Here is a 72,089-nt window from a genome sequence, read left to right on the forward strand (position 1 = left end):
GCAATACAAAGTTTAAAAAGGCACATGTCTTATTATTTCATTCAAAAAACATGTTGAATGCGTTGCTATGTACTTTATAATGGTGAATAAGTATCCTTATTTTAAAGGTAGACAAGAAGGTTGGCTGGCAATTTCAGAACTCTGTGATGAGGGTTAAGGTGATCAGCACAGGGTGTCTGGAAGCCCATAGGATGCAAAACCAGTTCGACTTTGGAGATGCAGAGTACCTTTCATAGACGTGGGAAGATGTTTTGAAGAAGAGAATTTTTAACCAAGAGGATGCAGGGCATAGAAACAGACCGTGGTAGCTAAAAGCAAAGACTCTGGAGTCAGACTGCGTGGGTTCAATTTCTTACTCTGCTGCTTACTAGCAATGTGATCTTGGGCAAGTTACTTAACATCCAACCCTTACTTTCCTCATCTGAAAACTGAGATGAAAATAAGGTTCTTGCGCAGACTGATATGAGTTAATATATGAATTTTGAAATAGTTCCTGTCCCATAATAAGTTCTGTGCAATTATTTGCTTGTTGCTATGGAAGTGGAAGGAGAGGGAAGTAACGGGTTGCAAATATGCAGGGAGATGATGTTAGCATCATTGATAAATGAATTGATATTTTGAGGTTTCTCTCACTATTATAGATTTCCTACTTTGGCCTCCAATGTTTAGGCCAGGTTAAAAACTTAACACTTGTTAAGGACCTAGGAGGCAATGAAAATGAATGAGATGGTTGGGCACCGCCAGGAACCAAGTTGAATGGGACCTTCTGTAAAGGGCAGCTGCCCCTCAGCTCCAACCAATTATTGTCACGTAGAAATGTCATTCTAGTGGTGCCAGAGCTGCAAAACCAAAACACTTTATGAGAGAAAAAAAATTCCTGTAGATAGGATCAAGCCTTCTGAGTCTTCTTCTAGGTTCTCTGTTGCTTCAGGAGACATAAAACTGCTTTGTCTTTCAAGTTCTCCACAGCAAAGAGAAAGGAAGAAAGAGGTTGCTGGCCTCAAAGAGGCTGTGGGCCCCTGGACAGTGCAGGCTGGGGTGCTTCCTAAACCTGGAACCCTCCCTTTGTATGTGTGTATATGTGTGTGTATGTGTGTGTGTGCGTGCATGATGTGTGTGTGTGTGTGTGTGTGTGTGTGTGTGTGTGTAGGGAGCTGGTTATTCAATGTCACATAGATGATGATGTTTATTACACTTACGTGTCAGGGAACAATTCATATTGGTTATTCATATAAATGACTAGTTTCAGTAGCATTCAGATTACTATCGTTTCATCCTCAGATAGAGTCTGCAATATCAAAGAACCAAATTTAGCTAAAAAGGGATGACGTTGATAACTGCTGGCAAAAGTAACATTTGAGACTGTAATTTCTACCGGTATTCGTTCTACAACTGTTTATTGAGCATTAGCTATGTGCCGCTCTCGTCATGCTCTTTCATCGGGCCCCCCTTGAGACAAGCAGTGTGAACATGCTGAGTGCAATGAGTAGCAGTGAAGGCAAAGGGGCTCATGTGGATTTTGGGACATATAACTCTGTCCTAATGAGTCCACGCCTTTATCAAATGATTCAGTCAGCAAAACCTCATTTAGAAAACTAAACACCAAAACTAACTATAATTTTATTACTATGTTTCAAGTACAGAATAAAATAAACATCCTAAAGGTGGTTATATTTACACTGGGTATAAAAAGAAATCAATAACTGAACCAGGTTGAGAATTTTATACAACTTCTATCAATTCTTCCTTTTTTCTTTTAATTGAATCCTATTAACTCCTAAATTCTAATTTCCTGGCAAAAAAAATCAGATTAAGTAACATTTAATAATCAGTAATAATTACAGCATTTTTACTACCTAAATTTACATCTTTAATATGTTTTTTGAGGATGCAGTGTGTTTTTTATTTTCCTACCACAACAAATTCAGCCTGCTGTCTCTCCATTGACTTATCCCAGTTCCGGAATTTAATTTACATTCTAAGTAAACACAATGCTCACATTAGAGCATGTGCACGGGATAACTGGACCCTCTCGTCTCAGCTAGCCACAACCAATTTGAGGATGCATGATTCATTTATGCTGGAAATGAGCTGTACCATTCAAGACAGCCATCGGAAGGAAGATAGTAGAGAAATACCCTGACTACTGATGACGGACCCTAACACACCGTCCGTCTCCATTAGAGGGTTAACACATATCACAGAGCAGCCCTCATTGCCTTCCATTAGTTTTTTCCTACACACGGTCTCTTCAAATCTGTTACATCTTAGGACTCAAACTGCATAATCCTGTGCTTCATGATCTAATTGAGCGGAAATTCTTCTCCTTGGTAATGGAGAGCTTCAGAGCACTACAGAAAATGCAAATGCCTTTAATATTATGTAATATGCTGTTTCCCTGGGGTGCGTATTAAGACTTTTAATGGGAAATGACACTCAGTGGAACACTTAATCTTTTTCAATTTCCATATTGCTCTTTCATATTGAGTCCATTCTCTTAACGTCATACACGAATGTTTTCTACACGAATGTAGATCATGTAGACTATTTACTATAAGGATTAAGTTAGATTATACATGTAAAGGACTTAGAACAATATCTGAAACATAGTTAATAGTCAAATATTTATGACATCATCATTACCATCATCAATATAAACTTCTCCCTAGAATTTTGTCACTGTGTTTCTTTAAACAGTGTGATTCCTACCTTGCATTTTGTGTCAGGACCTCTAGTGACAATACTTAGGATAGGAGGGTTTCCCTATCTCAAAGCTTTGGAATATCGCTTCATGCCAACTAGTTTCCCTCCTCTCTTACTCATGTGTACCTCATAGATGCTTCCAGACTGGTACTTGATCAATGCATCAGCGGATTTTTTACTGAATACTTTTTTGTGTAAGCCACAGTAGCTTGTAAAATATCTTTAGGAATTTCTTTTCTCTGAAGGTGCTGATAACAAAATTAGAAAACAAAACAAACAAACAAACAAAAACTAAATAGAAAATTTGTTAAAAGACAAAACAAAAACTATCAAGAGAGACAAATGAGTGTTGTAGTCAAGGTAATTGTGAGGAGAAGATCATCAGTCCCTATTAGTGTAGAGTGAGCAGGTCTCAAAGAAGAAGTGGATCTCAGAGTAAAAGATGTGGAGGATCTTGAAATAGTAATTTGTGGACTTTCTAGGTGAGCTCTCCTCTGTGGCCATTTCCCCCTCCTTCAGCCATAGTGAAGCAAAAACAAAGGCTAATAGAAAACTTCATCCTAAGTGGAATCTCTTTAGGGTACACGGAGTAGATGTACCCTAAAGATTTTATCTCACTTTTTAAATAAAACTGGATCTGAAGGAAAAAGGGGAGAAGGGCTGATGGACCATTGAAACTGGAGAGGGAAGAGAAAGTAAGGAGTGAAAGAAGGACCTTCCATCCCTAAGGCCAGGGAGCTGAGCAGAAGCAGATTCGGCATAAGTTGTTACCTAACGAGGACCCTACAGAGCCTTTGAATGAGGGCTCACTCTTATCCATTTGCCCATTGCCTGTGAATTACCCATCACCTTTAGGTGCTAAACTCCTCTGAGTTCATTTTCTACGTGCCTCCAACAGAAGTGAGGAGGGAATGGATACCTTATGAGAAGGAGAGGTGTCATGCAGGACCCGCAGATCAAAATAGAACCCAAATAGGCCAATGAAGAATTCCCCTTTGATTGAGGTCATTGGTGGCCACGGTGACCCTGATACATAAAGAAAAGAACAGGTATAGGAACTAACCACTGATGTATTTAGAATAGATAAATTTGAATAGTTCTTAAATACATAAAAAGTCTACTAACAATTGGACTGTTAGTCTATACACAGAGGCAGATACTATGTTCAAGCATGCATAAAGCCTTGAGACTCTTCCTCTCTCAGACACATTTTTAGTTATCACTTTAATCTCCTCTTTTATCTAAATCATAACATGCTATTCTTTTAGGATTGCCTCAAAGGATTAGTAGTTCCACATGGCTGTCTTGGATAAGTGAAGAAATTACCAGGTAGTGATATTATCAACACGGGATTTCAGGATTGAAATGGTAGTGCTGACTTATAAGAAAATGGTTTTAACAACAGCCATAGCAGAGAGAGAAGAGCTGAGAAATCGGCTTGTCCTTTATTTACTTCTGGACCTGTACACTCTGTGTCAGATTCTAACCAACTAAAAAAGTTTATGGGTCCAATGATCATCCATCCTTCCACCCATACATTCATCTGTCTATTCATCCATTCGTCTGTCTGTCCGTCCATCCATCTATCTATCCAACACATATCTGTTGAATGACTACTTTGTACTAAGAATTCATCTGAAAGCTAAGATTTTAGCAGTGGAGAAAAAAAACTCTGGTCTCATGGTACTTAGATTTCAGTGGGGAGCAGACAAACGAGAAACAAAATAAATAGGTATAAAGCAAAATAGATCATGAAGAAAAAGAAAATGGGAAAGGCATGAGGTTTGGTGGATAGAATGTTTAAATGTAAAAAGAATGATGAGAGAGGCCCTCCCTGAGAAGATGAGTGGGGAAAAGCCTGAAGGAGCCACGGGAATAACTAGGGGTCATGTTGCAAGGCCAAAGGCCCTGAGTTTATGGTACATGTGTAAACAGAAAAATGAAGTTTCCAGAATTTTAATGACTCTAATAGATTTATAACAGTGAAGGGCACATGATGAGCCTTTGGTCAAAGTAAATTTGCATCTACTCTATGTTTAAAATTACGTACTACCAGAAGATACTTATGCTAAATATTGACCTAATTTTTCTATATATTATCATATTCTTGTTTGGAAATAGAATTTTAAGTCACTTCAGAACAATTGGCAGTTTCTCTAATATTGGGACCTAGGAATTGGTGATGATGGCAATCAGCGACTACAATTTATAATTGCCTATGGGTAGATTAAAACGGAAATTGTCATGACCTGACCTTATTCTAATGTAAATCCTTAACCACCAGAGTAACAAGGAAATTTTTTCAGTGTCATGCCCCCTTCCCAATACCCCTTTTTAGATTTACATTATTTCGCTGTATTCCATGAAGCCTAGCACACAGCATGCTTTGGCTTTTAAATGGCATCACTGATCAATGTGATGCTAATCCAGAAAGAACAGCTATCACACTAGAGCAAGTGGTAGAACCCGGCCTCGTTACGGTGACATTTTTGATAGCAGAGTTTATTCATCCCTTATGCACTTTATTCCCTCGGCAGGTCTCATGAGACCTTTTGCAGGGCCTCTCTTTAAAACCTGTTCTCAGCCTCAGTCCTGCTGCTACAGTAATAGCTGAGCCTTCAAACTAAGTGGACATTGAGATCTTCAGATAGCAAGAAACAATCCATCTTCATATGAAGCAACATTCCTTGTGCTGGCAGGGAATTTACTTTAAATGCATTTATTTGTGGAGCTAAAATCACAAACACATTTGTCTTTAGAACAAAGTAGGATAGAAACTGGGCCAAAACTCAGTTATCCTTACTGAGCGCCAATTTTGGGATAGACCAGCCCTTTTAACTTATAGTTAAATTATCAGTGAGCGATCTTATAATTTATTTCTCATGGTGCCTGAAATGTTTATGAAGAACCCATGTTATGTAAATTATACATCTGGCTCCTCGTGAGCTCTTTTCCCACCTGCCTCTTTTTTTCCCTAGACGCGAAGCATTTCTGTGTGTGTGTGTGTGTGTGTACATGTGTGTGTGTACATCTGTATATGTGTGAGTGAATGGGCAGAGTTCTGAATCAGAAGACAGGAAATGGGTTTCTTCCCTACCCCACATGGTTACTGGTGCATTTTTCCATTCTTAATCTCTCTGTCTCAATACTTTCATCAGTAAGAAGATACCTTCTTCTTAAAAGGGTTTTTGTGGGGAGAAAATGAATTGATATGTGTGAAAAACATAGAAGCTGTAAGTATTACCACAGTTTTAATACATTTATTATCGTGTGTGCAGATAGACCCTGCCACACCCTCCCCCCACACCCCAAGTGTTAACCCATGTGGCTATTGACCAGTTTTGGGAAAGTCATTTAAAAAATTATTGCAGTTACTCCACCTGGGTGAAGAGTGTAGGTATTTTGCAAACGTGCAGCACATTACCTGGCAATAACTCAATAAACAGCAGTACTGTGGTTTGCTGGGGTGCGGGCAGTATGCTAAAGGTCTGAACAAGCCCCAGAAACTTAACCCTGGGAGACCTTGATCTGTGCTGAAAGCCGGACAGAGCAGCAGTGTGGCAGTCTCAGGTCCCCAGGGGCTGTGCATCCTGCTTCGAGCTGGTGACCCTGCCCTTTCCTGGCGCTGGTGTGGACACTCTGGCCTCTGTGCTCCTAGGGCAGGCGCCAGGGCGGAACCGGAACAAGCCTTCTTGAATAACCCCTCCCTAGGAAATGAATTGCAATGCCGAATTGTAGATTTCATTCATAGGAACAAAGGACTACTCCTATTCAGTTTGATTAAAATAGAACACGGACTCAGGGATTATCGACGTACAGTCATATTTGCCACATATTCGTATACGTGAGAAATCTGAGGAATAGCATGTTACTACTTGCAGTTCAGTGCCTGGAATGCGTTCTCTTCCCCAGGTATTTCACACGAGACCTGTTGTATGTGATCATGGCAATCGAAATGAGAGACTTGGGCACGTTATAGGAATTTTTTTTTTTTTTGGAAGCCAAGTCATTTCCTTTTCCGATCTGTAAAAATTTATTGAATAATACTTAAACAAAATGCACATAGCAAAACTTTTCCATTATAATTTGGTAATAAATCAATTATTAAGCATTTTATTTTACCTACTGTTGGTCAGACACGGGCTAGATTCCACAAAAAATAATCATATGTTTAGTATGTGGATGAAAAAGGGTTTTGTGGAAAGTAACCTCACAGGGTGATCTAATCATAAATTCCTAACTGGGCAGGTCATGGTGGGTAGTCACGCCCCAGGCATATAATGATTTAGTAAAAGGTTTGTCTTTTCCTTAAGCAAGTTCTGTCCATTTTTCTTTTGCACCTAGGTTTAACACACCTTTGAAATAAGCATAACCACCCTCAAGAGAGCACATAATCTTATTACCTCTCCTGGAATGCAGTCCTTACCTTGCTTTTTCGCACCTTCATGTAATTTTCCTTACTTCTGTCTTTAATTTCAAATGCATAAAAGAAACTGGAAAACTGTTATTCTCAGAGCATTTAGAATTTTGCTTCCCAGCAATTGTCATCAGTTTTGGCTCACATAAACTCTTAAAAAAATTATCTAGTTTTGGATGTTTCTTACATTGACGAGTATATTTGAGCAGACATTTAATGAGTGCTTATTCAGTAACAGGCACTGTGCTCAGCATTGAGGAGGCAAAGTTTGTGAAGTGCTTAGGAGTTGAGGAGGTAAGGCACCAATATTTTTAGTATGTAAATGTGCTGAGAGAAAACTCGGGGAAGTAGAAGCCAACATTGGAAGTTCCAGTTTGGAAGTTTAGAGAAGGCTGCCCTGGGGCCTGAGTTCAGTCTCAGAGGATGGATGGGAGTGGTAAGCAGAATTGACGGAAGGGTGGGGAAGAGAGGGAGGAGTCTGAGGTTGGGTGAACAGCAGGGCCTCCAGCACAAATGTGAAATGACATTATGCTTGCACGTAAATGTACAAGGAAAGCATGAGCCAGAATATGGAGGAAGATGAGCCTGGAGAGAAAGGTAGGCAAAGTAGGGCCCCAAGAGGCCTTTGTACATGCTCAGGAATTTGGACTTGACTTTAGGACAGGTGGTGGTTGGAAGGGTTGAGAGTGGCTTTCTTCATTTGGCCCCATACCTAAAGGATCTAGGAATTTTTGAGATAAAGCCCATCCGGCGACCAAGGAATGTCTGAAAGACCCATACCTAGGAAGTCTGCATTGATCTTAACGGCTGATAAATACTATGCCTTCTGCTTCCAAACATTGCTCATATTTAGTGTTTGCTACTAAACTTCCTTTTACAAATTTCTAGTCCATATTCTTGTAAGTATTGGGCTGAATTATTTTAATGCTGTGCTTTTCAATTCAAAAAAATTTTATGTTAAAAATAATGACAGTCCACACTAGGAAAAAAGATAAAGCTGCTCTCAGTTGAAGAGAACCCCACACTTTGTACACCCGTCTCCTGAGAGTTCAAAGACAAGGGCTGAGGGGAAAAGCCATATCTTGGGTGGAAAACATTTGAGACTCTTGGTGGAAGGCTTTGTTTTAACTTCTATTCCAAAATATTCTAATTCATCAATATTAATGTTTAGTGAACAAGTATGCATTTTATTCAATGATTATTTATTAAGTACCTACTGTATTCAGGTATTGGGCTGGGTATCAACACTAGAGTAGGGAGAGGGGCAAGATAAATTGGGTTTCTGTCCTTAAGGAGCATGAAGGCCAATGATGGTTGGGGAGTGAGGTAGACTTGAAGAAGTAAACAGGAATTACTATGAAACATGACAAACGTGATGATAGGAACGCTGTATCTGGTAACACGATCCTAGTCTGGGGGTCAGCAATGGCTTCCTGACAGGAAGCGACATTTCAAGTTGGAACTGGAGGATGCATAGCAGTGAGCCGAACAGAGGGAGGAAGAGTCTTCTAGGTAGAGGGACAGCATGAGTAAGAGTTTCAAAAGGAAGGGGGAATGTGGCAGTTGCAAGAATTCAAAGAGATATCCTGGTGGCTGGAGAAGAGCATGGGGGAGGGGAGCACTTGGAGGCGAGCGGAGAAGAAGCGAAGGAGACCGGGCTCAGGTCGAAGAGGGTTTTGGTAACTATATGAAGCATCCCTTTGCCTGCTGCTGTGACCAAGTGGGACTTCAAATTTCTTTCCTTATTTTACATTTGAGGACAGCAACTTATCAAGAGGTTAAATGGTTTTAAAATCACATGACTATATAGTAACAAGGCCACTGTGTCTTCTTTGGGCGGTCCCAGAGTCAGACCTTGGCACAAAGATTTCATTATTTGAGTGATAAGGTGAAGAAACATTGGCAAGGAAGTGGGAAAAGGAGCAAGAAGGGAAGTTATCGAATATAAGTTACGTTAGCAAGCCAGGCAAAAACTGGCGACTGGGCCTTCATTCCTGGATAAAACTAAACACGTAACTTAAATTTACTAGTGTACCTGAGGTGAGTCGGAGCTATAAACTCCAATTCCTGTCGGTTTGGGGTCGGGGGCAACAGTAGAGGTAGGGAGATGTTCATTCTCTGGCATTTCCAGTCAGCTATATAGGTGGGCAGGAGGGCTTTGGGGGGCAACTGAACACCCTCAGGCAAAGGAATGCAGTGTGGATACACAGGCATTTGGAAGGCCGGTCGCTGTGCGCTAAAGTTGCGAGGACGAGGACCTGGGCCGGGCGCCATAGTATCTGCTTCACAGTTCTGTGGCCTCAGACATCTGTGCCCCAATTCTGAGCCCTTATACCACATTGCGCTGGCTGGATTTCACATGAATTCCACCTGACTGCCAGGCGAAAGATATAGAGCTGGCAGTAGACAGAGCCAGTAAGGCCACAGATCACTCTGGACTCTGTGCTAAGGCCTCAGCAACTCTCAGAGTTATGGCTTTAGTTCTATGTGTCCTTAATCACAACGTAGACGTCCCATAATTCTTTTCTTCACTCTAGAGTCTTGATATGGAAAGAAAATATGCCATTTTGAGTGCCCTATTAATTGAACAATGTCAAGTTTAACGAGGGAAATAAATGAGATTCCACGACATGAGAATTTAGTGAGGCATGGGGTATTGCACAAGATCAAGCACTTAGCTTAAAACAGCTGGATTAATTAGGGCAAAGTCATTTGGTTTGGGATTTGGGGGGCCATCTGACTTATAGAACTTTTCCAGACATGAATGGGTCATAAGTTTGGAAAATCTGATATTTAATGACAGTTTTGAGGGTGGAAAATTCGTAGCTGTTAATACAGTTTTTCTTAGTGAGAGGCTGTGGGACAAAGGGAAGAACAGGTTCTGGTCCTTCCTTTTCTTCCTTTTGTCTTTATCAAACATTTATTGCGGTAGTGAATTGAAATGTCAACATCGTGGTTCAAGTGCTCGAGTTTTCATAGTCTAGAAGAAGACAGACAAATGGCTATGGGCACACTAACTAACAAGCTATGGGAACTGAGATGGTCTGTCAGGGTCTCTCTGGGTCTCAGTTTCACCAGGAAGGATCTTAATGGATAATATCAGTGGTTCTCAACCTTGACCGTCCATTATAAGCAGTTTGAGGAACTTTGAAAGAACAAATGGCCTAGCCAACCCCACTTCCAGAGGTTCTGTCTAACTTGTCCCAGGTAGGGTTCTGGCACTGTTTGTTTTTTGTTTGCTTTGTTTTTGTTTTTGTTTTTAATTTCTCATGTGCAACTGGGGTTGAGAACTACTAGATGATAACTTACAAGTTTTGGGCAACTAGAACTGCTTTTTCTGAAGTGAGTTTGCTCTCTTTGTAACACAGCAGAAGGCAGGAGGGAGTAGCTAGAAATCATGTTCCCTGGTGAAAACATAACGAGAGGGCAGTAGACCTCTGAGTTAGGTGGCCACGTGTTGGTCAGTACCTTGGACCCTGAGCGGGTGGCTTATCTCAGTAAGATGCACAGAGCACTCATTCTAGAAACAACAGGTGCTCACATTTTTTTTTTTTCTCATAAGACACATTCATAATGCCAACAACTAATTACATACCAAGAAAACAAAAACTGTGAGGGAGAGCAGAGGCGGCTTGGCAGCACCATTGAGTTGTACAAACCATGACTCACTCTTGTTCTAGGCTGAAGCATCTTTGTAGCAGCTCTTCGAGATGTACCTGGAGGTTGCTTTGCAAAAGAACGAAGGCGAGGGACTTTGCTGTGGGCCTGAAGAAAAAGGAAAATCTCCAGTCTCCTGCATCCTTTGGTTGGCTTCAGACCACAGCTCTCAGTGAACTTTCCATAGTAGTAACAGAGAACATTTGGCTTCCACATCTCTGTTCTGGCTTGTTCACTACACCAGCAACCTCTTCTATTACATTTTGGGCAATTAAAGGATGAGCTTAGAAGCTGGCATCTTTTCTTTAAAGTAAAAGTCAGAAGCTTATGTTTTGCTAGTGATGATTTCCTATAAAAACATTTCTTATTAGTGATGACAGAAGAGCCATCAGAACGATCTCAGTTCATGGTTAGATTGGAGTCTGCCCCACACCCTTCTGAGGTCCCCTCACTCTTTCTGATATATGGCTGGCAAAACCTCTCCCTAAGAGTGCCAACACCAACATAGTTACTTCACCTTGGGAGAGTCCATAATTCTGTGAAGAGCCTGATTTTTTTTCTTTTTTCTTTTTTTTTTTAGAGTAGAAAAGAAAAGTTTTATTAGAAGGGAAAGTACACTTCCAGACATGAAAGCGGGCCTGAGCAAGAGAAGCGTGACTCAAAAGTCCGGGACTGATTTTTTAGAGCACATTGAAAGGATGAGTTGGAGGCGTACATAAATTGATTGTACTTTTCCTTGATGGCTGTAAGCCAGCAACGCTCCATCTAATGGAATGTACAAAAAGCCGAAGAACTCCATTCATTCATTTATTCACTCATTCATTCAAACATTCAGACACATTTCTTATTTCATCTTCTACAGCAGGTCTTATTTGAGAGAACTTTGGGATGTGTAGAGATTGAATTAATCAATTGATTACAAAGGGGCTCTCAACTAAAAAGATGAAGACCCATCTCAGTCTGGTGAAGACTTGGGTGGGAAAACTTAAAGTGACATAACTCTCAAAATTAGCTTCATAATGAAGGTTAAAGAAGTACAAATTAGTAGTTGGTGGATTTTCATGGGAATGGGGAGCATGGCATAGGGAATGCAGGCGGCAGTAATGTAATGGCTATGTGTAGAGCCAGAGGGAAGATAATCAGGGAGATTGTTTCATAAACTGTATAAATGTTTAACCAATGTACTGTATACTTAAAACTAATAATAAAATAAAATGCTAAAAAATATTAGTTTCATAATATGCAGTGTGGGCAGGTAACACGGGCATTAAAAATGGAAATAGAGTTTTTTAATTAAATATATTTTTCTCTTTAAATTGTATTGCTCTTTTATTTGAAAAGTAATGTACACACTTATGGAAAATGAAAGAATAAGATTTTAGATATCACTTACCCAATGTAGCGATTACTCAATATGATGAGCAAGGCAACTTATTATATATTTTTTCTTGTCTTATTTATCTTCCAGGCTAGATATCCTAATCAAAATATTATTAAATAAAATTCAGATCTTTTTGAATGGTTTGCCAAATAAAATACAGAACCTCCAGTTAAAACTGAATTTAAGATAACAAGAATTTTAAAAATATATTTATGTCCCAAATACTGCATAGAATGTGTTTATACTGAAATATTATTTGTAGTTTATCTAAAATTTAAATTTAACTTGGCAGTTTGTATTTGTACTTGTTAAATCTGGCAACTCTATGAGTGAGATGAGGAAAAAAAAAGAGGTCTGTTTACCCTCATTAACTTATACTAATTTTTTACAAGAAGAAAGAAATCTTAATTTTTTTTATAAACAATCTACCACTTGATAATAGCTAAGTGAAAATAAAGGTGAAAAGAATAAGAAAGAAAAGGAAAGAAAAGAAAAACAAGCACATGGTATTTATAGTCTCAAAAATGTAAATTGAAGTGATCATATTGCACCTAACCAAAGTTACTTAAAATGTATAAAACAACAGAAGGTATTTATGAGTAGCTATTAGTTTTATGTTTTGAATATACTACAGGAAATTCATTTTGGTTTTGCAGATGATCAACACTGTTTGTATTTAATGGAGCAGTTCTAGGCTTTTGGTTTTTCAGATAGAATATGATTATGTGGCAGGCAGCTCATAGCTGAAAAGGAAATTCGGCTAAACATTTAGCCATTGGCCATACCATCTGTTGCCAGTTTCAGGAACAATGGTATTAATCAGTGAGTAATGGACACACTCTGCCTAGGCCCCATCTGCAGAGACCTCTCCTGATTATTTGTAGACCATTGGGGCTCGGAGAGAGCTTTCCCGTAAGGCCTTTAACACATGAGACCCCTACAGTCTGGAAAAGCCAAAGAATCTTCTTAGAAGCAGGGGCTATGGAATTTGAATGTTGGAGGGGTTTCTCGGAACCACAGGTGGTTAGAAGGAAGGGCTCAGAGTCTTGTCTTAAAGCTGCCATCTTGAAGCAAGCATCCTTACTTAAGAAGGAATGTTTATTTGGGCTAGCTGATGAAGCAGGTAAAAAAGGAGTGGTAGTGGCAGTCTTAACTGTTCACTCCATGGCATGCATTACTCCATGTTGTTGCCACTGACATCATTAGCAGTTGGCATGGGGTTTGAAGGCTCAGAAGAAAAGCTAGTGCTCTTAAATATGACGTAGAAAATTAAAAGAATATTGGGGAGGTACATTTCTAACCAGACTGTAAACTACATGCTGTCGCTGTAGTTTCTCTCATTTTGTTTTTACCTGGAAACATCTATCCACAATGCACACCTGACCCTGTCTCTTCTGAGAAACCTTCCTCTGGAATCTGCTGGCCTATTAGATGAAGGCTGAGCATGACAGTGGGTCTCATACAGGTGGGCCCTGCGAGGCTGATAACCTCCAGCTCTATCTGCTCCCTGTGCACCAGGCATCTGCTTGCCTCCTTTCTTCACCTTGCCCAGCTAACTCACCAACAATACTGACTTTGAGTTTTATAGGACTAGATACTATTTCATGCATGCATTTTCACCTCCTGTTTTTGTTTTTGTTTTGTTTTGTTTTGTTTTTGCTTCCAAGAAAGCCCTGCCCCTCCTCTCCCTCCACTTTCTTTTTCCCCGAAGTCTGCCTGGTGACCTATGTCTTCTCCAGAATTGCCTCAGATGTCATTTTCTGCAGGATTCTCTCTTTAGGACTCCTGATATCTCCAGGGTTAAAAAACTTTCTCGTTTATGCTATTTCTGTATCCTTCTCACACTTTATGTCATATCACTTTATTTGTTCATTTTGTTTACATGTCCTCATTCCATTCATAAGCTTCTTGACTACAGGGTACATCTTATTTTTTGTCTCTATTTCCCTGGTACCTAGACAGAGTCTGGTACATCATAAACAATCACCATGGGTAAATCGTTGGATGAATGAGTCCTAGATTTTAGGTTTAGGAATTATTCAATATTCAACTAATGTCAATTTATTCAATAACAATAAATTATTAAATAAATTTCAAAAACCTGAACTCCCATCTGTACTAATGGGACAGTGAATAGTGGTGCCCTTTCTGGGTCCATAGCTTTGAGATTCAAAACAGGGCTGTGCACAATAATTTTAGCTCCTGACTAGAGCTTTGACCCTATAATTTATTAATAAGTATATCTCTTGAATTTTTCATTATATTCCTACTTGTAAACCTCTCAGTTTATTTAGGGAAAGGAAGCAAACAACTGAAGTCTGATTTAAACCTTTTTTAAAATTATTATTTTATTTTATTTATTTATTTTAGGCAAGGCAACTCTTGGTTGATCTCACAGATTGCAAGGACTTTGTCAGTTTACAATCCCTCATTTTTTAAGCCAACAGCACCTGGTCTTCCTAGATGGTCTCCCATCCAAGTACTAACCAGGCCCGACCCTGCTTAGCAGCCAAGATCAGATGGGATTGGGCTTGTTCAGGGCAGCATGCCAGTAGACTGACTTAAACCTTTTTGATGTCTTGGAGCTGCTGGTCAGATTAAGAGAGGTTACAGGACAGGGAGATTTGTTAGGGCATGGGTTTTTCACAGATAGTAGTTAAGAAAACATAGTCAGTGGTAAAATAGAAACAAGAAAAACCCTAGGTAAGAGAAATCACAGTGCTCATATAATAGGGAGTAGCTGCTGTCACACACTCCATCAACACAAGCCTTTGGGTACCTGCTAATTTTCTGATTCAAGTCTTGGTTTGATATGAAATGTTACAGTCATCCTCTCTCCTTGAATTCAAGCATAAATAAATCCTTCCTTAGAAACATAAGTAGATTGCTTGTCAGTACCCCTCAAAGGCTTCTCTCTCTCAATAGGGAATGATTCATTCCACGTGGCATCAAGCCTCTTTGACTCATTTCTCATTGAAGTTGTACAAGTGACTAATAAGTGGGAAAGTTCTCTGGAGAAAGTAACTTGATTGTTTGTCAGTTTCTTGAATCTGTGTGAAGAATCCCTGAGAGCTGCTTTTGAATGGCTGTGCTTTTCGTTTTGATCATACATTATTAATTCAAAAATGGCTTAGAAGTGGCTGAAAAATTTTAGTTTTGCTCTTTCTCACAAATTTTAAACGGGAGGACTTCCACCATTAAACAAATTTTATAGATCAAGAATATATCCTAAACCTAAGCAGTAGCCTCTGAATTCATGATTATTTTATGAGAGTTGAAATGGAGTAAATGGAGTTTGAGGTTCTTAGAACGTGGTTCCTGGATTGAGACATCTCGGGAACAGGGGTCCTTCTTAGCTGTTGTCGATATTTTCTTATTTCCCTATTTCCCTCTCCTTTTATAAACTCTGCTCTAGTTCTACACTTTGTGATAGTAATGCTATCACTGAAACCAATGAGAATTGTGAACCTGTTATCTCCATGTGAGGCTAGTATCCATTTCTCTTAAAAACACTGACAGGATATATTTTTCTTCTCTCTCTAAGGACCTTAGATGACTCCTCAAAGAAAAAAAAATAGAGAAGGGGCTCTAGGTCATCACTGCTAAAAATAGCCCAGCTGTGTACCACCCTCTCCCCGCCTCCCCCCCCCACCCCACACACATTTAAATCTATGCATTCCTACTGATACCTCTGTTTCTGGTTCTGGTCCAACAACATACCATTCGTTCTACCTAGCCTTCCCCTTTCCTCATTTGTAACTCCTTTTGTCGACAGCAGGGAACCTTGCTTTTATTACCCACAACAGATTTACTTTCGCTCAGTCCTAATATACCATAAAATAGTTTCAGAATTGCTAACTTATTACCATGAGAAACATAGTTTACTTGAGTATATATTTGTGTACAGTTCTTTTTGTCTGTAGCCTTTTAGTATACAGATAAAATGCTATTTGCTGAAATTACTCAGGTTAATTCTTTTCTTTCCTACCCCCTTCAGTGTGTTTTTCTCATTCATTTGTAACACAATGGGGTTCATTTGTTATTGTTTGTATTCCATTTTGCCCCTCACCCTCTATCACTAGCTTTAGAGTGTCAGTTATAGTAGGATTGGGATTATGATGACGTTGAGCCTGACCGATGGGTAGATGCCAAGTTTATTAAAGAAGGTAAATGACTTGTATATACTTTATCTCTTCTATTTTCGATTAACCTGGACTCTGGAGACAAATCACTCTATGACAACCTAAAATCCACAGCCACATTATGGTTGCTTTTTAACCTCTTCTGTTTATCATTTTCCTTGGCCATTTCCTGGTCTCATTTTCATAAGAGTTTCTAATTGAGAGAGAAACTGGTTTTACGGCTCCTCCCTAATCTTTTTAATTTGTGAGGAGTTAGAAATGAATAGTCAAAAGGCTAAAAAGTAGGTAGTGGGTAAAGAGAAGAGACAGTTGTAAGAATAATTTATAAAATAAGTAATAGATATTTCAGTAGAATTGATGGTCAGTGATAGTCATATTGATTTATCAGTAATATAATTAAGAAAGGGCATGCCCTTCTAACCTCTAACCTGGGTTGCTTGGTGGGGCCAAGAGACACATCAAGCCAAGATGCCTTTGGGATTAACAGGGTCTTGTTAGTAAGACTCTGGGGTTGGCAGGGCCTCATTCCCCATAAAGTTTAGCTATGTGTTCTAGTTCTGCTCATTCCTACATGTATTCATTTATTTATTTAAGCATCCATTGACACAAACCTGAAGGATTTTGCAGGCGATGCACAATCGCTGTGTCTCTTCAAGCCTCCAAACATCTTTCTGCCCAGTACCACTGTCTCTGTTTTGTGACTGCCCTCAATATTAGACTCACGGACACCCAAATATTTGAGAGCTAAGCAAATAGAAGTCATGGAATTATGTTGTGAATCAACCACACAAAGAAAAAAAACAAAACAAAACTCAGGTCTCCTGCAGAGGAAGTTGTTTTGAAAATCTCATGCCACATACTGTCTTACTATCTAGACTTCAGGAGAAAGAGCTAACTATTTAGATGCCTTGCCTTAGTGCTCTTCCCCGAAGCAGTTCAAGCAACCCAGCCCAGACACGTATTTGAATCAGTATAAACAGGCTTCTCCAATTAATGGGGAAATACAGCTCAGTGTCAGTGCTGGGAAACCAAGGGCTGGTAGACCAAGGGTGGTGATTCATCAGGCAGGTCACAACAAGGCCAACACAAATTCTAAAATGTGTATTTCACTTGAATGCTGTTACTAGCACAGTAAACAGGACTACAAAACAATTACGTCAATACTACAAACAACAAGAAAAATTGCAAAAGGTGGAAGTAAGAAAGAGATTATTATAAACACCCCAGTCAAGAGTTTATAGTAATATTGAAGAGTAGGATGAAGTGTAAAACTTAGCAACCAGAATATTGATACCATCAGTTTGTTAGTAACATATTTCATTGAAAGAAAGATGCATAACTTCATGTGATGTATGTGCTTTATGTGTTTTATGAATTGGCTTATGATCTTTGTGGGAGGATAAGACAATTTGCACGGATAATCTCCTTCTCTCTCTCTCTCTTCTTTTCTTTATGTTTTCCATCTAATACACTGGGGAAAGGAAGTCTATTTTGTTTTACCTTGGAGCCTGATCAAAGTCAAAACATTTAATTGTGCAAGGACTGGACAGTGTATCTAACAATTCTTTATTCTCAAAAAATAAGACAAAATCTTCTCTATTTTTGTTGGCAATCTTATTTTTTTTTCTGTTTAATAATTTAAGTTATTATTTGGAATAATATTCCCAATAGAAATGTCCTTTATTATTTCTCAGGGGCTTGCATTTAAAATTAAAAAAAAAAAATGTTATTCCAGTCTCTTATTTCAGCATTTCATTCTGGGGAATCCATACCTACCCAGTGGCCTCCAAGGATTAGGCGGAAAGGTGTTTCCAGATGTCCAGATCTTATCTGAACCTCATCTGAATTATGTAAGGGCCTCACGTTTGTGCATTTGGGTTGGCTCTTCACTGGAAAATAGCTCACGTAAGGCTGTTGGTATTTCCTGCTCCTATTAGGCCAAAACTATTGTAATAACAGCTTTTTTTGGCTGATTTAGGTACCTTTGCTTCAAGTCCAGACCAGAATCAGGAAATGAAAAAGAGTGTGTGAAAAGGAAAACTACTGGGGTAGAGGTTTGGGGGTGGGGAAAGGAGAATTTCTCAATTTTTTTCATGGCACCATTATCGAACATGGAGAAGTCATTAAAAACAAAGAAAAGAAAAAAGAAAAAAAGATCTACTCTTAGTGGAAATTACCACTGGTCAGATTCTCTTCTATAACTTCTAATTCTGCTGTTGCATAGATGGGCTGAGTAGATCTGAGAGGCTGCAAGGTTCATCAGAGTAGTAGTTAGAATGCTTGATTTCTTTGCAAGTATTTGAAGGACTTATAGAACTTCAGCACAGGTCTTTAGGAAAGGAATGCAAATTAGAAATACAAAATTAGATATGAAAGTGAATATCTATAATGAGAAAAGATATACTAAAGATTACAAATTTTAAAAAACTGGCGAATGTCATATACATTACAAAATTCACAAAAACAATGCAATATTTTTATGAGCCTGACATACTTCTGTAATACTCTTTCCCCAATATTTTTTGGCTGTATACACTTCAACCGCCTCCTCAACGGATAACAATTGTGTAATATTTTCTACAGGGAATGGAATGATAATCCAGTCTTTATATGTGAAAACTTGTTTCTCTCCCACTACACACACCCACACACATCCAATACAGGATAATGTAGAAGAACCTGTACCTGTAGCCTTTGGTAGAAGCCAGCGGAATCAGCACAAAATGTGTGTGTGTGTGAGAGAGAGAGAGAGAGAAAAAGAGAGGGAGAGAGAGAGAGAGAGAGAGAGAGAGAGAGAGAGAGAGAGAGTGAGCGGGAGGTTAGGGGGTTAGGGGCTTGGGGGAGCACAGGCCTCAAATCCAGTTCTATACCAGGAAGTCTATGTGACTATACACACGAATGACTTTGGACCACAAAAGTGGATCCTGTAAAATTTAAACTATATATGGTAAGTCCTCAACTAACATCTTGGTAGGTTCTGCAACTTTAAGTAAAATGATGTATAACGAAACCAATTTTACCATAGACTAATTGACATGAACAATAATTAAGTTTCTACAGCACCTCATCAATATTGCAACAAAAAGATATTGAACGAAATGACATTATTTAAGGACCTGCTGTATATCCACAACTCAACTTTTCATTAACTGGATCCTAAAAACTCTCAGCCATCATCCAACATGAAGAGAAATCTGATGGAGGAGAAATTGATGTGGAAAGAAACAATGATATTTACCAGTTGTGATTTAATCACCAATTGTGAATAAAATGTCTCGCTCTTATAAACTTTATTGACATGTATGACCATGTGAGCACATTAGCGGTCCTCTTTTTCTTCCAGCATCTTTGAAAGAGCCTATGAAACAGGAGAGCCCTAGTGTTTAGCTGTCATTACCTTTATAGTAAATCTGCCTATGGTTATACATGAATGTTAGCAAGTGACCTAAGTCCTTGAATTCAGTTTCTACATCTGTGTATTGCACTGGATTCTGCTGAGGACCAGATAAGATAAGTACACATAATAGCTTGAAATGGACATACTCATCTGTTTTGTAACTTACTCAATACAAGCCTCATGTGCTTCACCTTCTAGATCTCACTAAAACTTTGCTTTCCCTCAGGACATTGGTTCTTGGGCACCTCTCTCAAGTGGGGGCTGCTTCACCCACACCTTCCTGTACCACAGGGCCTGGAGATGGAGTAGCTCCTTCTTAATCCTTATTGCCAATTACAGATAATTTCTTCTTCCTAATTTCTTCAAAATTCTAGAACTTTGTTCCACATGCCCTCTAATCTTCCTTTTTGCTATCAGCCTTCTGTTTTATTCACCTGACTAGAACGCAGGCTGCATATCAGTATACATTGTCTTCTATCCCCAGTAGTTAGAAGAGTGTCAGGCACCTAAAAAGTTTCAATCAATATTTGTTGAAAGAAAAAAGGAACATAAAGAGTGAAAGAGAAAAAACATCCGTCTTGCTCCCTCTTGCCTCCAATCAGATCTACAGCCTTCTAGGATCAGACATATTAATTTTCCCAACAGAGATCATGCCCAGTTCCATCTTCATGTCTTTGTTTCTGTGTTCTGTGTTCTGCAAAATAAAATATGTCACACCCTGCCCCTCAGCCTATCTTTAGAATTTTTTTCCTATAAGCCATCTCACATCTGATATCCTTGACAGAGCTTGTACTGGCTGTCGAAGCCAACCCAATTTCTTCCTTTTGGCTCTTACTATACTTGGAGCTAATAACTTCTATACAGTATTTACCATAAGTTTTGGCAATAATTGTAATTTGAGTGTGACAGGAGCCTTAGTTATGTCTGCTCAGTTAATGCACATCCACCTTAAAGGCTGAGACCATTTCTTAATCTTTTTTTATATCCCTTACTATGTCTAAACCTGTGCTAGATATATGGCTTAATAAATATATATCGATCTATTGATAACAATCACATGGCAATTAAAAGCAAAATGTTAAGCTTATTTTTATCTTTAAAGATAAAATGTGTGTGTATTTACATACATACAAAAATTAGATACAATTTTATACCAAATCGAAAAAGGCATAAAGGTAAACAATTATTTGGATTATCTTCACTGTTACAGAAAAGTCAATAAAAGTTCAGTGAATTCTGACTCAGCTTATGTAATTGGGGATCGAAGTCTCCCAATATGTATGCAAAGCAGTCTTAACTCTGAGGCCAGAGGCCCTGATCCTCCCTAGGGCACGTCTTTATTGTGACAGCTGCTGGGAAAACATCACCACCTGCAGTAACCTGTGCCACTGCTGGTGGTGATGTTTTCCAATACCTGGCCATCTTAGGACAACTCACGAAGTTAGAACCACTTTCTGTTTCACAGGCTGGATGACTTTGAATAAAGTTTCAGTATTTGAGGGCTAGGGCACACAAGAATTAGGAGGAGGAAGGAGACTGAACAGCAATTACAGTTTCGGTTAAAGGAATTGAGAAAGAAATCAAAGTATCTAGGTCATCCTAGAGGGACTGTGATTCCTCTGAAATGGTTACCAATAATTAAAGCCCATAAGGCCTTCCAGTTCTGAAGAATTGGCCATTGGCATTGCTCCCTTTTACTTGATTTCTGGGTTCAGGGGTAAGAAAAAACTGGGAATTAAATTCTACTATGCCCCTAAAGATTTTTGGTGAAGAATTATCTATTTTAAAATGTCTAGTTTCTTATTTTCTGCATGATCTTATATACATATATATATATACACATATATGTATATATATGCACATATATACATATACATGTGTGTGTGTGTGTGTGTGTGTGTGTGTACTCCAAGAAGAAAGAAATAGTGACATTGCTGACTTGAAAAGAAAGAATGAAGAATTTCTCACCCAAATTTACTCATCCATTACACACCTGTATTCTATGGCACTTACTTATCCTTATGAAAAACATTGTACTATTACATTTCAATAAAACAGAAATAAGTCACATTTAAAAGCCAAAGAGGCAAAGAAAGAAAGAAAGAAAGAAAGAAAGAAAGAAAGAAAGAAAGAAAGAAAGAAAGAAAGAAAGAAAGTATTAGATATGGTGTCTAAAGGTCATTTTATAAAATATGTATTTAACATTTTTCCTTTTAAAGAATATCTTCAGAATGCTGGTACATGTTTGTTAGGAAATTTGTGCAATTAGATTTTTTTCTAATCAATTATTTTCCTCATCACTGCTTTTAGCCTTGTATATGATATTTTCAAAGGCAATGGTCTCTGGGTTCCTGCAAACATCTTTGTAATTATTTGCTAGGGCTGCAGTAAAAAAGTACTACAAACTGAATAGCTTAAATCAGAGAAATTTATTGTCTCACAGTGCTGGAGTTTAGAAGTCTGAGATCGAGGGGTTGGTTTCATCTGAGGACTGTGAGGGAAAATCTGTTCCATTCTTCCCTCCTAGCTTCTGTTATTTTGCTGACACATCACCCTGACTTCTGCCTTCAGATTTACATAGTGTCCCCCCCACTATGCGTGTGTCTGTCTTTATGTCCAAATGTCCTCTTTTTATGAGAACACTGCTCATATTAAATTTAAAAGGCTCACTCTGATGACCTCAGCATAACTTGTTTAAATCTACAAAGACCCTATTTTCAAATAAGATATATTCTGAATTTCCAGGGATTAGGCCTTCAACACATCTTTTTGGTGGGACACAATTCAATCCATAGCAATCCATACCTACACCTAGCTCGTAATCCCATGGGAAGGCAGGCAATGGTCCTCTCAGCTGTGGATCGTGGTATGTGCCCTCCTTGCAGTATTTCTAGTTATCTCAGTTGATGACATTGGTTTTCTAAAGAGAGGATGGTTGAGATGTCTATAAATGTGGCCTCTATGTTCAAATGACTTGCTGCAGGATTGAGTACTGTTGGAATAGAAGTTCAAGTGTCATCAATTTGGCCAGTGCATGTGAGAGTAAATGTCTCTTTATGCACCATGTGAGTTCTATCCCATTCATTACCCAGGATGAGCAAAAAACAACAGAAAAAGTGAAATTAAAGTAGAAAAATAATTCTAATAAATCTTAGCTTACAGTGCAAATGTTGTTATAGCTTTGATATCTTTTTAAAACTTTTACCATCATGTGATTGTTGATCATAAGTTTGCATGAAGAGTTTATCAGTAATAATAGGCACCCCACAAAAGACCCTTTGTTTTGCTTCTTTGGATTCTGCTCTTGATTAGTTAGTTGCTCATCACTTATTCCTGCCTAAGGCACAGTGAATGATCAGCATCCATCCAAATGACTCAACTAATAACAAGCATGATACTGGGGCTCTGTGAGATGACTCAGAGATGAAGCTGAAGACTGATCAAGAATGCTGTTGCTAAGGTATATGCTGGGTAAACCAGCATGGGAAGTCCAGGTGCCGAGTGCATTGAACCTTCATTGGAAAATTCTTTCAAATTTGCTGTATGTTTGAAAACTTCCACAATGAAATGTTAAAGGGAGAAAGTCACATAAATCAGCTCTCATGGATAACTTATTTAGAGTGAAAAAGCAAGATCTGTTAGTATCCATTTGTTGTGGATTTAGAGAATACTCAGAAATAGAGAGATCATGGCCAGTTTTAACTCTCTTGGTAAATGGCTGGGTAAACAAATCATCACTTCAGCTTTTGATATCTGTTCTCTCATTTTCAATTACTGGGATGTGATAGGCAGCCTTTTGATCTTGTTTTGTTTTGTTTTGTCTAATTAATAGCTGCCAGAGTCCATCAATCTGCACATTTAAAAACTAGCCTATCTCTAATTATTTTTAAATCATCTTCATTTATTTGTGCCTTAGGTATGATTATGAACTTGATAGAAGGGATACAATAAAATGCATATAAAAAAGGCATTTCTACTTTGCGAACCATCTTTTTCTCAGTTCTAAAGCAGAGCGGTTAAGCATGTAGTCTCTGGAGTCCGATTGCTTAGCTTATTAGAATTTCAGCTCAATAGGTCTTTGGGCAAATTGCTTAACCATTTCATGCCTTATCTTAAAGTGCAGATAGCATGAGTTCCTACACCATATGACTGTTAGTGCCCGTAGTAAGGGCTCAGGAAATTCAGCTATCTCTCTAGAAAGCTTTATTTTATTTGCCATTCTCATTCTCTCTCTCTCTCTCTCGCCTCTCCTCCCACATCTCTATCTCTATCTCTGTTTCGTTTCTCTATCTATCCATAATCTATTTCTCTCAGACCAAGGATGTGCCGAAGGAGATAGCTTTCCTCCTTTCCTGACCCTTGGGTGGCTCTTATGGACTTCATTCTATTCTCTCTCCATTACGAAAAGCAGCCTTCTTTGTTAATGGAGCACTCCGAGCATCCTGTTTACTTCACAGAACTGCTTCCTTTATGAACATTTTCTTCATCATCGATATTTTTTCTTCACTACTCGACATTCTCCACAATCAGGTCTGAACTTCATCTTCAGTCCCTTGGTCTAGGTCCCTTTCAGATGCCAGGTGAAACATTTACTCAAATATCTTACTTAACAGGCAATAAATCCACAAAATGTATATTAGTGCTCTTATGTTAAAACCATCAAAAACTACATTCTCCATAAATCCAACATTCAAAGTCAACCATGATCATCATCATCATCATCATCATCATCATCTCCATTAAGTTAAACTGGTTTATATGCAAACATAGATTTTAAAATGTAAATTACAAAGTGTCTAAACAACATGTTTGTGACCAATATATAGTTTAGTGAAACAGTTAAAGGTCTAAACGTGAACCACACTAGATACTGCTATACTTCCCTATCTTATAGCCAAGGAGGCTGACATAGAATAACTGATTTGAGGAAGGTGGGAGTTGGGGCACAGAGACAAAACATTTGCAGTGGTGATGGAAGGGCCTAATAGGCATTCCTCAGTTAAAAGTAAAGATTTTCTTGCTGTTTCTTTTAGGGACTTTAGTTGGGCTATAATGTCTCAGAAACATATACATTGTTCACATTAATAATAAAGCCCTCACTAGAAGAATCCTATTCATTTTCAGGAGACCATTGTCAGAGGTAAATGATACTGTCTGTAGTCATTGTCCTTGTGCATAAAATGTACAAACAGGATCCCTGTGCTCATCTCCCATCTCTGGGGTCTGAGGACTCTCTGCTATTTAATCTGGGGAATATCTTTAAAACACAGATTCAAATTCAACAGGTGATTTTGACAATCTAGAGGGTAAGAACCATTGCCTTCTCGACCTTGGGCCTAATTAGGGCCCATTTCCCATCTGGTAGAGCTACACGATAAAAACTGAGTTTCTCAAAACATGCCATAATAAGGAGATGTTATATATATATCACTAATGTTACTTGACCTTCAGATATAATTTCTCAAAATCAATTTTTTTATAGTTGTGGTGACATATAAGATTAATCTTAAAAAGAATTTTCTGGAAATATAAAATGACTGTAACTCTTCAGTTAAATCCTGTGGGTGTGATTCAATCCTTTCCTAGAAACAGATGAGGACCTCATCTGGGACCATAAATCCTGCTGGCCACAGTAGAGATTCCAAAAGTGACGTCAACCAGGTCAAGGAAAGGCCTTGTCACTTCACTGGAGTGTCCCGATTCTCACTGATTAGTTGAGCTCTGTGAACAATGGAAGGAGGATACTAGATAGAATAGTGTGTTCTTGGTATAGAAGGCTTCAGTTAGCTGTAAAGATTTACTTCTGCAGGTCTAAAGGAAGGCCAGTTCCTTTTCTTGGGAGTAGTGAAGGACTTTCATGGAGTATGAGTCCAGAAACCCCTGCCTCCAATGAAGAAGGAGGGAAGCCTTGCTCCTGGGACCACCTTGACTCAGTCATCCCTAGCCAGGCTTCCTTATCATTGAGTCCCAGCTATCTTATGAGGTCCCTTTTCACTAAGGTCTACTGTGTTACATCTTGTAGTCTTGCACAAATAAATGCTTTGGCTTTTTATCCCCAAAATGGCAATTTAGGGACTTGGACATCTAGCACTTTATTTGAAGTGCCCAGGATAGACATCAGTTTAATTAATTAGAAGATTAATTTAGGTAATTATGCTTTTTTTCTGTTTTCCACACATAATACCTCTTAAATTTGCATTTCAGGCTACATCTAGGTGGTTTTCAACTCTTCCTGCACACTCGAGTCGTCTAGGGTGTTTTGAGCTATCTCAACACCCAGTTCCCATTTCGAGGAAGAGTGTGATTAAATTGGCCTAAGGTAGGGCCTAAGTATCATATTTTTCAAAGCTTCCAGACAATTCTAAATGTAGCCAAAGTTTAAAACCACTGTTAGCTTTATAATATGATACTTCCAAAAGTGAATTCTATTGAAATCAACCACCATCACCAATAACAAAACTCGATTTGACAATGTCTTGACAGCTGAATAGCAGGCATTATTCTCAGCTTGAGATTTTTCTGGGATTTGACTATATTTCACAATTTAAGTGACAGAAGAAGAATTCCAGGATTTAGCATCCCAATAAGATAGAGAGATGTTCTATCACACAATGGTGAAGTAGTAATAACAATCCCCAAATTCATATTTTTATACTGCTTAGAAGCAGAATTCATCGAGAAATTCAGTCAACAAAACTGCTAGAGAAAGCTTATTTTCTCAATTTGTTCATAAAATTTCCAACCTCGAAGCTTTGGAGAATTTCGTCCCTATAAAGTCCAACAAATGTAACAAAATCAGCTGTGATGGTTTTGCAGTTAGGTTACATTTGATTGATTTTTGAGACTTTAGTCTGGAGCAAATTTACATCCACAGAGCCAGTCAAAGCTATGAAATCTCCGTTTTGCCACATATGTTTATCTCTTTTCATAAGCAAGGTTATTAACTTTCACGAGAGTGAAAGTGGGCAAGAATAAGGCTGGTTTGGCTTTTGAGAACAGTGACTGCCTGCGAAAATGATTCCACTTGGTTCCATTTGATGGCGGTGGGGGGAGGGGGCGGAGTTCATGGGATACCTGCCCGGTCAGCTAAGAGGAGGGTGGTAGCATGCCCTTCCTATCTGATGTCACTCATGTTAACTTGATGAAATGAGTTTTATGAGCTGGATTGCTGGCTTCTGATGTTGATGAAAAATAAATGTAAAAAATACATGTAAGCCAAGTTGCTAATCTCTTAGAAAATGTGAGGAACACACATATATAAAATTTTTCTGGAGGATGAGGGAGTGGGGAATAATTGGGAAAAAAAGAACAAAAGAGATCCAGTATTTTTAAGTGTATGTATTTAGTTGGTGTCTGCCCCTTTGTTGAACGGAGGTGCATTTGGCCGCTGCAATCACTTTATAACTGCACCTTTACCGTGAAAGCTAGGGGTTGGGCAGGATGCAGAAATTCAATGTAATCATTGCTGACATTCATTTAAAGCCAAAGGCACAGAAGGAAGTAATTGGATTTAATGGAAATAGAGTTTTAGAATAAAAGTGCATGGGATTTCATTTAGTTAATTTAATGAAACTTATACTTTAGATTATCTCATTTAAATTGCCCTTGTTTCCATTTATGCTTTGACTCTCTGGCCTTTATTCAGTAAGCAAAGTTTTCCTGATATGAAATAATGGAGATCTGTTCCCCTCTCTCTTAGGGCCCTGCTGTATCCTCACTGTCCGCCAGGGCCAACTGACCCAGGTCCTTCCAAAGGCAATCTCCTTCAGTGCAGTGTTGGTCGTCATAGGATGTGAGCACCTGAAGGGGCTTGAAAAGCTCTAGCATTGCCCTGGTGCTCTCTCTGCAAGCAGCGTGAAGTCTCTAATCTCTGTCTCTGGTTGTTTCGGTAGCTATGGGAGCCTGCGTTACTTGTGCAGCAGGATATAAGCTCTCAAGAGCATCTAACGTTCTCAAAGGCAAAAACCACAGGGACTTTACCAACACATCAGGTGAGAACTAAATGTTCTTTTCCAGGATGAAAATCGGTCTTGCAGTCATACAAGGTCCTTTATATCAATCACAAAACCAGATAAATGAAACCAGTTAGACCTCAAGGGTAGCTAGGCTGATGATGCAGCGAATTCCTCCTGACCTACATCCAAACAGCCGTTTGCCTCGGTTGGTGTTTCTCTCTGCTCAAAGTAGGAAGTGTTGGTGGAGCAGCCTGTGCTGGTAAGGGAGGAAGCAGTGCCCCTCGTGGCTCCTGTGGAGGTCCCAGGAGAGGGGTAAAGGAGGCAGCAGGCGTCCTCGTTGTCCTCGCAATCTCTCACTTCTTTTCTGTCGGTTAAACAGGAATGACAAAAGTCATGAAACAACGCATTTCTCAATAGGATAATATGGACTCATTTCCACTGCAGGAGGGAATCAGGCTTTCTTGCCTCTCGGCAGGTACGTTTTCATGGGAAGTCTGAAATTACTGTCTTCAAGCCCTCTATTTACCCCATTCCTCTTTTTCCTTTGACATTTTCAGAAAATCTGTGCTATGGTAAATACTAAATAGAGTTTTTGTTTCCCTTTAGTAAGAGCAATATTATTGGGGATACGTTTTTGTGTTAATTTAAACACGCACGTCGCCTTTTATGCTTTGTAGAATAAAGGCCTGCTTTCTCAACTTTTGTCATTCTTCGCCAATAACTTGTGTACATATATAAACCATTAAATTATGGTTATTTATTCACTCTCAATAGAACAGGCAAGGCTGCAATATAGACAGCGATCATCTCAATAGGCATTTATTGGGTAACCACTTCTTTTAAGGCATCGAGCCCAGGTACTGTGGTTAGTACAGAAATGTAGACGACTTGATCACTGTCCCAGGGAACTCTAGTCTAACAAAAGGGATTAAGCCACAGGTACAAATAACTAATTCAAAGTAGGAAGTGGCAAACAGTGAAATACAAAGAATGTGGTGTGAGCTTTCTGAGGGCAGTAAAATCATGTCTGATTGGTGGTGGGTGGGTCAGGGAGAGTTCTGTGGAGGAAGTCTTTTCCGCACTGAGCTCTGAAGGAGGCAAAGGTCTGGACAAGTAATAGAGGGTGATGGGTGGATATGGGTCACCCCAGGTAGTGGGAGTAGTGAGAGCAAGCAAATGGCCCTGGAAAAGTGCTAAGCACTTCCTGGGCCCATAAACTAGCTGTTTGGTTGTAATGTAGAGCATATGTCTGAAGGTGGTGAGAAGTAAGGTCTGCTAGAGTAAGATCTTGAGAGTACTTCATGTCAGGCTAAGGAGTTTGAGCTTTACCAGTTTAGATGCCCAGGTACAGAGAGAACTTGATCCAACTATTTCCAGAGCAGGGGACATCTGGCAGCCTCAGCCCTCCCCAGCTTAGACCTAGTGTGCTTGCGATGGTCTCCTAATATCTGGCTGTCCTGAGTCACACCCTGAACAGCCACCCACATACACTGGCTGGGTGCCCCTGTGGGCCTGAAGCTTGGTCCACTGCGATGTGACCCTAGCATCCATTTAGGTCTTGTTAGAGGGAAATGTTCTTGTCCCACTACGCTATACTCGACCACCAGCTGCTGGCTAGGAATTGTGAGTAAGAGGTAGGTGTGGGATTCAGCACTTCTGGTTCTTTCAACTCTACCACATCTGCTTCACATGGCTTATTTTCCTAATGATGTGTTTGTCATATTAAATGTGTAATAGTTGCTTCTCAAAATTTATTTTTTGCTTTAGAGGCATCTAAATAGACACATCAGAAGAAATATTACTTGAAAGGCAACTTTGGGACACTCATTCATGAATTTTTTTTTGTGAATAAATGAATATAGTGAATGGTCCCTATATGATAGACACTGTACTAAACCCCATATCTTATTACTGATTTTTTTAAGCTTTAGTATATGTGAAGAACTATGTTTAGCATCAAAACAAAACACAGTCCCCTTATATTACCATGTTATAGTTGCAAGAATTACATGAAATACTATATTTAGAAGTCTTAACACACTGTACACAGTAGTCACTAGTATTATTATCACCAATAATTCCACACACTGTCAACTTTCTGGTTCAAAGAGTTTTAGTGAGATACATATATTTCACCACTCAATTGTAGGCTGTAAGGCATTTTACCATCAAAAATTGACACATCTTTCTCGAAAAGATCAGAGATTTGGTTTCTTCAAAGTTATAACAGTCATTATAATGTGTCCCAATGTAGATACTCTGGTTGCTAAGGACTGAATAATCAGAGTAAAAAGTGGGCCGATGGAAACTGTCATTTTCTTTTCTTTTCTTTTTGTTCCTTGGAGGGAAAAAAAGCAGTTTGGCAGATGTTTGGGCTTGTGTCTGAGACATCAGAGCAACGTCGTAGAAACGAATAGTCAGCATGATGATAGCAACCTTGTTTGGCTGACTTTTGGACTCATCTGCCATCCCGCAGCTGTTCTTCACTGTTATTCCGGGGAGTGAGAATGCAAATGCTTGTGTTAAAGAAACCTCCATGTCATCAGTTCACTATGCGGAGCACTGGAAATCTTCCTCCTCCCCGGCGACTGCAGCATAGAGCCCTGCCCTTGATCATGAGCAGAAATAAATAATCTCTGCATAAAAATTGATTTTACAATACTACAAGATTTTATATCAGTTATCCAAGGACTTAATAGCCTTAAAATTAAATCTTAATACTGACCTAGAGAGTTTTGAATCTAGATTTAGTGATATCATAAAGAGGAATGATTATTATGTCAAGGAAGGTTATTTTCACTAAGAAAATGTTGAATCTCACTGGTTTATTTATAGCAATAATATCATATGGACATGTTTTATACAAAGTTGTAGAGAGAGAAAAGGAGGGAAGAAATTAATTTTGAGCCTAAATATAACCATGAATAAATAAGTTCAAAAAAGTGAGTTAATTTTAACATCTGAATGCTCACCCGATTTGTCTTGTACAATAACAACAAAATACAAATACATCATGTCAGGCTGTGTATAAAAGTTGCAAGAGCTTGTCATTTCCATTTTTTAAAAGGAGGAACAAATGTGTCTGGCTCACTCACTTTTTCCTACCTTCAAGTTTTCACCTTTAAATAACCATTATGGAGGCTTGCTGACTCACAGTACTCACCTTCACCTTGTTTCTTTAAGAACCAAAAATAGTGCCACCAAGAAAGGACAAATTAACAATGAAAGTTATTTACAAACAAAAGTAATATAATCATTTACGTACATTGAGGTCTGTTAATTGTCAAAAGTCTGCATGAGATCACCTCTAAATAAGAGATGCTTTTTAAAATACTATACCAAATGATAAATCTAGCAACAGTTTTTAGGTCTGCAGGTGAAACCTCAGCTGATTTTCCCTTCTGGCAGGTTAGGTACACGTTCGAATGCTCCCATAATACTCAGGATTCACATTAGCATTGTTGGCATCACAGCACTTAATATTTGTTGGCTTAAGTATCTCTCTTCACAATCACATGAATTTCTTGAAAACAGGGACTGTCTTGCCCATCTTGATTTCAGTAAGTGAACCAAGGTCCAAATCAGCCAGCAGATAGAAGATTGTATGTATGGGCTTCCAGGTTTTTACTTCAGGTCCTTTCATTCCAGGGTTTAGACACCTGTAATTTCATTGTCAGAGTCAGGACTAAGGCAGAAGCATCCAGCCTAGTCATTTGGAGTCAGGAACACAGCTAAGACTTGTGAAGGCACAGTTACATAAATTATGTAGATGAAAAACTGAAGGAGAGATGGGGAACCACCATGACAGCTTCCTGTCTGCTTCCAATCCTTTTCTATATTGCTGCCCAGTGAACTTTTAAAAATGCGAGTCCAATCAATTCACTTTTCTGCTTAAAACTCTTTAATACATCCAAGGGTACTTGGGATAAAGACCAAAGCCCTCACCTGCTGATGAGGCCTGGAGTGACTGGCTCTTCTCCCTTCCTGCTGGAGCCTCTGAGCTCCTCCACACATGCTCTTTTTCAGTTCATTGGAACAGACGGCTCCCTCCTGCCTCAGGGCCATTGCACCTGCTCTTCCCCCTGCCTGCATGTTGGAGCAGCAGCAGCCTGCCAGCCCGTCTGCTGTCTTTGGCTGCAGGCCTCTTTTGTTTGGCCAGCTCAGAGATTATTTAAGTGTGAATCTGAATGCCTTAAGGCCAGTCAACTTCCTCCGGTCTGCCTAGAGCCTTAATGTTTTCATCAGTCTTACCCTGCCAGATGTTACCTGACTGCCACCCAGAAGGAATTTAAATATGCAATCCGTGGACTGATTAATTCCTACAAATCAGCCAGTAATCTGCACAAATGTCACTTTCTCAAGGAAGACTTCACAGCCCCACACTCTCAAAGCATCCTGTACTTTTCCTTCATAACACTCATCTCAATTGTCATTAAATAACTGATTGTATAATTAGGTGTTTAAAATCTATCTTCTTGGCAAAGAATCTTGTCTTTTCACCATTTCTTTGCACACAGAAGGCACTCATTTATTAAATAGATGAATGAGTGACAAAACTAGAGTATTCTAAAACAATAATATAAATAATTCTCTAAAGGCTTTAAATGAAAAGTACGGGCAGCCATCTTTCCGAGATTTACTTGAGCCTAATCCTTCCAGTAGATACTGGGATCCCTTATCCCTGAGATGATAATATTGTGTGAAGCTTAAAAGGACAGTGATTTCATATGAACGTTCCATGTTTCATAGGACAGAAGGAACGGGGAAGCAGAGGGCTTTAGGCTCCCTAAACTTAATTAAACTAGAGCTTGACTATTCTTTTCATTATTCATCTTCTACCTTTTATGTAAATATAATGAACTGCCGCACAAGATTTGTCTGAACAAACCTTTCGTTAGTGCTGGGACAATGTCTGTCTTATAGATCGTAATATCAATAGCCCCCAAAATGGTGCCTGCCACTGAGTACGTGATCAATAAATATTTGTTGAAGAATATCTATGTATGGTAACCTACTTGTGGCTGGAGATATATTTTCAAAGCTAGGATCAGATTTCCACTGTATTTCAGAATCAGGAAATGGCAAAGCTGTTCCCTTGCAGGTAGTGTTGTAAGCATGACCTGCCACAGTTATGCTGTTTCTTTCATTCATCCATTCCAATTGCAAAATCAAACCAAACAACCACCTCTTCCCTAAATGATATTAATGCAGGACTTTCAAGTGCATTTCAAATCCTTCTTTTGTCCGTGATCTTTCCCTATGCTATGTTATCCTCTCTGCCTATAGTCGCATCGAAAAGGCAACGAATTAATTATCTTCACAAATATTTCTTTTATTTTCAAATAGATCAAAATGTGCCCAAAGAATGCTTCACTGAAGTGTTTGTTGAGAGTTTGATTTTCTTCTTCTTATTATTATTAATGTTATTTTTATTATTATTAGATCTCATATCTGAAACAAACTAAAATAAAGTAGATAATTTTCCATAATGATGAGATATTTTCTTTATGTGGTAACTAGCAGTAAAAAGCAGGGTAGAAAAAATTATGTGGACTACTATGTGCTATGTTCACTGTGCCAGATAGCTACTGTTTCCAACCCTCTCACCAGCACTCTTTACCCTTTTGCATGAAGATCTCTGCTTCAGAGGCAGACCCGTGCAGGTTACTTTAACAGGCTCACTTGTCCACTGGTGCCCAGCTGGGTTTGTCCAACGGGGAGCCCCTGCAGGAGGAAAGGAGCACAGCAGGGGACCACCTGTATTTCCCTGCTCCCTCCCTCTAGAGTGGTCTTGGATTGGCTGCATAATCACCATCAAAGGCTAAAGGTCACAGCTCCTCTTAAGGTGACCCTTTCTACACTCCACCACTGTGTTCAGCTTCTTCCTCTTGTTCCTTTATGCTTATAACAGTTGTGGTTATAACAGTTGCTATTACTAGCCCAGGGGCACCTAACTCTTCTTTGTGGTTTCTCCACACCTGCCATAGCTCATAAATAATCCCTTCACTAAACTTTTCTGGAGTGTACTACTTGCTTCCCATTGGGGCCCTGACTTATGAATCCCCTTGGCGTTCCATTTGCAATCTCTCTCATTTTGATTAGGAATCAGAGTTATGGTGATGGGCTATTTTTTTTTCGAATCTTACTCTACCATCTGCCTTTTTATTAGATCTAAAAATTTAAGTTAATCGTATTTTCTATGTGTGCTAAAATGTCTTATTATATCTTCCCAATACTTTTTTAGTTGCTATGTATAGTATTATCTTTTGAAAATTATATAATTTGTTGAGTATTATTATTTTTCCTTTTCTATACTACTTTCTGTTCCCTTTGAGTTAATAAATGTCTTATTTTTGCATTTGCTTAATTTTCTATGTACTAATTATTAATTTAACCACCAATTCTCTGTCACTGTTAAAATCTCTCAAGTCATTCAGATACATCAGATAAACTATCAATTTTACATTAAAGGAAAAGTCTCTTATGGAGCATTTGTAACTGCTCCAATTTAGACTGGTTGCCATATTCATTTAAAGCTACTACAGCTATTGTCCTGGAATCTACCTTTGCCATAATCCTGGGGATTTTTATCACTTCTATCTTTTACTGGATTTCATTTCTTTTTTCGCTGATTTAGTCCCTTGGTTTGGTGACACAAAACCTCCAGGAGCTTCCAGAAGAAGGTACACAGAGGATAAATTTGAATCTTACAGGCCTGAAAATACTTTTGCTCTATCCTTGCACTTAATTCATAGTATTGCTGGTATACAATTGTGGATTGAAATAATTTTCATTCACAATCTCGAAAACATTTTTTCAGTTCCTTGTAAGTCCCAGTGTTGGTAGTAGGAGTCTTTCACTTGATCTTTTGTATTGACTTTTTATTCTCCTTCTGGAAGCTTGTAGGACCTTTGCTTCAAGTATTGTGTAATCACTGATGAAATTTGGTGTGGGTCTATTTTTATATACTATTATGGGCATTCGATGAACCATCTCAATTAAAAAACATTCTCTAATTCTGGAAAAAATTTTAATTTTTTTTTTTTGTTAAATATTTTCCTTTGTTTTATATTCTCTTTTTTTTTTCTGAAATCTTATCACTTGGAGCATGAACTTTTGGGGCTGGTCCTCTAAATTTATTATCTTCTTTCTTTTATTTCCTATTTTTTGTTGTTATTTTGCTCTCTGTGAGACTCCCGTAGCTTTATCTTTCTCTTCTTATATTGAACTAAAATTTTTTTTCTGCTATTATGTTTTTATTTTTTAAGATCTCTTCTGAATTTTTTTTTTTTTTTTTGCACAAAATTAATGTTTATTTCACCTTTGTGTCATATTCCTGGATCCTTCACCAGCGTTGCATTAGGGAAAAAAATCAAAACAAAACAAATGAAAAACTGAAATCTGAATCACTAAAATTGTCAAGTAGGGAAACAAATAAATTAAAATCTAGCGGCCATCAACAAGAGTACAGCAAGGACAATGCTGTAAAAAGAAACAAAGATAATTTCTAGAAAACTATGCATCATACTCTTTCAAACCAACAAAATGTGCTCCTACACACAATGGAACATAAGCAGAATTCTTTTTAGTGTAAGGTATGGAAATGCAAGTTCTTTTTTAATATTGTGGATGGGTAAAATGTGTTTCTAATGGCAATTCCACTAACTCATTACAGAGTGGGCCAGGACATATTTATAGATTCTGGGGAAGATGTGTACTGTAATTCTTTGATTGGGAAAGTGGACATTTTAGCCAAAATTAAACACACATACACACACACACACACACACATACAAGACAAAGATAAATGAGACTTTTCTTATATCTTAGCAGCATTTAGATGGAAATAAAATTTAAATGCAGTCCACATTGCTTTTGAAGAGGCTTTGGTTCAGCTCCTAAATCTCGATTGCTTGCTTGATGCAGTCTCCTATGAGAATACTTAGAAGGTGTCTTCTTAAACAATCCACCTATTTTTAGTCATGGAGTCACTCTTAGTAGTTGTGTCTGCATGGGACTAATAACCAATCACTACCTTTGGAAGAAGTCCTAATCTTTTCTTATATACCCTCCTTTAGCTCTAACATTAACATCAGTTCCACACATATCATCACTGTAGTCATCCAAAGGTTCTCCAATAAGGCACAACAGTGTTTCTAGCCAAAAGCAATTGAAGTCACTTCGTCTCTGTTATTTGTTCAATGTAATTAGCCATCGTCCTCCTCGTTTGTTTTTCTCATCTTCCCACATAGGTTCAATACCATCCTTAAAAAGTGAGTAGTCACAGCCAGGCATTAAATTACTAGACAACTGAATATGGTTGTACAGAGCCCAAAAGTCTTCAACAGTATCAAACTTAGAGATCAGCTGAAGGTTTGCTTGCCAAGTTTTAAAAAAACAGAGTGCCCATCTGTTCTGTAAAAGATGTTTAAGATAGTATTCTGGGTTAGCAAACTCCTGTCTATATTCTGTTTTCTCTTCTTCTGTAGGTGGGAGATTAGGAGTGGGAGTGGTTTCTGGTTCCACAGTTGCCATCTCAGATTGATCTCTTTTCTGAGTATTTTTTGAGTATTCCTTTTTTATAGTGTCCTGATCCCATTTCATAGTTGTGATATTTTTTCTTCTTTTTATAGTCTATTACTTTAAATGTATATACCTTTTATTCCTTCTGTTCATTTAACACATATGCCAATTATTAAGTTATTGTTTCTCAGTGTATAATCTATTTGTAGAATTTTTGCTTCTTGTCCCTACACTTATGAAATCTGTTAGATTGGCAGTCTTACTTCCCAAGGGAGGAATATTCCACTGGGAACACAAAAATAGTTTCCTGTTGAATTGGAAGAAGAGACTGCTACCTGGACAATTTCGAATCTTCATTTCACTTAACCAAAATGAAAGAAGGGGATTAATCCACTGTCTTGAATGATCTGTCCTAATTGTCAAGAGGAAATTGGGCTGCTGCAAAACAATTGGAGGCCAATATGTGGAAGCCAAGGAATTCTCTGGGTTGCCCATTAGTACTTTCATGTCCAAAAGTAAAGTTGGAAAATTACAGGATCTTGATATGTAAGGACCCCTCATCTCACCAGGTAAATAAATCTAACCAACTGAGGTCCTGGATAAGGGCAAAAACAAAAATGAAAACAAAAAACAAACAAACAAATGAAAGCTGTGGGCTGGATAGTGGAAAAGGGAAATGAGAAATATTATCCTTGGTCATTTATATTTCATCCATATACTTTTTAGCTCTTTATGATTGGAATACTGATGAACTATTTTAGCGGAATGTGAATCTTATAAACAGCCATTTCATTGAACTCTCTTATTAACTTTTCAATTAATTCTTTTTATTCTAGTTAAAATAGTCTACAAGAACAATAAATTCATATTTTCTTTTCAACAATTATAATTTTAACTTTATCATGGTTTTCTTGATGGTGGGTTCTCTAAGTTATAAGAATGATACTTGTTCATAGTAAAAATTTATATGTAGAAACATAAAAGTTCATGCCAATTGCACTACTCAAACATAAACATAATATTTTAATGTGTTCTTCCAAGATTTTCTCTACACACAAACTTCCATGTTTTTATATATATTTATTAACAAAAATGGAGTTACATTATGTATACTTCCCTACAATTTTTTAAAAATTTGCTTTCACATTTTGATTTCAATAAAATAGTTCTTATTCCTTTAAATAGCTGCATATAGTACCATATAAAAGTTCTCTAATGTATTTACACAATACTCCATTGTTGATTTTTTTATCAGTTTTTTTTGTAGTGCACATTCTTGAACATATATATTTACATATTCGTGTAATTATTTTTCACATGAGATAAAGCCCTAAAAGTAAATCGTTGGGGAAACAGGTTTTTGTTTTGTTTTGTTTTGTTTTAAAAAAAGATAATACCACAACATTATTGTGACTAGGGGTGCACTGCATTGAAGAATATCATTTTTAAAACGTTCACCAATGAATTGACTTTGCTTTTTGCTTTTTCTTCCTTAGACTTGAGCAACATAGCACTTTTAAAGCAAAAAAAAAAAAAAAAAAAAAAAAAAAATCTTTAATTTTAGAGGATTTACAGCTGGAAAAATACTAATTTAAGAAACAAATACCAAATTTTTCAAAAATTGCTTTTAATTGCTAATTCCGTGTGAAATAAAACATATCAACACTACTGGCAATATATACTTTTTAGATTTTAATTGCACTAACACATCAGTATTAAAAGATTTCTCTGGAACTTATGAACCTCTGGAATTCATCCATATAATTTCACAAGGAAGAGGAGAACTATTTTCCTAATATTTACCCAGCATTTCAATCTACCCCGCAGAGCTTTATTTTTGGATCCGTTTCCTTTCCTCAGCTGGGGGTAGAAACAAACGACTGAGCTTCAGACCTCTTAACTGCCACACCTTGCCTACGGAGCTTGAGGGCCCCATAATTAAGGATTAGATGACATGCTTAGTTAGGATCCTCTTCTTCATCAGGGTCTGTCTGAAGTGCGGTGGTGAAAGAAATGGTGGGAAAGTGTATCGTCTCAAACACAAGAGACTCAATGAACATCGAAATGGCTACTCTCTTTCTGGGGCAACTTGCATGGTAGGTGGCAAAGAATGAATAAAGATTTACTCATCTTGGAGATTTTTGCAAGGTCCCTTTTGTTCCCCAGCTCTTTTCTTCAAGATTTATTGAGGATTTACTGTATGCTTAGCATTATGCTTGGGATTTGAAATAAAGCACTAAATAAGATAAGACTGTTTTAGCAGCCGTCTTTAATTTTTTATAGTGCACTCCCTGAAATAATTTTGAAAAGCCATATGCCCCTAGCTCATTTTTAAGTTGATATATTATTTTTAAACCAAACTGGTAGAGGGTGTAATTTCTACCATTTGTGACTGGATAACAAATCCAGTGCTTTAGTGTTAAAATGAAATCTGTGATGTTTCTACAAAATATGGAATATTTTCCCCTAACAGTTCCATTAAATAACATATATTAATATTCTGAATTCTTACCATGTTTTGATTGAAGAAAAGCATAATGAGACGTTCATCTAATGAAACACAACTATAAAAGGATTGCCGAAGTCTTACCATTCACCACCCTAACTGCACACAAGTTATTGAGTCACTTAGAGCACCTGCTCTTTTGTTTTAGTAGGAATTTTATAATTCTAGAAAGAAAGCTTAGAGAATATATGTTTCAATCTTTTACTCTCCAGGAGAGACAATTGAGCCTCAGAAAGGCAAGGTAATTTGCACAAATTATGCAGCTGGTGGTGAACTTCAAATTCTTGGTTATCTTTTGGTGACCTTTTCATTATTGTGTGATTGTAAAGAATACAACTTCTTTAGTAGATTTAAGCAAAAATTAATAGAAGCAGATAAGAGTAGCCACCACAAAATTCCTGTGTTGGGTAAAAAATGAGACAAAGTCATAGATATAATAATTTCTTTTCACTCTTACTTTTACCATTTTATTTCTTCTATGAATAAATGTTTATAAAATATTTCTTTTAAAGTTTCGAATTAGTTTTACATTTCTATTTGGGACATATTTATAGTATTTCTCTTTGATTTGTACATCTTACTTCAATTTCACTGAGAAAAATGGAATACATTAAATTTCATTTTATAAAAGTAAAACCTAAGAAGATTAATTTCATCATTTAGTGTCTTAGGTAATACAGAGAGTTTGACAAATGATGTAATCTATAAAAATAATTTTAAGATGCACCTATTACTAATCAGTATCAGTTCAATCAAGTGGTTAGAAGAAGCTTTTAAGACCCCGATATACTAGTGAAATAATTTAATTCTGTCTAGCTCAATTATTGTCAATAACAACAGTTTTCTGGTATAGTCAAAATTCAGTTTGGAAACTAAATAAAATTTATAAACAACTATGATGATTCTCTAGGAATACTTCGCTGAATTACTATTCAAATTAATAAAAGAGATTTCAAACATATTTAGTAACTTTCTATCCATGACAAAAATTTTTAATATTAGAAATGAGAAAATTAACAAAAAGAACTAGATTACAGAAATTTATAGTTAGCTACCGGTATTGCTATCCAAATTTGCTACTTTTCATGCAGATGTCTTTATTAGGTACAGGCTTTGACCCAAAATAAAAGTACTGTTTTTAATACTACATTTAGTATATATTTTTATGCTCTCCCAGGACAACTAAAGTTAACATTTAGTGCAAATGTCCACTGAGAATTAAATTAGATCAGACATAAATTTATAATATGAAATAGAATTATTACTGAGGGTTCTCCCCTTGAAGAAAACCTGAAATAACCTAGTCTAATAAATAATGTATATGGGGCGATAATTCACATTGCAAGTTATTTGCCATGAAATAGGAATACTCCAAATGTCAAAACAGAGAATTGATTTTGAAAATCTCTTTGAACATAATTTTTGACTAAAGTGAAGCTACCTGCTTTGTTTATTTAGTTATTTGATTTTTAAAAATTAAGTAAATTGTTGTTTGGGCCTCCTCAGTAGCCTGTTCTCTAGAGCCCATTTCAATCTTGTTTTCTCCCTACTGCAAACCCACATGCTCCTAATCCCATTACTTTGTGGATTAGAGCAAAATTTTCACCTTTACTCCAAATTTCCAAGTTTATCTTTGCATTACCAATATCTGATAAAAATGTTCAATTAAACACAAAAACAAAAAGACCTTGTATCCTAGGTTTCCATCCTTCTATCCCATAGAAAAATGCCAGAAGTTTTGAAGTTAGAGATTTTTCATTAAAATCACCCAATCCTAAAGAGGGTTGTCTACCACAAAAATTTCTAAAAATGGAAAGGGAGAAGTCCAAAGATACATTCTTCTTTGCAACATAAAAATTTCCCCAGAAGTGGAGGAGGTTGGGGGTGATGCGGGGTTAGGAGAGTTCAGTGCACTAAAATTGACTTCTTGTGAAATTTAGTGAAGCTATGCTGATAATTACTATTTTAAAATCATAGTAACACTTTAAAATCTGTATTATCATTGTGTTTTCAGTCTAACACTGGTGTAGAACTATTATACTGAAGTTCACCATCAGAGGTGTGCTAGAGCTGACTTGCAAAAACTAATTGTTAAATTTTCAGGAAATTTTGAAGCCAGTTGTCAAACACAGTCATGATTAAAAATCAAATTATGTAAACTTAAAATTTAAATTATATTCAAAATAAAGGTAATAAATACTTAAAACTCATCATTACATTTTTCTATTATTTATGCATTTGAGGTTATTTATGTCTATAGTATTGATATTAGGATTGCCAGATAAAATCCAGGATGCCCATTTAAATTTGAATTTCAGATAAACAATGAATAATTTCTTAGTATAAATATGTCCCAAATAAAACATGGACATACTCATATATGCTAAAATAATTATTTGTTATTTACATAAACTTTAAATTTAATTAGTCATTCTGGCTTTTTATTTGCTAAATCTGGCAGATTTTATATAAAAAAAATACTATATAACGGGGCATTACAAAACATTTCTACCTAACTCCATGCTCATGACTTTGCTATTAATCACAGTGGGTGTATTTACCCCACAGATAACAGCACATGATGCAAATCAGAGCTCCCACACCCTAACAAGTTGTTAAATACCACTACACTACTGAGTATAATCCATTTTAATCATTTTAACAATATTGCATGATGCCTTCCAGTGCTTAGAATGGATTGGTTATTTGATTATTGGTCACTACGATGAAAATAAATTAGTTTATATGTATGCTCTTGTTATTTCCTCTCTGCTCACCATTTCATGAAGAAGGCAATATAATTTGCAGGGAACTTCTAATGGAAAGCTTTTCTTCTGAGATATTGAGGGAAACTGTTTTGCTCAATATTAGGGTTCTTCACTGATGACTACAAAAATAAACCCATCTTTAAACACTCTTTAAATATTTCTTCTCCAGAAATCCAATTAGATCTCTATATCTGCCAATATATTCTTTGAATTCATATGCCTTTTAAGAATAGTATGAAGAACTGTAGAGAGAGGATGAAACTTGAGACAAGCTAATTAATGTTAGGAAAATGTATAAGAAAGCCTATGGTTTGTTTGTTCACTCATCTCTATTGTAGAATGTATTGATGCTTCTCGCTACCATTAATTAGTGTTTTAGAGGATGTAGCAAGCTAAGTACAATTACTTACAGGTCAATTCATTGAAAATATTTTCACCTTTTTTTACCCTTCAAGTTAAGTGAGTGAAACGAGAGAATGAATCAATTAATCATTTTAGTAGCTAAGCTCTGGGTAATCAAGGTCAGTGACCTTGGTGGGCTGATAAATGAATTTGATCCCAGGGAGGACTGGCGAGATCAGGTTTCTGGTTGCCTTGTTTTAATCATTTATGGACGCCCTATTATCCATAGAGAGAGAGATGGTGCTAGCAGCTACAAACCTGCAGGTGTTTCCAGGACAGCTAAATCAGAACAGAAGTTTTTACTAGGAAATATGAAAACCGACGTAATTTTCTTCTAAGTATGCAACAGGCATAGAAATGCATATTAGGATTACTGTGGCTGAAATTTTCACCTGACTCTCATTTACATCTTTCCATACTTTGCAACAAGGTTATTCTCCTCCCCCATTTCCTCCTCCTCTTTCTTCTTTGTATTATAAAAATCATAAGACCAACAATTTAAAGGCATGGGTAGTCATTCTTTTAATGCAGATTTAAGATGAGTGCCTACGCTTCTTCACATACTCTTGCTTACTTTTGACTGAATGAGTCTGAATTTAAGACAGGTTCATATTTTACTGAACGAGTCTGAATTTAAGAAACGTTCATATTTTACTCCTGCTCATTTTCTTCCACTAAACAAGATACTAAGTTTTGTCTCCATATACAAATTATTGTATAAACAGAAAATGAGTGAATTCCAACAAAATAAAACTGATTGTTTTGGAAATGATCGCTTGAATGAACAAAATAAAATAAAGTAGCCAATGTGGTCATTTTTTTTACCCGAATTGAGCCATTTATAAAACGGGTCTAGAGATAGCTCAACACTCGCTTCCTAATGGTCACTGGAGCAGAGTTTCTTCAGCACCCATAAGTAGTGGATGGGTTCAAACCCAAAGAACACAATATTGAGTCTTCTTTTTGTAATTTCAAATTCTGGTAGGCAATTATATCTGCTCTACCCAGATAACCTTTCAGTTTTCAAATTCCCTAACTAACTTTGAGGACATGACATTTCAAGAATGGGAAATGTTATTCTTACTTTTTATTTTTATTTTTTAAACAGCAGAAAAGAAAACCTTTATTAAAAGGGAAAGTACACTTCCAGACGTGGAAGTGGGCCCGAGCAAGAGAAGCGTGGCTCAAAAGTCCTGTTCTTACTGTTTTAAAGAATAGGAAGAATAAGCATAGACCAAAATGGAAAACTTTGGCATCATTTCCCTTCTTTTTCTGTATATACACAGGCTTAACATAAATATGTAGAACTGGTCCTTATAGGAATTATGCTTAGATAAGTGGTCTAAAAAGAAAGAGAAGATAAGAAGAGAGGGTCCCAAAAGGACCATATGTTGAACTGGAGAGGTATATACATTATAGCTGAAGCAAAGCCATCTATTTGAACTTCCAAAATAACACTGAACCTGAAAGTTTGAGATTTAAAGGTATCAGGTACCTGAATGTGTAACACCTTGGGATGATTCTGGTCCCGATACTCTTTTGAGTGAGCTTACTTAACTTTAATGGTTAATAGTATTTTACTTTTAGCTAGTATATTTTATAGTTCATATGACACTCTCATATAATAACTAAAATGTATTTAGAATTGAATGTGTCTTTTTTATTTCACTTTCACAACAGTGGCATGACATAGATTCTATTGTCCTAATTTTACAAGCACAGAGAGATGAAGTAAGTTGCTTTTTTAACTCTGCACTCATGTGCTATCGTAGTCTTTCTGACAAGCTATAAGATAGGTACTGTCTTACTTAATGAAGACAAGAGCAATTGATGATCAGAAAGATTGATAAATTTGCTCAAAGTCACTCAGCTAGTAAATAGTAAAATGGGGTACCACGCTGAATTTCTAAATTCTTCCAAGTTGCTTCTAATGACACTTACCCACCACAATCTGGCATAGGACAAGCTGGTGAAAATTTAGTTGGTTGGGTGCATTTGAAGTCTTTGAATATAACTTCAAGACCTATATACATGTATACAATAAATATAATTTGATTTTAACTTCATGTAAGTACCTTTAGGGTGTCATTTATAACATTCTACCCTGTCCTTCACTGCCATTGTTCTCTCTGAAGGGTCTGGCCATGTGCCTAGCACGTAGCATGTGCTAGCATACCACAAATGTTTCATGAATAAATGAATGCACATGCTTGTATAGGAACACACAGAATGTACAAGCAAAGAAAGCTTCTCCTTAAAATGCGGGAGTGGAGATTCAGACTGCTCTTGGATTAGTGTAGAAAGCGAAGTGAATCAGGAACTGTTTTATTCACCTGCCTATTTGCCTTGCTTCTGAAACAGAGTGCTACGTGAAACAGCAAGATGGCTGCTCAGTTCGTTCCCTGGTGGAAGGTAGAGTTCCTGAGGCTTAGATTTCTCCTCTTCCATCTCTCAGAAAATTAGACTTGCAGATTTTACAGAACTCGGGGGCTCCACTTCACACAAACATGAGTGATTTCATGGAGCAAGAGCAATAGCAGAGTATACTCGACTCATCAACAAAAACTTTGGTTGAATCCCAGTGGGTCACTTCACCACATATTGTTCTCATCAGTAAGATAAAAAGTTCAAATTACATGACCTGTATGTCCCTTCTAGCCCTAAAACTCTGCAACATATTGCCTATGGGTATAAAGTACTAGAGAAATATGTATCAGGCTCTCAGGCTTACCTCAGCCATGGCTTTGCAAACGAGACACTTCAAATAGTGCCATCCACACTTTCTTCCTCTGTTAGGGTGGAATAATCACGAAACGAAAGTGACAAATGTTCCCTGATGATATCTCAGTTAACCAACTACTTAGTATTTATTCTAATTATTAAACAAACAAAATCTTTGATAAATCTTATGACCCTGGTGGGCTGATAAGTGAATTAGATCCTAGGGAGGACTGGCAAGAGCAGGTCTCTGGTTGCTTAGCTTTAATCTTTTATGGATATTTGCAGGGTGTGTGTGTGTGTGCGTGCGCGTGTGCGTGTGCGTGTGCGTGTGTGTGTTCTAAAGAGTCACTTTGCTAAGGAATGGATGAGGTGCAGGAAAGAAGTTGTTCAACTGAATATGTGTTTGTTTTGTTTTCCCCCCAAATAATTGGCTGCCATCAGGATATTATTTGGAAACTATTACTCAGGTACAGACATGGCAGGTCAGATCTTTCAATTTCTGACAGTGGTTTTGTCACTGTACATAGAAAAGAAAATAGAATTTGGCGATGGATGCTTTTTGTCTACTGGTTTGTGTCCTGTTGTTGAAAAATTTTTTTCAATTGATTTTCTTTTTAAGATTTTCTACTTATTTGTTTATTTTAGATTTGGGAGTTGTCTTTCACTAAATATAGTTGTTGATTATTCATTGAACATGCTCAAGAGTGACCTTGTTGCTGAGAACAGACGATGTCAGGCACTCAGCTCTGATTGATTGCAACAGGCTAGAAGTGAAAATTATTTTAAAAGCAGTGTTACTTGAAACCAAAGGCAAAGAATCATATGTTCCTCCCTGCCTTCCCCCAACCAGCTGCATTTGGCCCATAGATTTATTTGGTTTGGCTTTCATAGTGTTTAAACAACAACAACCAAAAATTGGATTTGTTGATGTGGGAGATTTCATATAAAAATCTGAATTTCTGGCATCTGAGCGATCTGGCAGTCCTGGGTGGCATTCCCATGTGGGAGGGTGGCTGGGTTCTGCCTTGCTTGGATGAGTCATGGGCTTGCCAGGACACTGACCCTAACTGACCACCTTCACTCACTTATTTTATCTTTCTGACCCATCTTTGCCAGGAAGTTTGAGTTTGCCCTTGCCAGATAGAAAGGAGATTCAGTGGCACTGAAGTATTTTTCTGTTATAAAGAAAACAACTCTTATTATTAAATGTTACTGTGTTATTTGCACATTTGTATGTTATCTTGTATTTTTATAGGTATCTTCCCCTCAGAGAATTCAAAAGACCCGAAAGTTCAAGGTTAAAAAAGCCACTGACTCGTTTTGGCCAGGTGGAAAACACTGTCCTAGAAAACTACAGAGTCTGGGGGAATGCCTGATTGGGAGAAATGTGCCTGAAATGGCATTCTGCCCAACACAAGGATCTCTCAAGGGACCTTTGATGGGTGCTGAGCAGGTGAGTCGAATGAGGATGAGCAGAGAAGCCAGTGGGAGCAGAAACATTCCCTTCAGGCTACAGGGATTTGTTCAGGGACCTGGCTACTGCCATGCACTGGGCAGAACTAGTCCCAGAAGACCTGGCTTTGGAAATGAACTTTAGATGATAAGTAACAACTTACCAGATGGAGGTGAATTTTAGAGAGCAAGTCAGGAGGAACAAATGAGCAGAAGCTTAGAAATATTTTAAAAAGAATATTGGGTGGGTAGGTGGGAGGACTGAAACCATGAGAAATATTTTTGTTTTCCTCACTTTATGTCCCCTATAACATAGACTCATTTACCCCAGATACAATGTTATTCCTAGAGCCCTTTTAGAGTCAGCTACTGAAAGAATGACCCATGGACCAGTAGCATCAGCGTCTCCTGGGAGCTTGTTAGAAATGAAGAATCACAGACCCTATTCCAGACCTACTGAGTTAGATGCCTGGAGGATTCATCAACACATTAAAATTTGAAAAGCACAGCTTTTGAGAGTAATGCAGTTAGGGACCAGATATTAATAGAGCAACTTTTTTCTTTCTCTATTTCCCCCCTATTTATTTAGACACCATTTGACCATGAGACTAAATAGGCATGAAACTCCCAAATAATGAAAACAATGCCTGATATATCAAGGTGAGTGTCATGAAGGCTCATAGTAAATAATATAATTACTATTACTTACTTTAAAAAAACACACTAAATCATTATTTTTATAAATAAATTGAGACTCAGTTTGCTCACCATTTTATTATTATTATTTTTAAATCACATAGATAGTAGTTATAACAAAGACCAGGAACAAATAGTCTTTTAAAAAAACTGGAGCCTACTCTTGCCATTTGGACTCAAACACTAATAAAAGAAATATAAATTATTAAGTTATTTATTACATCATAAGCTTACTTAATTTCCAATTTATGGCAGGAAACTATATAAACATATGCTTATATTTTTACTTAATGAGTAATAAAGATGATAAGTTGACCACTTTTTAAGATAAAGATATCATTATTGAGAGTGTACTCTGTAGATCTTTACATATATCACCCATTCTCCACAGCAGATATCAACAAGTCTTAATTTATAAATGGGAACTGGAGGTCTTAGATGTTAAGTTGCTTATGTAAGGTCACACAGTTATTGTTTTGTAGTGAAGATCTAAGCACACATTTGAATCTGAATCCCATATTTCTTTTCTTTCCCTGCAGGTACTCTGCACTGAACCTCAGATTTTTTAATTCCTCTGTGACTGGGCTTTTTAAAATTTTTTTCTTTTTTATCTTGATCATCAAAATGGCAAGGTCTTTTCTACTTGATTTCATTTTTCGCTACTTAAAGAAAAACGTGAAAAAATACTGATTGTACTTATAGTGATTAGTTTTCTGATTATAAAATCAGTAAAGTTCATTTGGTAAAATTTGGAAAATGAACATAATGAATAACATAAATATCACTCATGGTCTCATCACTCAAAGATAAATCTACAACTTAGAGATTGTTAACATTATATTATATATAGTTGTTTTGTTAATGAATTTATATCTATATCTATATCTATCTATATATATAACAAAAAAGTAGAGTCATCCTGCATAGACTAACTTATAGCAAACATTTCCACATGTCAATAGATATTATGTCTACAATATAATTTTTGTGGTTTCATAGTATCCTACCTGTAAATATAAAATATAAAGTCCAAGCACCATTCTAAGTTTCTTAGAAGTATTCTTTCTCACACACACATAATATGTAGTAGGTGGTTTTATTATCCTCATTTTATATCTGAGGAAACTGAGACCCACAGAAGTAAGATGGCATTATTTGATTTTGATCACATAGCTACTAAATGGTGAAGGTGAAGGTGGAATTGGAACTCCCACAGTCTAGATCTAGAGCATCCCCTCTGCTCGATAAGTCTAACTGAATTACCAGGAGCCTGTTTAAAAACAGTGTATGAATTCTTACTAAATTCTTCAGCATAGCATAGCCAGAGTCCATTCTTTTGGAGTAATGTTATATTTCTTTGTTTGCCTTCATTTTTTCCTTTCCTTCACAAACTTACATTTTTTTTTTAGCAGTAATTATGTTTGCCATCAATTGAGACTGTATATGTGGACATGTACCCTACCTCATGTCCTGACAGACTCAATAAATGGTAGTGTAGAATAGTTTTTATATTATTCCTTTTTCTTTTTTCTCTTCTTTTTTCTTCTTTTCTTTTCTCTTCTTTCCTCTCATCATTCCCTTTTTTCTCCTTCCTTCCTTCCTTCCTTCCTTCCTTCCTTCCTTCCTTCCTTCCTTCCTTCCTTCCTTCCTTCCACTAAAACTTAGTTGCTTGATTTTACTTACCAGGATCAAATTTTGTATTTATTGTTCTTCCGACGATCCAGTTGTTCACCCTTGATTCTGTGACCTATTCCATACCCTTTCAATATATTTCAGTTTTACTTGAGTTAGCCAGAATCTGTTTTCTTTGTTTGTAACTGAAGAACTCGAATAGTCCAAATCAATTAAGTAAATCATAACGCTAACCTTCAGCAAATGTAAAATACCTGGTTCAATCTACGGTTCTAGAATAATGACTTTAAATTACTTGACAGTTCAAAATATGATTTTAGTAACTGTGAAATATTACTTAATCTTCTTATAAAGCTATATCATATGTAAAATTTTGAAAATAATGCCTACTTCCCAGACTTGTGAGAATTAAATGAGAATATGTCTGGGAGATGTCTAGCACAGTACCCCCTAGAGCTATTGGCCCTTATCGTTAAGTATCTGTAAGCTTGAACATCTCAGTCCAAGACAAGTTCAAACATTAAATAAATTAGGCTACTAGTTTTTCATATAGTATCTTCTCTAAGTTTTTGACAACGTAAGTATGACTGCAAGATAGTTATATTTAAACTAGAAAATATAGACCAGAACATTGATAATATGAACATTATAGTGAACACTGATCGAGTTGGTATTCAGTTTTTAAAAAATAGATTTGATTCATCCCCACCCCCTAAAGAAAAAGGACCCAGTTTCTTTAAGAGCATCTAAGCAAGATTTCCACTATGCAAGTGAGTGGTTTTGAATTTCTGAATTTCCCCAGAAATTTATGGTATCACATTCTAAATAATGAAGTGATCTAGTGGGGAGACATTTTCAGATGTACATCAACCAAGTGATAACTAATTTAGTTTTTGCTAATTATTTATTGTAACATACACATGTTTGCACACATGGACACATTGTAAAGCCACTTAGAATTGCTCTTAAGATTTTGTGAGATATAAATGTACAGAGAATTACAACGGAATCTGAGATGTCCTCAGCCATTTGTTCTAACTGATTCTTGTACTGAAAGCTTAGTGGTTTGTACAGCATTAGCCTTACTCTAGTAGGCATATGGCCTGGCCTGGCGATGTCCTCACTAATTATAATTTCAACAGAAATTTCAACATTATTTCTATTGAAAAATATATTTTTAATTTAAACAGCCTAATGGCAAACAAACTTGCAAAATACAATTTGTTCATAAAATGGGATTCTCCTGCACTGTAAGGGGTTGTGAACCTCTGGATTCTAGTAGGAAAACATTTCCAAGGGAAACGGCGATATTCAACATCCATTGGATAGCACATGAACTAGGAGCCCAAGGTAGCTCAGTTTCAAATGAGATCACATTACATTTCTTTTGATGACATCATATCTTTATGTAGCAGGATTTTGGGTAATTGCCGTGATAAAAGGTAAGTCTCTATGAAAGCCAGAGTGGAATAGGAAATGAGGATGGCAGTGTACACACACTCTGATTGTAAGGTTTCAGAAGCCATGGAAGGTCCAAAAGGCACACACGTCCTATGGTAAGTAACTGTGACTATTTAAGAATAAAATGACTATTGTTTCTTCTTTCAAATAATGCATATTTTTTCAAACAGCTAGTAAATTGTTAGTGCGTAAGTACTTATGAAGTGTTTGTACCTAACTCATTAATAAACAGAATTATTGGGTATCTCTCTGGGCCTACGAGTACCAGGAAGAAATTAATGAAACACTAAAGGCACCATGAATGGAGAAATCTTGGGAAGCTCTGAGCTCTCTTTCTTGGACAATAAGTAATAATACTTTAGGAGTCTCCTCCCTTCCTCCCCCAAAATCATTTTTATTACTGATAAACCTTGAACATATGGTTTTACAGCAGTGGCCAGGTGGATTTGTTAATTTTTCAAACCCGGGTTAGACAAATTTATCTACTTAATCAGAAGATGTAGCTTAGCTGCTTCTGCTCTCCCCAGGGGCCCTTGGCCATGAACAGAGGATAGACTAGGACATACGTATTTGCAGATAGTTTGGCTCACGAAACCAGGCAAGAGAAAAAGAGTCTGAAGTGGGAAAAGTCACCTTCATCAGATACGTCACTAATTCTCCTGCTTAAGGATTTCAGGGAGGTGGCAGAATGAAAGATCAGGATATTCCTGGAGAAAGTTTCTCCATATAAACTTTTTAACCAAAAGAAATGAAAGTCCCTCCTGTACGTGGGTAGGAGAACGGGATTTGGTCATCAAATAGGTGAGAGGGAGGCTGGACATGTAAAAGCAACACATCTCTTTTATAAGAACCAATGCTAGTTGTATTTTAGCAAATAAGTTTTAATTTCTTTGCTAGTGAGGCTAAAGAATTTTTCACATTTTTATTATCAAATTGTGTTAGCTCTTATGCAAATTGCCTTTTCGTGATAAATGCACTTTTTAAAGGCTTTTAAAAGTGTACTCTGTCAGGGGAAAATATTTGTCATTGGGCTGGGCAGGGAATGGAGTAGAGACAGAGCTATGAGTGAGGATGGGGAAAACATTTAACCAGTTCTTATCATTTTCACTCACAGTTAAAAAGCTTTTTCTCTATAAGCTCCATATGTTCTTGAGAGAGTCTGAATTTTCTTTTACAAATGCCTTCATGCCCTCAGTCCTCTCTTCTCCTGGTGAACCTGAATCATGGATGACCTTCCACAGTTGCTGTGCCTTTACTACACGGAAGAGATGGGCCTCCTGAGAAAATTCTACAACCAGCGAAATTGGAATTACTGCACGTTCACGATCATACTCTCAGCTGTGCCTTCAGCACGGCCTTGCGAACTTGCTCAGGTTCTTTGGAAATCTTGCTCTCATACTCCACAACTTCATGCCTTTTCCATTCTCCTCTAAAGAACCACATGCACTCCCACACACTCACCACCCACTCTCAGCAACGAGTCATGCTGCTGAGAGAAAGCCGAAGACATCAGTCAAGGAGCACCTTACTTCTCTACCACCATATCCATAAATTGCCTGCATTTGTACCTGCCTTCTCTTTCCTCTCTGATAAAAATGAGCAAGCACCTCTCCTCATGCTAAAAGCTGTTCATAGATACCCTAAATGTTGTCCTTACCTACCTCCCTATTTCCTTCCTTCCTTCCCTTCTTCCTACCTTTCTTCCTTCTCAGTATGACTCTCCAGCAGAAACTTCCTAACTGCACACATCTTTACTCCAGCATATAGACATACCACACCATCCCCCAAACCCTTCTCTGATCTGACCTGCCTCCCTTCTGCACCCCATCTCGCCATTTCCATCAGAGGAAACTTATCTTCGCATTTCCATCACCCTATTAGGCTGAAGATCTGTATTAGGGGCAGAGAAATCTCCCCAGTGTGTTCAGAAGTCTGGAGAAATGGCCTCTAGGCTGATATTCAGGACTGTTGTACTAAGTATCTTTGGGCAGAGGCTCAAGAATCTCCATATTTATCAAGCACTCCAAGTCAGTACTATCACTAAGATGGTAAATGCATAGAAATTTCTTTCTCTAATAGATGGTAAGCAGTTTTAAAGTAATAAAACTTTAGTGGTCACCAAGGGCTGGGAACAAGGCTAGGTGGGGTAATAAGGTATAACTGCTTAATGTGTATAGGGCTTTTCTTCAGGGATGATGAAAGTGTTTTGGACCTAAGTAGAAGTGGTCTTGAATAACATTGTGAATGTACTAAATGCCATTAAATTGTACACTGTACAATGGCCTAAGCTTATATCATGTGAATTTCACCCCCGTTTAAAAATCTGAGGGGAAAAAAAAACCCAAAAAAACCTTATTTAGTGGTCTCTAGCAAAAAATATTTAAAATTTTTTTTGATGGGTTGCTCATCAGGGAATAAAATTTAAAATGAATTAGAAGGAGAGGTACATTCTTATGTAGACGAATAATTTCAAAGTTTTCTCTATAAACAAAAAGTTGGAGCATAAGGATTCAGTAACATAAATTTTATTTTATCTAACTTGGCCCGGTGTCTATTATTTATCTGCATAGGACTCTTCGGAAGGAAAATAAAGCAACTTTTTGAGATATATAAAAAATATATTTTTTATATCCTTAAATCAATTTGGAAACTGTTGTTTGGACTTGAGACACTAAATGTTGAAAACCCTATTAAAGTAAATTATATAAAATATGGGGAAAAAAAACTATCATTATTCAGCAATCTCCAGGCTATTTCTGCCTCAATTTAATGCCACCTCATTTTAAAATGGAGGAAAGCTGCTCATTGGGAACCGATTAATACTGATAACATGCTGTGCCTTAATGGACCCTCTACGAAAGCCAAGACTGTGAGTGGGATCAATAGTGCATATTCTTTACTAAGTTTTTTTTTTTTTTTAATGCATTTAACCACATTTGGGTATTAGTCTTAATAAGCTTTCTGAGCTTTGACTATTATTGCTCTTTAGAGTATTAATAAGAAATACAGAATTGCACATTATATTCCCATTAAATAAGCAAATTCATATTAGAAATCATTATAAAAAGTATTTAGAAAAAGGAAAATCATGCTACTGGTCGGGAAATTCTGATATTATATTCCTAAGATATGAACAATACCCTTCATTCCTGGACATCTTCTCCAAAGCGATGTCTGAGTATATTTTCTCAATCCAGATCATTCCTTTTACCTCTCTGCATGAAGGTAAGGGAAAGCCGCCTGCCTGCATGAACTTGATTTCCCTGCATTGGGAGGCCTCCTCGAGGCTGGTAGGGAGAGACCTGCGAGGCTGGCCAGTGGATTATATGGGGTTGGACTCTTTCGCTGGGTGTTCACTGTTGCAATTGCCATTGAGTGTTCACTGAGCACTGGACATTTTACATCTGCTCTCTCGTTCATTCCTTACAAATAACAATCGTTGCTTCACAAACTAGGAAATTGTCCACACGACCCAGGCCACTAAAACTATTGAATCCTTTACTCTCTGTGAGGCACAAAGCCCTCTCTGCTGGGAATTAGCAAAAGGAAAAATCCTATTCTTGTTGCACACAGACAGGAGTAAGAGTGGCCTGATGCCTTATGTTTTCTGAGGGATTGGGTGAGCCTGTGCTCAGGGACCATTGAGGACTTGGGAGATGGAAGACTTTGTTTTGGCCTCCTTCTTTAGAAGAGTGCTTGAACTTGAAAAGAGGATTAGAGTCATTAAATTGGCTCCCTAACACCTTCTGGGAAAAGGTAAATACCACAATTTTCCACATAGGAAACACCAGGGCAGAAGTATTGAAGAAGTTTCTCCTATAGTCGGGGATGTGGGAGGAGGGTGGCAGGAAGCCAAATATGAATTGACTTCTTAGATTTCTTACTCTAATTGCTACACTATATTTTCACTATATTTTTAAACATTAAAATGTCTCTTAAGCTTTTGGCAAGAAGTTTTAAAACATCAAAATTCAATTCTCTGCCAATTAACAGCCATTTAATTTAGAAGTACCTTATTGAGCTTTTTGATTTTGAGGTATTTATGGACTAGAAACTCATATGCCATATTTTAGCCCAAAGCTAAATTTTCATGGGCAAGTTATAACATTTTTAATAGACCTTGAACTGCAGTGACTTTTCCTTGCAGGTATAACTATAATGAACTTTGATCCCTTGCTTGAGAGTATCCTACACCTGGACTCGAATCTTTTAATGATGAATCATCAGCTGGAGTCCAAGTTGCCATCTCAGGAGGACATCTGAATGAAAAGGTCAGAGAAAATTGGTTTTTGTTTAAAGTGGCTCCAGCAAAACTATCTCATTTAAAATCTGCTGGAGGTTGGCATTTGCTTTTCTTTATATCAGTGCCTGTGCTCTAATGAGCAGGGCAGGAGAGAACCAAAATTTTGTGAATGTAACGGGATCTAAGGATCTAAGAAACCTCCAAAAGCAAAGAGACAATATGTTACATTTCAAATATTAGATTTTAGGTTGGATATCATGAGCATGTTTTTGAACCACTGTGACTTGATATGTAGCCAAGAGACATTTATATATTAATTTGGATGGTGATAAGTCATTTTCAAATTCAAGGTTTATGTATTTCTAAAAGCTTCATCTAAAAGTTTCTATAAGAAACAAACTGCTTTTTACAGTCATACAAATAGGATTCAAGGTTCTAAGGACAGAGACACCCAAAATGTTTACTATAAAACAGTGTGGTTCAATCTTCCTAGTTGTACTGCAGTGATTATATAAAACTGTTACATTTGAGTGGAGCTCGGGACACCACTGTCTTACAGGTAGTCAAAGCTATATACGTGTTTGTTGAATGAATGCATAAATATATGAGTAAATAATAAAGTGTGACAGAACCAACCAATTTCTTTCTGTGTCACATTGGCTTTTAAACGTTTTTTTTTTTTTTTTTAATTTTTCAATTGCAGTTGAGATACAAGTTTTAAAAAATTTTTCAATTGCAGTTGAGATACAATTTTAATTTTTCAGTTATAGTTGAGATGCAATATTATATTCATTTTAAGTATGCAGGATAGTGGTTAGACATTTATACAACTTAACGAAGTGGTCTTTCCAATAAGTCTAGTTACCCACCTGGCACCGCATGTAGTTATTACACAATATTACTGACTATATTACTTATACAGTACTTTAAATCCCTGTATTGTTTTTATCACTGACAATTTGTACATCTTAATCCCTTCTCAAAAGAGGTTTTTAAGTTGAGCCCAAAAGCACTCTCAAAGTGACTATGACTGCTATAGAAATAATCCTTCAGCAAAATAAGTTTTTTTCTGAAGGAATTCCTGCATGAAAAATTAGTGTTGTTACAGATGTTACATTTCATTTCTGGATCCATTCTTGTGTCTTCAGAATTTTGTTGGCAGAACCACTAAGGCATTCTGAGAGTAGAGACTTATCCTCTGGTAGCACATGTGTGAGTAGGTCTCCCCACTTCCAGATATGACCCTATGAATGTGAAGGAAAAGCCCTCTACATGAAGGAGTATTTTTGTATGTAGGAGCAATTAAATGCCAGGAATCCTTTTGAAGGTATTAAAGAAGGTATTGTAGAAGCTCTGGTTTCCTATATGATGGAGTCATGGTGAGGAAATTCATAGCTGCCTGAAAAGGCAGAGTCCCTAAAACTGAACATATGGAGTGTAATAGAAACCACATCATGAGCTCGGAAATCAGAATATGGGGTTTTAAATTAAAATGCAATCACTAGGTGTGACTCTTACTTGACCTCTTTGAGACTCAATTTCTTTATGTGTAAAATGAAGGTAATAAAACCTACTCTATAGAATGGTGAACTAATACATGTAAAATGACTGGCATAATACCATTCTCTTAGCTGTTGCTTGATAAATGGTAAGTGTTAATATTACTGAACAGGTATACAGTCTACCTTGAAATGTTCGTTACCAGCCTTTACCTCTTTAGACAGCCACACAATATTATATATCTACTATGAACCAGAACTAAGCTAGGTATCACATATACAGTATTAACTAAACAAATATAGGTCCCTGTTCACATGGAGTTTATAGTCTAAGAGAGAAGATGAAAATTACACCAGTAGTCTTTAAGTAGAAAAATCAGAAAATATGAAATAACCATTGATGATCTAACAATCCAAGCTCTATTATTTTCAACTATTTTTAACTCTTTTCTTTCCTTGTTCCTTGTCTCTTCCCAAAGAGTATAGGGGATTTCAGAAGAAATATACACTACTCATTTCTCTAGTCTTACTCACTTTTAAAGTTACAGACTTCAGGAAAGCTTAAAATGGGTAATTCAATGTACTAATCTGTATTATTGATAAGAGTAGAATTTTTCTCTGGCTACCATAAGCAAAATGGTATTTACTGGGGAATATTGATAATTCCCAAATTGCTGGGAAGTGAGAGGAAACGGACCAAGGCTTTGTTAGCATGAATGAGCCCCAAGCCACATTGTGGAATCAGGCTGTTAAGGGTGTGGCTATCAGGTCTGCACTGATCAGGAAGCTTTCAAATCAAGACGTTGCCAGGTGCAGATCCACACCATTTTGCTCCAGCCCGCATCAGCAAAGTGAGTGCCCTGTACTTCTAGCACCTTTCCCCCCAGGTGACTCGGTTCCGATTTGGACTGTTGTGTGAATGCATCTAATAGGAGATGCCCACATCATGTACGAAATGATGCTAAGAGCCACAACCAGGCAATGCGGTTTTAGCTTTTCAGCATCAGCACACTTAAAGGGGCCTAAAGTGGGTGTTGTAGAGCGAGGTAATCCCCATTACAAAGGCAATTGGTAAGAACGGTACCGCCATTTAAACAAGGGGATCTCTATATAAGGAGAAAGGCAAACTCTCCTGCACCTCCAACCATTTCATTGGCTCCGTGGCAGTGGAGCCACCCTTTTTTTTTTTTCCTTTAAAAAAAAAAACTATTTAGTAACCTAATTTAGCTCAACCTATAATAGAATGGTTATTAAGTAATTCTATTGCTCTTGTAATCCTTTTTTTTTTTTAAGTGACTTACTTGGGATAGATTATTTTTTAAGAGAATGCTGTCAGTGTCAGCTGTCAGTTTCTTAATATGCCATGAAGTCTTATGATGGGTTTTGCCATTTGCTAGTCAATATGACTTGCAGGTGTAGCTGATGAAATAGATTCAAAAATTAAATGTAACATCTGCGACCAACCCAAATCTGTCAACATCCTGATCTGTTTATCAGAAACTAAAGCTGCTAAGAAGAAAGTAAAAAGGAAAAAAAATCCGAAAAGCCAATCTTTCATTATAAGTTTGAAAACAAATTTTGTGTGTGTGTGTGTGTGCACGCCGAATTCAAAAAACCAGCAAACGAATTAGAGTCAGGCGAATGTCGATTGGGGGGATGACTAACCTTCTGGGTCTGCCACGGATTCAGGTGGTCTCCTGAACTGTGAGACTTTCAGTGCTAGAATTAGGACGGTCTTGGACAAATCTGTTTGCTTGGTCCGGCTAATGGGTCCTTAGACATGGAGATCTGGTGGCCTGTGGTCTGGACCTTGGTGCTGCCAGAAAACCCAAAAAGGTTCATAGATTTGGCCAACATGGTTTCTGATTTTCAAAAGAATTGTTGCCAGCATTTAAAAACACAGAGATTTTACAAAAATTAGTATGTTCAACTCTTTTGGTAATGCTCTTGATAATGCTGCATAATCTAGAAATGCTGGATATTCCTACATGGCATCTGTGCTTTAGGGTGGGAAATATAGTATCCAATTTGTCACAATCCATATCACTTCCTATTGTCTTAATTGTTACTGAGCTCAATTTTCAGTTGCCATTTGTCGTCTTACTTATGCAAGATCTTGCTTTTCTTATAACTGAGAAAACATGAATTTTTTATACATCTCCATAAAAAGTAAGAAAATGAAATATACACTGAGAAAGCCATGCATTTTAAGAGAATATGGAAAGTACATTTTTTTTTTTTTTGAGCAGACTTCCTTCTCACATTTACATTACCTGCCTGACCTCTCCGGGCACTTGTTTGTGGTTCCTGCTCCAAGGAGGAGACGTTCAGTGGACAAAATAATTTTCCTGACTAGTATTTTATGGATATCGTCTTACTTGATAGAGAATTTAAGATGTTACTTCTCATATACCTAATCATTTAAACATGTTTTCAAAGAATTTTATTGACATGAAATCATTCACAATTATTAAATGAATAAAAGGGATATATTATTGTACTTATAGAATCTACCTACACCTGCATTTATAGTATGATACCAGTTAGAAAAGAAATACGTATAGGTATGTATATATATATATATATATATGAAAATACACCAAATATATATATTTTCTATTTTATTACATTTATTAGGGTGACCTTTGTTAATAAGATTATGTTTCAAGTATACAATTCTACAATATATCATCTGTATAGTGCATGTGTGTTCACCACCCAAAGTCAGGGCTCCTTCCATCACCATATATTTGACCCCCTCTTATGTCTCCCCACCCCCTTTCCCTTTGATAACCACTATACTGTTGGAAACACATCAAATATTAACACTCCGAAAGGGAAGGATCGCTCCTGCCATGTTTATTTATGTAGTGACCTCACATGTACAAACTCTGCTGTGCTTGCTATAAATAAAATGCCAGACTTCCCAAAGGTCTTTATTAAACTCTTAGTAAAAAGAGCCATAAATAGTGTTGGTTTTGCAGGCCATGTGGTCTCTGTCCCAACCACTTGGATCTGCGGGCATAGTGTAAAGACCACCACAGACAATAGACACAAAAAAGAGTAAGGGCGGATGGGTCCCAATAACACTTAAAAAAAAATTCTTATAATTTTGATGTTCAAAAACATTTTTCCCCAACAATGAAAAAAATATAAAAACCATTCTTAGCTCCTGGGCCATACATAAAACAAATGGCAGGCCTGAGTTAATCTTCTTGTTTGTCAACTGCTGCTGAAGATCATTAGTGCATCCACCTATCTAGGCTGAAGGTACATGAAACCTGACAAGCCATAGAAGTAACTGCTGGCATGACAGTAATTATTATAATTTCTTGGAAATAAATATTATTACCACAGTATTATGCAATACTATGAATGATGTAATCACAAAGCAGGATGGTGACTGTGTTTAGATCATATATCAAGCGTCCATGGAAGAAGTGAGGCATGGATTCACACCCGGTAAGCAAAGTGGTATGTTCACAACTGATTCACCCAAATACTGTCTTGTTTATTAGTTACATTTGCAAGAGTACACAATAAAACCTCACTCCGAGGAAAAATGTCTAATGCAGACACAGTAGTAGCATTCTTCATCAGGATGTTGTGTCATTACCTAATGGTTTGTGTGAACTGTGAAATTGATAGATCTACTTTAATTTTCACTAGCTATAAATTTTTTCATAATACAGGGTGGAGAGAGAAATTATGCATTCTTGGATTGACAGAAGAAATTGTCTCAGCTTGGTTCCTAAGAACATAAGTTGTTGGGCCTTAACAATGCAAAGAACTAGGGTTATATAGTTTTATGAAGATACTTTTGTATTATGCTTATTTGCAAGGAAAAGACCCTCCTGCAGGTATGAGGAGAACACTACAGATTTTGTTTTACCTTATCCGATGTCTCTGAGTAGAGTCCTATGTGGATACGTAAGACCACCTACCTCTGACAAGTCCGTTACAGTATAGATGTCCTTCCCAGAGCTACTACTCGGTCAGAGGGCTTGGTGTGGGCCGCAGGATTCTGACTTTTCAACAGGTGATTACTATGCCCACGAGAACCCTATGGTTTACACGAGGCTTCTATTGCCCCAAATAAAGTGTCATTCAGGTCCGGAGCTTTGTTTCCTGGCCATGTTTGGGGGGAGGGGTGCAAAAACACTCTCAAGAGGCCAAGAGCCCCAAGGCCTGAAGGTACTGTGGTCCTCGGGATCCTGCCACCTTCTTTGCACTGGTAGGGGTGACACTGCGACGGGTCTCGCTAACTCCACCACACTCTCTTCCCCCCTGCTTGTTGCCTATGAAGGCACTGCCCATGGCCCACTGCCCTTGCTCTCAGTCTTCTCTGCCCTCTCTCCTTTTAATGCACTTTAGCTTTCCCCAATGTCAGACAGAGATTCTGCTTCTGCTCTCAGCCCTGCAAAAGCAAGGACATACCAGGAGCCTGGCTAACTTTTAGGAATAAAACAAGGAGAAAACTCAGAACAAAACACAACTAATACCTCAATAATTTATCCTGCTACACACTGAAGCCTGAAAGCCAACAAGCTAAATCATAAAGCCAGCTAGCCAGTGAGCAGCTGGTATGGAGGGGTGGTGACCAGTCACTGCCTATTGTGTTTGCCCCTTCCGCATAGCCAAAATTTCCAGTTGTCACCAGAAAAAAAAAAAAAAAAAAAACCAGCTACATTATAGCTCTTAGAGCCAGTCCTATTTGAGGCATGAGGAATCTGTAAGAAACAGCAAACATACCAGGCATGGATTAAAACTCGTAGCCTTTTAGTAGATGTCACTCCCATCTTTGCCAGTCAATCATTGTATGACTGTGTCTCAACATCATCAGCAGCCATGGTGATTTACCAAAATGCTCCGTGTCCATGGCTTATAGGCAGGCTTCATATTTTGTAAGTAGTAATACTTGCGAAATTTACAACCTCCATTTTATCTTGAAATAATTTAGTTGCTGTTTGCTAATTATTTTAACATTTTAGATGAAAGGCGTTACACATCTTTTGTTTTCTTTCCTGAGACAGGCACAGAGATGAAGAACGTAGAGTTGAAGGAAAGAGATCTTGCAAGATGACTTTTCTTTTGTAACACTGAACATTTAACTGTTAATCATGATATGAGTGTCAAAAAAAAAAAAAGCCAATGTAATCGTAAAAATTAAAAACCATGTTTTTAAAAAATATACCTCCTGTCTACCCATGACCTTTGCGCCATGGTTTAAGGTCAGAAGGTAAAATCAGGTTGAAAAAAAAATGATCTAATTTAGCTCTTTTGCTAGAAGGAAGAGGAAGAAATTAAAACAGATTTAAATATCTTTAGAGGCAGGAAAAGGAAAAAACAAGTGTGAAGAGGGGTGGGGCAGGTGGGGAAGAAGACTTAGAACCACAAAAATGTAGGAACCCGAGGGTAGGGCGAAAGCACCCACCCATCTGTAGGGGCGACTCCTCTTAACTGCAGTCGATTCATTGTTATTTAGGAGTATGGGCCCCAGACTTCCTAATCTCATTCCTCTTTAAAAGCCTGGATCTGAAATTTAAATGTTCATTGTTGACTGTTAAAAATAGTGGACTAAATAAAACAGATTTAAAATAAAAAACAAAAACAACGAAAAATTAAAAAGGCTGAAAAAAAAAAAAAACCCAACCCAATAAATGAAATGAATCTAATATTGTCTGTCTCTCTGAGTCCAAGATTGAAGTGGATTGGGTGCATAAGGCTCAGTATTAAGAATACTACTTTTTGAAGCTAACTTTACTCAGGGGTGTTTGCTCTGATCTAACCTTTATGCTTTTGCCCCCCCCCCCCCCGCCACCCCCTTATTTATGAAGAACACAGATACACCTACACATTTGCTTTTAATGTATTTTTAAAATTCAGACTGAAAAGCAAAAGCCCCTTGCTTCCCATTTGCTTAAGTTTGTTAGGCAAAAATAGGTCTTTTTTCCATCACCGCTTGCACAAACCGTCTCATTAATAATTTATCACAATGTTCCACGGCAGAGATAAAGCAGACGCCTACAGGAGCATTATGTGTTCGGGGGCTCTGCAGTACCTTTAATTTCCCTGCACCTGCTGTCACCTGCATGGTCTTTTCTTTCTAAGAATTTTATTTTCTGTGATGCTGTCTGTGTAACCTTTAACGTCAAGTTCCAAGCTGCCTGCCCTGGTTAGTGAAAGCAAATGGATACAGCTTGCTATGATCCCTTTAACTTACCCCACCCCCACTTTCATAGGGCCTTGCAGTGCACTGTGGAATGGAGAGGATTGAGGCTGTGATGACTTCAACACTGGTCCTGGCTCAGGCACTAACTGAGCTGGAAAATGAGGCATTCTTGGGTGGAGGCTTTATTTATTAAATGTGGGCATCTGACCCGATTTTAGCTTTCCCTTTCCGGTTCAGAAGGAAAGGCAGATCCTTCACCAGACACATGTTTATGTGTTATGTACTCAAAGTCAATGTTTCTCTAACCACGACTAGACAGTTTGGCCCCAGACCATAGGAAGCCCAGGACTTCTTGTCAATAAATTCTCTTCCTTTTCTACTATGTCTCACTGTCTTCTCTCGTTCTCTACAGAAAGGACCAAGCCTTGGCTTCTTGCTTAGCCTCCATGAGCAAAACCTCTCCTTTGAGCAAATATTTGGTCGTTTTAAGTTGTTGGTGCTTCTAGAAATGCCATGTATTAAGCTTTCACATGAATTATCTCACTGAATGCAACTTGATGAGCTAGGAATTATTGTTTTCATTTTGGAAATGTGAACACACAGGCTGAGATGGATAAAGGGCTCAGAGTTGACATGAGACACGTCTGAGATCGGAACCCTTCTAAGAGTATTATTGGCCATCATAAGGTAGTATAAAATAGATTTTAAAAGCTTCTCTCTTATGTCACTCTCTTCTTTCTTTTGGTTAGATTCTGTGCACGTACAAAAAGTTTGACATCAGTGGATCTTTGAGCACACCGAAGACTGCAGCCAAATTAGTTTCTCTCGGAAACCTGTGAATCTAATGGCCATGTGGGCTCTGAAGGATGGGAAGGGGCAGGAGGGGTGGAGGGGAAGTCAGGAATTCCAATGGTTGTAGAATCTGAAGTAGATAAAGGAGGAAAGAGAAAAGGCAAGAAACAAAGGAAATCCTTATTGCCACCCAAGTGTCAACTTTCCACCGGATATTAATGACATGCAATTTATTTTCAGCTTGAGTATGAAGTATATGTTTGATTTTTCATGTAGTCACTCTTTAGTTCTTGTTTGGGTATCAGATGTATAGCACTTGTTCTTTTGTATTCTTAAGGAAAAAAGGGCAGTAGAAGGGAGAGAATTACCAAACAGAACTGAGGGTATACTGGTGGGATTTTGGACATCAGCCCTAGATCTATAGAGAAGATAATTTGGGCAAGGGTGTTTCCCTGAAATCACTTACCCCGCTGCTGCCTACTTCATATGAGGGCACTCGCGAAAGATCAATTGGATTAATTGAAGAGCAATCTAATTTGTTCAGCAAGGAAGCTAAGATCAGAAGGTCAAATCTTTTGCAACAGAGATTTTATCAAAGAGTTAGTCTTTTTCACAATAGCTGTCATCAGTAGAATGTGATGGTTAAGAGTGACTCAGACTCAAACCCTGGCTTTCTACTTCCCAAGTGCTCTTGACAACTTACCTCTGCCTCAGCCATCTCACGTGTAAGATGGAGATTAATGAGTCGCCTATATCCTACTGTGTGCTTATGAGGTTTAACCGGAGTAACGAGTTTACAGTGCTTAGGACAGCATCTGACAAATGGTAAAAGTTGTGTGTGTTCATACACGTTATATTTACATGCGTACATGTATGCGTGATTCTGTAGTCAAGCATCAATTTGGAGCCATTCTGGGAAGGTTACACAGGGACACCAAATTTCTTTAAAATGCATGTGAGAAATGCTACGAGCAAGGCATCTGGGGACACTCCTATTTACACATCTGTGGTTCGAAAGTATTTGGTTGTTTCTTTTTGCCTTTTACTGATGTGTTGTTGTGATGCTGTGATGCAGTGAAGGCACCTCAGGATAGAGCTTCCCACAACCTGTGTCTTTGGTGCAGGTTAACAAGAAGGGCTGCCTTGAGCCTGAGCCTCGGAAGAGGGGCCTAAGGAAGTATATAGTGTTTAGTCTATTGCCCATGTCCCATTCTTGTCCTCTGCAAGGTCCCTATTTGCCTTGACGGTGTCCCCGAACGGACCTGAGTTGGACTAGATGGACTAGATTCTTTAATTGGGTCTAATTGGACATGAATGTTATTCTGACCTAGAAAACACATTGTTTATGATTCTGATATTTGTCACCAAAGGACATCCAGGAAGAGATTGTAAATCTGTTACTTCAAAGCTGAGGACTCATAAATGCAATTATGTGTTTGTGATTCTGTGGTAAAAGGAGGAGGAAGGAATTGAGTCCATTAGCCAAGCAATGGGCTGAGATCTCCAAGTCCTGGCTGCCTCTGCGGGTGGGAGATTTTTTCTTGTGCACTCATGAGTCCATTGACATTTATTTGTTTTGCTGAGGCCCCTCCCACTTCTGCTACAACGAGAACCTGCCATTCATCTTTCTACCTCCGTTGACCAATCCAGAATGAATGGATGTGAATATTTACTTACTTCTGAGTGTTATGGTGAGATTTTGAACACTTGAAAAGCATGCAGAAAATATTGTCTTGTTTGAATACTTGAATAAGATTTGAGAAGAGGGGTGGGAGCAGCTTGGACAAACAGCACCTGTTATCTGAGCCAGTCATTGAATTAAGAGAGGCTTGTTTTTAAAAGCTGGAGACCAAAGCAAAAAGGGTAAAGGGTGGATTGATCCACAGAGGCATACAGGGAAGTGGTTGAATGCCCTGGTTTCGGGCTTGGACAGACCTGAGTTCCACCTTTGATTCTGCTTACTTGCTAACTGTGTGTCCCTGGTAAAATCAGCTAACCTTTTAAGCTTCAGTTTTCTCATCTGAAAAGGGGGATGGTAATGCCTATTTTAGAAGATTGTAAAGGCTAAATCAAATAACATGAATAATCAACTTAGCAAAATGCCTGGCACATAGACTTTAATCAATAGATTTTGGATGAACATCTCTCAGAAAGAATGACTATACCATGCTAATTTCGCCATTTGAAGATGGCACATGAAAATGAATCTGAATAACACAGACTTTAGGACAAGATTTCTGATTGAACTTTTTATATCTTCAGAAATAAGACAACATTATTTGTTCGTTCTTCTCAATACTTCAGAGATGATTATTATTTTGCTAGAATCCAGAGGTTCATGACCCTATACATTGCAGAAGAATCGTCTCATTTTATGAACAAGATTTTTTCCAAAAGTCTGTTTGCCTGTAGGTTGTTTGAAATTAAAAATATATTTTTTAATAAAACCAATGTTGTAAATAGTGAGGATATCCCCAGGCCAGGACAGATCATAACAGCTTATTTAAGATAATATAGTTGAATTTATATAACACTAATGAGTTGTTTCTCTCCATGCTTCCTATAACTACCAGTCTCTAAGCTCAGAAGTATCTTCTGTTTCTTACCTGATCAGAGATTTTGGTTCTTCTTCACTTACGGGATGACTCAGACTCTGCTTGGCATAAGAATCTAACTTCACATCACGTCCCACAACTCTCTCCATTAAGACCAACATACTCCCTTCCTTCAGTCATTCCCCAAACCTAATTTTTTAAATCATTAACAAGAAGAACGTGAAGAAGTGTTAAGAGAGAAGAATTCAATCCTCAAGAGGATTAAATTGCTTTTTTCCCCCCTTCTTACTGGATCAAGGTCCGCTCCATGGTTGTAGTGATAGTTGCATAGATATCACATTGATACCTTAGTTGGTCCTTCCTAGAGCTGCAAATAAGTGGACATTAGAATGATGTAGGAGAGCCAGCCTTCGCTTTTCCTAGGCCATCTCATCAAAAAGTAGATGTGCCACGGGGATGTAGAACATCCATTCTTTTTTCTACATTTATTTTTTTTTATGCATCTGTTCTGCCTCTGACACTAAATTGTAAAGTCTTGAGAAACAGAAATTTTTGTATCTCCCAGAGCACCTAATATGTCACTTGGCCAATGGGAGAGGGAAGGTGTTCAATGGGGGAAGTATATTCTTTTTATGGTGTTGTTTCAGACCCTTGTATGTACTTTCAAGTTATCTTGCCCTGCATAAATTGAAAGGTCCAGGAAAGAAGAAAAATAATAGTATAATGCAGACATGTTTTTCCTATCTAATAACAATCTAAAAGAGATCTAAGTACTCAACCCAGATAAAATCAAAGCAGTTGATTTGCTAAACAGATGTGATAATGTGATTTTGCTCTTAATTTAAAAAAAAAATGTAATGGCTACAATAATGTTTACCCAACGTTATAGTGATTAAAAAACATCTAAGCATACTTTTAATATCGACCAGCTAGTAAATTTGTTCTGTAACTTTAATAGAAACAGAGGTTACTTTGTATCAGAGAAAATGTATTTCCTCTCTCTTTCCACCTCTACCTTCCATCTCCTCATTCTACTGCATTATTATTCAAAAAAAGTTAGATATTTACTGGGGATTTTGAGCCCGTTTCCCAATGATGCTTAGATTTCAATACAAAAAAATTTTGGGACAATAAAATCTCTAAGTGCCGTAAAAAACAAAAACAGAAGTACAAATAGCTATTACTAAACACTTCATCATGACCTAAATTTCCTATCAGATGGAAAATCTCTCAACTGCAAGTGGTAAAAGTTCTTAGTAACTGAGGCTTCACATTTCATTACAAAATGGATGACATGGGGCATTTGTTTTTGTAAAGAAAAGAGTAAAACAGCAACAGCAGCAACTCATATTAGTCACATCTCTACCTCTCTGACCAGATGGACAGAATGTTCCAGAGTCTATAAATTAGATTATGATGATGATCATGAGTCAGCGAGTGACCTGTGGTGTGAGTCAGCTGGTGAGGTGGTTGTTCAGTGGTCTGCACCAACTCGGGACTCACATGGAAATGAGTTCAGTATTTTTCTGGTAGAGCTGCCACCTTTAATATTGGGAGGATACAGAAAGAGGGAACTGAGAAAAAGTGGTTAGATAAGTTTATGGCCATGTCTGGGAGAATATAGGGTAGGGATGATGCTGGTGGATGAGGGTGGGAAAGGGCTGGGCTTGGATTGTTTACGCTTGCTCCTGAATTTACAACTCCTCTTCTGACTGCAAAATACAAGTGAAATTATAAGCAAAGTCTTGTGAAAAAAAAAAAAGCTGTGAAGAATAAATATTTGAGGTTTAACAACTCTAAAAGGAAAGAGAGGAAACATAGAAGACATCCTTGAAAAAGAGGAATGACTGTTTTTATTGAAATTGCAAATCAGAATTAGGAAAAAGAAGAATTTGAGCATGGTTATAGGTACCAGTCATTTATATACTTGAAGAATCTGCCAAATAAAATTTTGAAAAAATTTCCTACTATAGTTAATATATTGAAAACATTTTCGAATATAGTTTCATATAAGAACAAATTCCTAAGAGGCAAAAGATTTTAGATACTGATGAGTTTAAGAAAAATTGATCTGTGATGAATGGTTTATGAGTTGCAAAATCTATGTACAAAAATTCATTGCATTCCTAAATACTAAATGAAATTGCAGAAAAAAAAATAAAAAAGTTTTATCTGCAATTGCAATAAAAAGAATAAAATACCCAGGAATAAACTTAACAAAGGATATAAAGGACCTATACACTGAAAACTATATAACATTACTGAAAGTAATTGAAGAAAACATGAAGAAATGTAAAGATATTCCATGTTCATGGATGGGAAGAATCAACATAGTTAAAATGGTCATATCACCTAAAACAATGCACAGATTTAATACAATCCTCATCAAAACCCTAATGGCATTTTTCAAAGAAATAGAACAAAAAGTCCTAAAATTTGTATGGATCTACAAAAAGCCCTGAATAGCCAAAGCAATCTTGAGAAAGAAAATCAAATCTAGAGGTATCATGCACCCTGATTTCAAACTATATTACGAAGCTATAGTAATTAAAACAGTATAGTATTGGCATAAAAGCAGACATATAGATCGATGGAACAAAATAGAAAGCCTGGAAATAAACCTACACATATATGGTCAATTAATTTTACTACAAAGGAACGAAAAATATATAATGGGAAAGGATAGTATCTTCAGTAAATGATGTTAGGAAAATTGGACAGGCACATGCAAAATAAAACTGAATCACCGTCTTATACACAAAAATTAATTCAAAATGGATTCAAAACTTGAACATAAGATCCTGAACCATAAAACTCTTAGAAGAAAACATAGGTGTCAAGCTCCTTGACATAGGTCTAAGAATGATTTTTTTTTGAATCTGACACCAAAAGCAAAAGTAACAAAAGCAAAAATAAACAAGTAGTACTACATTAAACTAATTAACTTACGCAGCAAAGAAAACTATAAACAAAATGAAAGGCAAACTACTGAATGTGAGAATATAATTGCTAATCATATCTCTGATAAGGGGCTAATATCCAAAATATATGAAGAACTCTTATAACTCAATAGCAAACAATAATCAGATTTAAAAATAAGCAGAAGATCTGCATAGATATTTTTCCAAAGATGACATGCAAATGGCCAACAGGCACATGAAAAAGATGCCCAACATCATTAGTCATCAGGGAAAAGCAAATCAAAACAGCAATGAGCTATCATCTTGCAGCTGATAGAATGGCTGTTATCAAAAGACAAGAAATAACAAGTGTTAAAATGCAGAGAAAAGGAAACCTGTATGTACTTACTGTTGGTGACAATGCAGATTGGTGCGACCACCATAGAAACCATATGAAACTTCCTCAAAAGATTAAAAATTGAACTACTAAAACTGGAACTACCAAATTCCACTTCTGAGTATTTATTTGAAGAAAATGAGAATCGTAAGTCAACAAGATATTCACACCCCCACGTTTATTGCAGCATTATTTACAATAGCCAAGATATGGAAGCAATGTGTTTATCAATGGGTAAGTGGATAACAAAATCATGGACTATTCCATCATAAAAAAAAAAAAAAGAATAAAATGTTGCCACTTGTGACATGAATGGACCTCAAGGGCATTATTCTAAGTGAAATAAATCAGACTGAGAAAGACAAATACCATATAATCTGTCTTATATGTGGAATCTAAAAAAATCAAGCTCATAGATACAGAAAACAGATTGGTAGTTAGTTGCAAGAGGAGGGTGTTGGAGGTGGGAGAAATGGATGAATTTTTTAAAGTTTAAATAAATGAAGAAAACATTTTTAAAGAAATAGAGTGTTATTTTTATCTTTCTTTTAGTTTTTGTTACTAAGTTGAGTAAAAATAGTTGATGTGCATATACAAAAGTGTAAATGTCTAAGACTATTTAGTATTCACCATTGTTTTCTCCATCGTAGGTTACATGTTATCATCACCTCTCCCAAATTACTAATTTTAAGCATCTGAATTATAATATAGATATTTTCCTTTCCCCAGTTTAATGAACATGATATTCCTTCACACAGGAACAAGCGGTGTTGGTATTTAAAGTTAAGTATCAAAGAACTAAGGTTTTACAACTGTCTATAAGCAAAGACAACCTTGTTTCCACTTTGACGGCCTGACTCCTGAATTCTGGATCAAAGTACATACATAGCATTAATGAAGAAATGAGATTTTCCTTTCATGAAACTACAGTCTAAGAATTCTTAAGAATTCTCTGGCATTTCAGGTCATGTGGCATTTGTCTATGAAAAATTCATTCGACATTGCCTTAACAATAAAAGACAATATGGCTTTATAAGAGCCCTTACTAATGTTTCTAATGCACTAACTGTTGTGACTTATGTCTCCCTAAGATTACTTGCTCATCTTTTAGGGCTAATCGAGCCTTCCCTTGTGTGTTTTTAGGATTCCTGGCATCAACAACACACACACACAAAATGACAAAGTTATTATTATATTAGTTATACACAGGTTTCTACAAACAAAATTGATAATTAAAAAAATAATGAAATTCAACTAGTTGTAGTTTATACTGTTTGTTTAAAAGTTATTGTCTCCTGAATGCCTGTTTTATTTTTTTTATGAAATTCATTCATTCAATAAGTATTTATTGAGTGATTCTATGTGCTACTGTATTCTAGGCTCTGGGGATATAACAGTGAACAAAAGACTGTGGTCCCTGGCCCAAAAGAGTTGATAAACTAATGCAGGAAATAGAAACTAATTAGTACATAAAATCTCAGAATAACCTCAGATGATACTTTGAAAAGACATAAATGCTGCGAAGAACAGAGAATAGGGAAAGATGATATGACAAGCGGGGCCAGGCAGGTACACTCACTTTTAGCGTTATATGGCCACGACTCTTCTTGACCGCATCACAGATTGTCATTCCACCCTGGCTTTCCCTGCCCCAGTGGTCATTTAAGAAGTATCATAACTCTTCTGCTCTTGCTGTTCTCTTTCTTCTTACTCATATTATTTACTGTTTCTATTTTTTTCCCAATCATCCCTAAGATCACATAAATGATGGGAAAAGAAGAAAGCTCAGAAATAGGTGAAACTAATCTGTTTGTTCAACTTCTCTTGGTTTAATTCTTTCAAGCAAACATCATTTGATGGAAAAAGTAAAGAACACGAATTCAGTAAACTTGGCTTTGAGTCTCTTCTTTTCTACTTATTAGCTCTTGCTGAACTGAGCAATTGTTTTCTTGTCTCCAAATGCGGGGAAAATGACCTCTGTGACATAGTGCTCTTGTGAGATGTTCGCTAACATGTAACATGTGGATCATCCAGCAAAGAGGGGCCACCTGCTGAGTAGTCACTGGACATAGAAAAGCAGGCCTGGGATTGCCATTCCAACGTCTCTACCAGAAACACAAAATCCCCAGCCTCTTCTCTACAAGACCATGGCAACATTCCCATTAATATAAACATTCAAGGTCTGGAGACAACACAAAGATCACGTTTGGATGGAGCTATAATTCAGGAATAAAACGTAATCTTTTTACTCTGTGGAGTCTGTTCATGTTCCATTGACGAGAAAGAAAATGAACACATTCATACTTAGGAAAAAAAAGCTAAACATTTTGACATGCCGGAATCTGGAAGTTGTCCTTGACTTCTCTCCCTCCCTTACTTCTTGTTTCCTATGGATCACCACATCCCACTGAGTCTACCTCTCTAAAGTCTCTTTTCTATTCCCACAGCATGTTCTTAGCTCCCATGAGTGGTGTCATCTCACGTGGGCTGCTGACGAGCGTCTTCCCTAACAACACTTCTAATCTTTCCTCTCCACATCTCCTTTCCCTTAACAATACTGAGGAAGGAAAACGTTTCAACACTGTCCCAAGTCTGAACTTTAAAAAAATGCTAATCTAAACATGCAACGTGTCTGCCTAAGTCCATACAAAGCCTCTTCATGGTCTTCAGTATAAAATTCACTCCTAAGCATGGCACTACGTCCACTGCTGCTCCTTCCTGGAAGTTGAGCTGCAGCAGGATGAATGGCTGGCCATGCTTTCTTGTGCTTCTGAGCCTTCGTGCATGCAGTCCTCTTTGCCTTGGCTCCCCCACTCTCCTTCGCCAGCCCCACTTCATTTATCTGACTCCAGCGATGATGTCCTTTTAGACCCCCTCCCCTCACCTTCCCCCAACCCTACCTAGCCCCATATGGGTTTGGTGCAGGACCATCTACATAATTTACAGGACCGAAAGCAAAATGAAAATGTTTATCTCCATGTTAAAATTATTAGGAACTTCAAGACAGTGACCACAGAGCATTAAACTAAACACTAGGCCCTTTTAAGTGCAAAGCCCTGCTCAACAGCTGAGAGGTCACCAAGGACGCTGGCCCCAGTTAAGTTCTCTGCTTAGAGTTTCCATATAATTCTCAGTATTATTTATAATACAATTTAGAGCAACACATTTTGACTATTCATTCTACCTGCCTCTTCTTCTAAACTGTGTTCCATTTCATAAGGAAGAAGCCATAACTGTTTCATTCTTGAATTGTTCATTCATTTATCCACTAAAAATTTATCCAGGAATTGTGATAGGTTCCAGGAACATAAAAATAAGACTTATCTCTGCCCTCAAGATGCTCACAATGCATGGAAGAGTGAGTTTCATAAGCAGATGCTTATAAAATCATGTAGTGAATGCAGGTAAGAGGTATACACAGGAAATTATAGGTGTCTGGAGGAAGGGCACTTAACCAGGCCAGGGGGTAGGTGTGTCTAAATTTCTGGAGAGGCTTCCTGTATCAGTGTTTGGTGTTCCATCCTAGAAGCTGAATAGGATTTAGCCAGATGTTGTTCCAGGAGTTGGAATGAGCAAAGAATAGAGGTGTCAAATTGTTTGTTGCCGCTGCTAGTGGTCATTGGCAGGGATAGGAAGGGGTTTCTTTAAACAGTCTGGAGCAATCAGAGCTTAAAGAGATTAAGAGTTAGGGCTGGAGAGATAGGCAACTGTTCTATGC

At 37.4% G+C, this 72,089-nt stretch overlaps 1 long non-coding RNA gene and 2 pseudogenes across 2 annotated transcripts; 1 reads left to right on the forward strand and 2 right to left on the reverse strand.

Moving 5' to 3' along the window:
- Positions 1–14,596: 14,596 nt before the first annotated feature.
- Positions 14,597–14,715, reverse strand: LOC118606674 (annotated as a pseudogene).
- Positions 14,716–21,909: 7,194 nt separating this feature from the next.
- On the forward strand, positions 21,910–48,269 carry LOC107516183. 2 transcript variants are annotated; one of them, XR_004951133.1, is made up of 5 exons: positions 21,910–27,688; positions 28,032–28,127; positions 45,828–46,025; positions 46,614–46,684; positions 47,260–48,269. It is a non-coding gene; the product is annotated as an uncharacterized LOC107516183 (long non-coding RNA). The 2 variants fall into 2 exon arrangements; XR_001598207.2 differs by having other exon boundaries at positions 21,910–28,127.
- On the reverse strand, positions 35,610–36,187 carry LOC118603205 (annotated as a pseudogene).
- Positions 48,270–72,089: the final 23,820 nt, after the last annotated feature.

Source organism: Rousettus aegyptiacus, unplaced genomic scaffold (genome assembly GCF_014176215.1).
Source record: "Rousettus aegyptiacus isolate mRouAeg1 unplaced genomic scaffold, mRouAeg1.p scaffold_m13_p_1, whole genome shotgun sequence".
NCBI classification, from domain to species: domain Eukaryota; kingdom Metazoa; phylum Chordata; class Mammalia; order Chiroptera; family Pteropodidae; genus Rousettus; species Rousettus aegyptiacus.